The sequence below is a fragment of the Mytilus trossulus genome, chromosome 3 (assembly GCF_036588685.1).
Source record: "Mytilus trossulus isolate FHL-02 chromosome 3, PNRI_Mtr1.1.1.hap1, whole genome shotgun sequence".
In the NCBI taxonomy this organism is placed as follows: Eukaryota; Metazoa; Mollusca; class Bivalvia; order Mytilida; family Mytilidae; genus Mytilus; species Mytilus trossulus.
Genome location: NC_086375.1, coordinates 76730714 through 76802802, shown reverse-complemented (window position 1 = coordinate 76802802; position 72089 = coordinate 76730714). Strand labels below are relative to the sequence as shown.

The 72089-nt window shown below is 32.4% G+C and overlaps 4 protein-coding genes across 10 annotated transcripts in view; 2 read left to right on the top strand and 2 right to left on the bottom strand.

Moving 5' to 3' along the window:
- LOC134709738 (uncharacterized) overlaps positions 1-12922 on the top strand; it is a 21207-nt gene extending 8285 nt beyond the window's left edge. Inside the window, exons 4-13 of one of the 2 annotated variants that reach the window (XM_063569883.1) lie at positions 1710-1754; positions 2556-2588; positions 3656-3697; positions 4499-4561; positions 5511-5549; positions 6991-7041; positions 9115-9150; positions 11076-11147; positions 12080-12177; positions 12817-12922. In XM_063569883.1, coding sequence (XP_063425953.1) covers positions 1710-1754; positions 2556-2588; positions 3656-3697; positions 4499-4561; positions 5511-5549; positions 6991-7041; positions 9115-9150; positions 11076-11147; positions 12080-12156 — 458 coding nt within the window. In that variant the 3' untranslated portion in view covers positions 12157-12177; positions 12817-12922. Of the gene's footprint in view, positions 1-1709; positions 1755-2555; positions 2589-3655; positions 3698-4498; positions 4562-5510; positions 5550-6990; positions 7042-9114; positions 9151-11075; positions 11148-12079; positions 12182-12816 lie in introns of both variants that reach the window. The other variant, XM_063569884.1, reaches the window with a different exon arrangement.
- Positions 12923-17896: 4974 nt separating this feature from the next.
- On the top strand, positions 17897-35573 carry LOC134712469 (sphingomyelin synthase-related protein 1-like). 6 transcript variants are annotated; one of them, XM_063574040.1, is made up of 5 exons: positions 17897-17983; positions 30299-30931; positions 31818-31935; positions 32323-32473; positions 34236-35573. In XM_063574040.1, exons 2-5 carry the CDS (start codon positions 30312-30314, stop codon positions 34577-34579), a joined length of 1233 nt encoding a protein of 410 aa, XP_063430110.1. In that variant the 5' UTR covers positions 17897-17983; positions 30299-30311; the 3' UTR covers positions 34580-35573. The 6 variants fall into 6 exon arrangements, with proteins under 6 accessions (XP_063430110.1, XP_063430108.1, XP_063430106.1 ...); XM_063574038.1 differs by lacking the exon at positions 17897-17983 and adding an exon at positions 23464-23526; XM_063574036.1 differs by lacking the exon at positions 17897-17983 and adding an exon at positions 23570-23737.
- A 3812-nt stretch (positions 35574-39385) lies between these two features.
- On the bottom strand, positions 39386-40471 carry LOC134711042 (putative uncharacterized protein DDB_G0281733). Its single transcript, XM_063571471.1, has one exon. The coding sequence runs from the start codon at positions 40469-40471 to the stop codon at positions 39386-39388; it is 1086 nt and encodes a 361-aa protein (XP_063427541.1).
- Positions 40472-56151: 15680 nt separating this feature from the next.
- On the bottom strand, positions 56152-62761 carry LOC134709737 (uncharacterized). The gene is made up of 3 exons (XM_063569882.1): positions 62451-62761; positions 58029-58217; positions 56152-56923 (listed from the first exon to the last, which is right to left on the bottom strand). Exons 1-3 carry the CDS (start codon positions 62734-62736, stop codon positions 56169-56171), a joined length of 1230 nt encoding a protein of 409 aa, XP_063425952.1. The 5' UTR covers positions 62737-62761; the 3' UTR covers positions 56152-56168.
- Between the last annotated feature and the right edge of the window lie 9328 nt (positions 62762-72089).

Here is a 72089-nt window from a genome sequence, read left to right as displayed (position 1 = left end):
TATGTTTCAAATTTTATAACAAAAATCTCTCTATTAAAGGCTGTGGATTTTCTAGAAAAATCTTGATTTATTTGCCACAAAGTCCTCTTTTTCTATCAAATGCAATGAAACAGTAAAAAATAATGCTTTGCATCAAGTTTCCCCTTGGAATTTGACTTAATGGCCTATCTCTATTATTCATTATATCTGTAGTTTTGATACAATTGAGGTTTGAAAAATTCGTACAAAAATGGCTACAGAAGGGTACATAAACCTTAATTTGATTTGCTAATCCAAAATCATAAGAATATATTACGGCATTTCATTGGCTATTCGTTAGGTCATTGATGACCTTCAAATGTAACGACGATTTATATTTCGTGTGAAAATACTACACCAAGGATTCACGTATTTTTTTATTTAACAGAATGAGCGTATTTACCATATTAAGACAAATAGGTTTAACAACTTATTAGAATGGATACCGTTTGATATCACTCGCCGTATTATATTGAAATTAAGTAACTAGAGTTGATTTCAAGTGATATCCGTTCTCACTTGTTATGAAACCTATAAATAATTTCTCAATGTTATATAGGGAGGTTACCTTTATCTATATAAACCAGTAACCAAAGTTTTGTGAAAACTTTTAAAAATACTTTAAAAATATTGTCCGAAAACTGTAAATCCCCCCTTTTTAACGCAACTGGAACATAAGGGTCAAGTGAGATTTTCCCATCACTTGGCGTGTTTCGCTGTCCGTCTTCGTCGTCCGTGAACTTTTACAAAAATTGTCCGTTTCTTTTACAAAAATCATTTTCTCTGAATCTACTGGATTAAGTTCATTATAGATAGAGAACAGCAAGAATGTTCAGTAAAGTAAGAATTTCAAGCAAGTCACCATCACCAAAACAGAGAATTTTGTATGGAACTCTATTCTTCTTTTCAATGTTGAAGAGTGTCATTTGTTTAATATGCACTGCAGCCAGCACATAGACCAAGGTGAGAGACACAAGCTCTTAAGAGACTCTATTTTAGTTAATAAAATCCAATGACTCGTAAACGTAAAATCTAAAATCTATTAAATCCGTAAGGGAGGATACCTCAATAGATATAAAAAAATCTCCGAAGTTTCATGTAATTTGGTTACAGCATTTTTCAGTTATTTCCGACTCGTAATTATTAGATAAAACATTATTATTTCGTAATAACGTGATAGTTATCTCGTAATTACACGATAATTGACTCGTAATTACTAAAACAAAGATTATCTCGTAATTACGTGATAGTTTCCTCGTAATTACGCGATAATTATCTTGTAATGACGAGATACGAATCTTATTTCGTAATTACGTGATAGTTTTCTCGTAATTATGGGATAATTATGAATATAAGACATGAGTAAAAAAAAAATCCGGGAAGAATTAGGACATGGACGAATACTCATGAACAGATGTCTGATGACATTGAGTCCTGACAGATCGGACTAAAATTAGTTAAGAATTATGTAGCCTTGGACTCTTAAAACTAGCACTTTGTTTGACACGGATACATTTTGCCATGACTAGTATATCTCTCGCATTACCGTTGAACTGAAATCATCCCCCAACGTTTCAAGGCATTGTAAAAAAAACCCATATAAACTCATTAACCTGTCTTCTTGTATTTCCACTCTGACCCAATTAAAGTTTCTTTATTAACATTTAAAAATATACATTTTTATTTTGTAGATGGACCTATACCTCCTACATTACCACCACCCGAAATTGTCTATGGTATATGTTATTAGTATTATAAATTTATCATATGTCGGGATATTTCTTGTCTTAGAATATGAATACAAAATAAACTATTTAGGTTTTAATGTAATGAATGATACGAGAAAAGCCAACCAAGCTGCATTAATGTATCATCATACCGTCGAATCGTTTGAATTTTTAAAATCAAGTTATTACAAAGATACTGCATAAGGTAAATCATATAAATAAATGATACTGATTGCTCAGTCCTAGGTAGAAGGAATTAAACTTAAAAGAGCTTTCAGGCTATCATTGTATTTCAAGGTACAAAAGAAAAAACGTTCCAAAAAGTAAAATCACCAATATACAGAACTCCGAGGAAAAATAAATCGTAAAGTCCCTAATCGAATGGCAAAATCAAATGACAAAATACATCAAACGAATAGACAACAACTGTCATATTCCTCACTTGGTACAGGCATTTTCAAATGTAGAAAAAAAGAGAATACTTGATTTAAGTAACTAGTTAGTATTGTCATTGTGTAAGTGATATAATAGAAAGAAAAGTCAATTCCCAAACCTCGAATTACGTGTCCTGATATTGTGATAAGTGTTTGTAATACCGTTGCAAATCCTGCTAACACTTTTGGTCTTGTTCAAGGAAACCAATGTGTATATGACAGTATTCTGGTGCTGTTTAAAATATGCGAATACATTTTTATGATATGATAAATGTATACATCAATCTAAGAATCTACACATTTAAAAAAAGAAGAAATGAAACTCTTAAATGTGACATTTAACACCAACGTGTTGATAACAGCATTTTTTTTGCAGATCCGATTCCAGACCAAGGACCACCTATGCTAGGTAATACTGTATAACATTGCAGAGTATTTAACTGCTACATGCTAAAGTTTTGAATATGCATGAGATATTTGATGCTCATCGCAAAGCATACATCAAAAAATCAAAGCACTGAAAAACAAAACCAATTAAAAACTCAAGTATAGCCCTTGGAATTGATATATTGCATACTAATAACTATATTGACTTGAATGGTAGTTACTCATTATTCTGATTGTTTTAAAAGATTACTATTCTAAAATGTATAATCACAAAAATACTGAAAATTTCAAACGGAATGTCCCTTATCTAATAGCAAAAGCAAAAGCTCATACACATTAAACTAATGGACATCAACTGTCATATTCCTGACTTGGTACTGGTTTTTTTCAAGGAAAGGATCATTGCGCGAAGATTTGTAAAAATTATTTCGAGTATGCTATAATTTGAACTCAAACACTAGATATATATAAAAAAATAACTTCTAAATTATTAAAAATAGAGAGCCATTCCATGCAACTTTATAAGAGAACATTCATGACCTCATAAAACAAATAATGCAAATAAAGACAATTCCGTGTTATGTTATGCTATGGCTGCTGGTCTTATTAACATTTCATTCATTATTGTTTTAAGTTCGTTCATAACACGAAATACGAATGTACCAGTATCAATCTGTAACACTGTCGTGATGAATATCATACATTATAAAAAAAAAACTGAATTATCAGTTCAGTGAAATTATCTCAATTTAATAAGAATGCACCGATGAAAATACTGAATAAAGATAAAAAATTACAAACATTGTAACAATTAGTTTTAGGTATATTAACTTCAAAGTCTAGAGTGCACAAGATTTAATATTTTTTTAAAGTTGATACAAAACCAAGAAAAATTATCATTATTGTTTTTTTGCTATGATAACTCGTCAATTTTAACTGTACAAAATTCAAATTCATAACTGTTACTTTTAAGTTTTCAAGATACAATTATGACAAATCCTGACCTAATTGCTTCTTTCAATAAAAAAATTAAACCAGCATAACATTATTTTAACTGACATGAAACCTAAAACTCAATTTAATTTTCAGAGGGAAAGAGACAGTTTCCCCCTAAAGCAAGTGCATCAACTGGTATGTGGTTGTAATTTGATATTTTATGACGATTTTAAAAGAAATAAAAAGCGGAGTATCTAGTATGGAACGGCTTATTTTCCATAATGATATTATTCTAACTTAACATATGAACTTACACGTGCATATTTATTAATCTAAACCCTGTCAGATTCTGTTATATATAGTTTGACCATCAAAGTATCATGAGGCTTAAGTCAATGCGACATCATTACAAATACACTAAAGACATTGACTCGGTTATTTTTTTGTTGGTATTAGCGTTTTCTTAATCTTAGAAATCCCAAATATATTACTGCAAGAAAGAAATTGTTCAGAAAACCATTAAGATGTACATCGAGGAATTAAAGAAAAACAGAAAAAGCTGCTACTTTTGTACTTAATGCTAGACATGTACCATGACCACTAATAATAATAATATTGATGATAGTATTAATATCGAAATAGCGAAAAACAAATATGTTTGTTATCTAATAAAGTATAATGATATATCAAAAAGCCCAACTAAAGGTCGTGGTTTCAAACTTTTACAAGGTGTGAGTTTACTTTGAGTAGTTCACAACTATAACTGCTATAAAACATATAAGACGATAACACACAGGGTCAGAATAATCTTTCCCAGTATGTTGGCGTATTGACGTGTTTTTATTGTAGTTACATTATGCATATTGAGTTTAGTGCTGAACGCAAATCATCCCTCAGCAAACAAAAGCATTGTTTAAAACTAGAACAGATACATATGTATTTCCATACTTATCCTATTGAGTTTTATATATATTAAAGGCTTATTTTCTTTTGCAGATGGACCTCCACCTTCATCTACAGCTCCACCTCCACCTCCACCTCCACCTACACCTCACTATGGTATTGTGTTTTTCATTTAACATTTTTTTATCATTTGTCGTATAAGAAAAAGAATCCACATTTAACACTCAATTACATTGTAATTCTATGAACGATGCGAGAGAATTCAATCAAGCTGTATTACTGTTTCATCATATGATCATATCAATTTAGTTTCTATTTAAAAATCACTAACGTTATATACAAAATTATACCGATTCCTTGTATTCACCTTACAACGCAGTTTTCATACCAATCATTACCTTTCAAACTACAAAAGTAAACGCTTTTCAAAAAAGAAACGACACCGGAATTCAGTATTATTTTAGTATTGCTAGTGTGTGAGTGATATTATAGAAAACAGGTCAGCTCAGAACCATCGAATTACGTGTCCTGATATTGTGATAATTGTTCGTAATACCGTTGGAAATAATTCTTACAATATCAGTCTAGTACAACTGGCTTAAATGTGCTTAAACTGGTGTGACTGGTATTAAATTCAAAAGAATATCTCCTATTAACCACCAAATACGGCTATTTAGCATATTTAATATTTTTTCATACGAACCCGCATTATATACTTCCTGCCATAAAAACTGGCCATACGGTCCAGATGCATCTACTTCCTATTGTACGGCCTGGTCATACGGACTAGCCATATGACCCGAGTATCTAATTAAATGGTTTCGAACTTACCGATTACTTATTGATCCTATATTGATTCTCAGTCAAATTTATTGACACTCGGCCATTCAACCCCCGTGCCTTGAATCAATACATGGGCCAATACAGAATTAAAAATCTAATTTTACTATTGTATAAAATGACTGTTTAGAATATGCGAATACATTTTTTTATGATATGATAAACTTGAGCATTAATCTAACAATCAAAACATTTCAAAATAGAACAAATGAAACTTAAATATGACAATGTAACACCAACGTGTTGATACCATTTTCTTTTGCAGATGAGGGTCACCATGAAGAACCACCTATGATAACGCTAGGTAATATGTACTTAAACTGCAGAGTTTTAATGTATATAAAATTCGACATTGCAACATACTATTACATTCATTTATAATTCTAATATTAAGAATATCATTCAATAGATGGTAATATCATAGAGTCGCATTGGATGAAGCAGCTATGTTTATGTATTTACCAGAAACATGCTCTCTTTTTGGATGAACTTTTAAAGATAATGCAAAAATATTTCAGTAACCAATAAAAAAAATTTGAAAACAGCGATTCAACATACAACTCTCATCCTGAAATTCTTAAATAGTAACACTCTTCAATTCTTTCACAATTATTTTACTTATAATAATGAATAAGTATAGTCTAGGATTTAAACTGAACATTTAAAAAAGAGGGTTGTCAGTTTAACTTCTAAAACATGGTATTCTTAGTTTTTGGAAATAAGGCTTGAAACAAAATATTTTCCATACATAAATTGACTACGTAAAGAATGTTTTGAAATATATCAGTTTATGTAAGGCATTGAGGCATATATAAATGTAAATGACAAAATATCCCAAATTTCTCAGTTAGATACAAAACGATTAATATTCTAATGCTAATGCAAGTATGTAGAACACAATTAAAAAAATATAGATACTCATATCTGATCGACCAATTAATGCATGTCTTGTGCGCATCTGACGGGGTAACATGTATTTCCTATATTTATGCATTGGCTCACAATATCGCAATTAAAATTTCGACGTGAAGGTAATTAGACATTGTTCTTATCGTTTTAAAATATTTATCACCTGAAAAGAGTATTCCACGACTATTGCCGTATTGGCGATTGCTATTACTTGTGTTATATTATTTGTACTGGAAAACTAAATATACCGAAAAGACAGCCGTAAGTAAACATGATTAAACGTGTGAATGATTAATAAGAGACCTGCCGTTACCGGACAAATTAATTAGCCTCTGCTATAAACGCAGCACGGTTATTCTTTTCTGCGTTCAGTAGGTTGTGTCACAAAAAGGAATTCAACAAAAGCGGTAATAAACTCAAATGTAAAAGATCAGATTTGATTTATCTATATTGAAAGGTATTACGTGTCAATAGTAAAAAAAGAGAAAACATAAATCGAGTGAGTTGAACGTACATAAACAGCATAGCATTCAACCAATCCGTGTCAGTGACATACATGGTGTGACATCTTGGATTCTCATAGGTTGAAGTGGATTTACAACGTACCGTGACAAAAACGTACATGGTTTCTAATGGGGTGAGATACATGTACAAAGTACGAATCAAATAATTCGTGATAAACAGCATACAGCTTGTGGGTCTTGGTTTCTAGAAATAGCATAAATTTGTACCATTAGTTTTGCACCAGATCCGTATTTCGACAATAAATGTGTCTTCAGTGATAATTTCAAGTAAATCCTCGGACTACGTTTTGACTATTCGGATTTATTTTTCAGCAAAAAAAGAAATAAAAAAAAAACCGGATTCGCCCGTCATCCCTCCTGCTGGTATGTATTGTTTACCATATTCTAATGATATGTTTCCCCCGCTACGATATATCATACTTTTTACCACCTTTTGATGTCATATATTTACCCTCGGTATGTATTCTCCGCCACTTTCTGATGGTATTATTCTCCTATATCTTTTCATGGTGTGTATTATCCACCACTTACTGACGGCATGTATTTTCCGCCACTTTCTGGTGGTATGTATTCTCCGCCACTTCTGATGATATGTATTCTCCGCCACTTTTTGATGGTCTGTATTCTCATATCCTTTGATGGTATGTATTCTCCTACATATTTTGATGGTATGTATTCTCTGCCTCTTCCTGATGGTATGTATTCTCTGCCTCTTCCTGAAGGTATGTTTTCTCTGCCTCTTCCTGATGGTATGTATTTTCCTATATCTTTTGACGGTATGTATTCTCCGCCACTTCCTGATAGTATGTTTTCTTCTATATCTAGAAGGGATGTATTATGCGCAACTTACTGATGGTAGGTATTTTCCTACATCGTTTGATGGTATGTCTTCTCCACCAATTCCTGATGGTATGTATTCTCCTACATTTTTTGAAGGTATGTATTCTCCTACATCTTATGATGGTATGTATTCTCCGCCACTTCCTGATGCTATGTTTTCTCCTACATATTTTGACGGTATGTATAATCCGCCACTTCCTGATGCTAGGTATTTCCCTACATCTTTTGATGGTATGCATTCCCCTACATCTTTGACGGTATGTATTCTCCCCCATTGCCTGATGCTATGTTTTCTCCTACATTTTTTGACGGTATGTATTATCCGCCACTTCCTGATGCTAGGTATTTCCCTCATCTTTTGATGGTATGTATTTCCCTACATCTTTTGATGGTATGTATTCTCCGCCACTTCCTGATGGTATGTATTCTCCTACATATTTTGATGGTATGTATTTCCCTACATATTTTGCTGGTATGTATTCTCCACTACTTCCTGATAGTATGTATAATCCGCCACTTCCTGATGCTAGGTATTTCCCTACATCTTTTGATGGTATGCATTCCCCTACATCTTTGACGGTATGTATTCTCCGCCACTTCCTGATGCTTTGTTTTCTCCTACATCTTTTGACGGTATGTATTATCCGCCACTTCCTGATGCTAGGTATTTCCCTCATCTTTTGATGGTATGTATTTCCCTACATCTTTTGATGGTATGTATTCTCCGCCACTTCCTGATGGTATGTATTCTCCTACATATTTTGATGGTATGTATTTCCCTACTTATTTTGATGGTATGTATTCTCCGCTACTTCCTGATAGTATGTATTCTCCTACATCTTTTGATGGTATTTATTCTCTGCCTCTTCCTGATGATATGTATTTTCTTACATCGTTTGACTGAATGTATTCCCTACCACATTATGATGGTATGCAATCTTCATTATCTACTAATGTTCACCTTTCTTCGCTTTCACCTGATAGTATTTGTTCTGTGGAATATCCTATTTCGTAATTATGAAACAACGTTTATAGATCCTTTATATTTTTTTGGGGTGTAGATTTACTTTTTGATAAACGGAGTCGAGCCAGAAAGATTCCCTGGTACTTGAATCCTGTCATATCTCAGTTAAAACACAAAATTTACATTATAAAATATAAAAATTAAAATAAACGAAATATAATTTTGTTCTATAATTTTCTCAAGAGGTTGCATAATTCAGTATAAAACAGTCGAATAATAAGACTTTTTTGTTTTAAATTAATGAAATGCAAACGCACTTCATTAATAGAACCGTATCAATGTCCTTACGTTTAATGAGTATTTCTAGCACAATTATTATTTATTTTATTATTTCTAAAGAAATATTATCTTAACCAAATTATATACTATCACTTAAAATAAGTAATGCTATATTCGACGAAGTGGTGTTCATGTGCATTGTATTATAGTATATTACTGCGATATTTGATGCCTTCTTGTGTACCTATCTACACGTAAAAGATACTTTCATGCATATCAACACTCTTACTTACAATTTTTGCATACGTATTTGTTTATCGTGACTAAATGTCTTATAAATTTTGTTGCTCCAGGTTGTGCATGCCCACCACCACTTCCAGGCGGAAAAGGTACGTATATATGTCCAGGCAACAATCTAAATTGTAAATTGAATTCCACTAAGGTTTCAACTCCATCTAGCAAATTTGACCAAGAGTGCGGCTCTTCTTTTTATGTCGTTGTTTATGGGCATTTACAGTTTTAGGTCAAAATAGTTTTACCGATCCAACATTATTCTATTCTTTCGTATAAAAACACATTTATAAAACCATAATTAAAAACTATTTTTGACGTTCGTTTTCCAAAGAAAAAAATATAAATGTTTCACTGACAAATGTGTACATTTTTTATAATTATTATGGAATATGCATTATTTGTATACAGATATTGAAATTGAATGTCATTTTTTTTCCAATACAGCTATACAAATATTCGTGCAGAAAATCATATTCGTTTATAAACAGTGATTTTCCAAAATATATAAATCATAGATATACATTTCATAACTATTGCAAAAATCTAGAAATTGGAGAAGATATGTTTTCAATAGAACTGTTTTTCGAAAATATGTTTTATATGAGATGATATTCGATAGTGTAACACTTGACCTTAGCTCGTTAAGTATCTTTACCTCCAGGGCTTGAGAACATCTGTTTTGAGAATTTCTTATGAAGGTAACTCGAGAAAAGCGATTCTTAAACCCACATACAATAGGATATTATTTTTAAATTGTTGAAGAATCATAGAGCATTTTTGGCTTTTTCCAACGTCTTTGAATTCGAGCGTCACTGATGAGTCTTTTGTAGACGAAACGTGCGTCTGGCGTCTGTATAAAATTTAGTCCTTGTATCTATGATGAGTTTATTTACAACCACTGGGTCAATGCCAATGCTGGTGGAGATTTATTTCCCCAAGGGTATCACAAGACCAGTAGTCAGCACTTTTTTGCTGACATGAATTATCATTTATATTGATATTTTTATAAATCAACTGTTTTCAAAAATTTTAATGTTTTGAAATACTAAGGCTTTTCTTTCACAGGCATTGATTACCTTAACAGCTGTATTTGGCAACACTTTTAGGAATTTTGGATCTCAATGCTTTTCAACTTCTTACTTTATTTGGCTTTTTCCATACTTTTTGGATTCGAGCATCACTGATGAGTCTTTTGTAGACGAAACGCTCGTCTAGCGTATATATAAAATTTAGTCCTTGTATCTATGATGAGTTTATTTATAGATGGTTTTATATATTTTGTTCATTCGCTTTTCAAAACCAAGCACTACAAAAATCTAAATTCAAAGATAAAAGATTTTTTAATAAATGTAAAAATTGCAGCAGTCAGTTCTTCATTTACTAAAATTAACTGATTTCAATCTATGTCTGGCGTATATACAAAATTTAGTCCTGGTATCTATGATGAGTTTATTTACAATCACTGGGTCGATGTCACCACTGGTGGAGATTTATTTCCCCGAGGGTATCACCAGCCAAGTAGTCAGCACTTTTTTTGCTGACGTAAATTATCATTGATATGGTTATATTTATAAATTAACTGTCAACAAAATTTTAAATTTTTGAAAAACTAAGGCTTTTCTACCTCAGGCATAGATAACCTTAACTGTATTTGGCAAAACTTTTAGGAATTTTGGTCCTTAATGCTCTTCAACTTCGTATTTTATTTGGCCTTTTGAACTTTTTTGGATTCGAGCGTCACTGATGAGTCTTTTTTAGACGAAACGCGCGTCTTGCGTATATACAAAATTTAGTCCTGGTATCTATGAAGAGTTTACTTGTACAGGTACGACATTTTTGCATACTTTGAAAGATATATATATGTTTACGCAGCGATGCCCTATTTGTTACGTATTATTCCTTCTTTTTATTGTGAGAGAAGCAAAAGATTACAAAGGAAGACAGTGTATCTAACCAAAATGTATGGTTAAGAAACCTTTCAATAAACATGTTTTTCTTGAATGTGTTTGTTACATTGCAGCTCGTCGTTGTATTTGTCCACCACCGCCACCTCCGAAAATACTTTCAACTACACAACAGCCTTCAAGAAAACGTATGTAAATAGTAAAATGTAGTCTATTGACAATTTTATCATGGATAGGCCATAGTTGCGAATAACATATCTCGGAAAGAGCTTGTTTATCCAAATAATAATAGAAATAAATGATATTTATTATGAATGCTGCCAGTAACCGAATATATAAGACACTATCGTGCGAGAATTTGTATAAGATCATTGACAGAGTGAATAAAAATTATATAGATATATGAAGATTTGGTATGAGACAATTCTCCATCCAAGTCACAACTTGTATAAAAGTAAAACATTATAGGTTAAAGAACGGTCTTCAACACGAAGCTTTGGCTCACATTGAACAGCAAGCTAAAAAGGGCACCAAAATCTTTAACACGAAAGCCTACGGTCTAATCTATGAAACAAATATTAGAAACAAGAAACCACATCAACAAACGACAACCACTGAACATCATGTGCCTGACTTAGGACATGTGCAAACAAATGCAGCGGGTTTACACGTTTAAATGGGTAACCATTCCTCATACTCACCTAAAACATTAGTGTAACATTATAACATAGAAAACATACTATAAATTATCAATTATAATGGCTTAACTCAATTAAAAGACATATCAACAAAAACAAGTGAGCATATACTGAACGAATAATTAAGATGCATGTATATCCTTTTTACCGACTAACACTTTATTCATCACTTTGAACTATTCCCTCTGACTAAATTAAGAAAACATCAGTGTTTTGCTCAAATGTGTTTTCCTCATATAAATTATTAAATTGGTTAAATATAGCACTTTCATTTCACATATTTCTGCTGTAAAATAAATATATATATATTCGGCTCTTTAATTGACCAGGATTGTTACCTGCATATAAGCTTTGTCCTATCGTATCATACTGACTGCCTGTTGTTTCGTGTTTTGCTTAAAATATTATAAATTGTGTTACAGGATCTAGGTTGCAAAGCAGACGCTTAGAAGCAGCTATTAGAAATCTTCAAGTTATACTCAATGGAGAAGGAAAGTAGAAACTTATATGCTACGAAGTAGTAGGTACATAATATATTTGTATTGCTTATTTTATTATTTGTGTACTCGTCTCGCAAATGAATACACATTTTTTTGGTATCTCGTTTTGGAGGAGGAGCTTACGCTGTTTAAGGGGAAGTAAGAATTTTTTAGTATTTATTTGACTCATATTACCAAAAAACCTTTAATGTGTAACAGGCATTTGTTAACAAAAATATACAATGCCTATCAAATAAATCTATATCAAGCTATACCTCACACAGTCTTAAATAATAGACCTTATTGCTATTTGGTGATCTACGATACTTACCCGACAATTTGCAACACTTGAAAAGATGCATAAAATCCCAAACTGAAAGAGTGTAAGACTCAAATAGATATCTCATGCTTAGTTCTATACAATTGCCTGAATAAAACAACTTTTCAAACATGTCTTTCATAAACAAAAAAAGACAAAGTTTGTTCGCCATGTATGTTTTCAAAAAAACAATAGTATTATTTTGATTCCATTTACGTGATATGACACATGTACCACAAGGTTATCTTTTGTTGTTCATTATATTTCAAAATACAGTATTTACACTTTGAATATTTAGATAAAATAATCCATTAAATAACTGTTTGAGTTCAGTAATGATAGTGACTTTTTGGTTTTTCAGCAGATGAATGGACCGTCCCTGGACATGAGATAGAAACAAGAATATATAACTTTAAACTATAATTAAAACTATGATGTGTCTTTTAATAAATAATGTCTCTTTTGAACTATATACACAATCAATTTTTAACTTCTTTCTACTAAATCCATTTTATTTACAAAAACACCGTTTGATGTGCATTTAATTGCCCCTGTTGCTACTGGGTTAAAAAACCCGAAGAACTGTCAATTAGTTTTAAAAAAAAACACCATTACAAATTTTTTCCCGCTTTTATATTCATTTTAGAAATTTACCGGTGGCGTCATGTTGTGGCGTTTGTACATTCGTGTGGCAAACAGTTCATTGTTCTATTTGTACTGCCGTACCGTTGTTATTGTGTGTTTTATATGTTTAAATGTACTACTATATTATTCATTTTAAGTATTTCTCTGTCTTAGGTGTTCTTGCGTTTACTTGTACTACATTCCTGTTACATACTGTTGTCTTTTTAACGGTATTTCTAACATTGTCAATTATAACCGGGAGGTTTGGCTAGCCTTTAAACCAGGTTCAACCAACCATTTGTATGGCCCCGCAACGAAGTTGCCGGTGTCAGATATTTTTACCCTTGTCCGTCATTTTGTCATTCCGCAACAAACTATTATACAGAGTTGTTTTCTTAACGCCTTCAGATATGGGGCTGATTTTTGGTATGTGAGTTAACCACGATGAGTTTCAGATCAAGTTTCGGTTTAGGTCCGCTCCGCTGATTGTTACCAAAATCACGGGTTTACGAGTTTGAAAATTGTTGAAAATTACAGTTATTCTATACGCCTTCAGATTTTGAGCTGATTTTTGATACATGAGACTACAATCATGTGTTCCCACATGTGTTATTGAAATTGTAGACTTTTCAACTTTTGGAGACGGGGCCATTCGTGTTGTTTCGACAAATCTAGTTTTTCTTAAAATGTCATCTATCAATTCAGAAATATATCAGTTGTTATCAAATAGTTCAATTATATATATGCACGTTGCATTGGTGTTTGTTTTTGTTGCACTTCAATTTTTCTGTTATTTTGTTGTTTTTCTCTTCTAGTTTATGTGTTTTCCTCGGTTTTAGTTTGTAACCCGGATTTGTTTTCTCTCGAATGATTGATCACTTTTGAACACCGGTTTCTATTGTTGTCTTTATTTAATAGTTCCAGAATGTTTCAGCAGCCCAGTCATATAAAACTTGAGAATTCCTGTGAGGTTAGGGAAATGATTCTCTGCTCCATAGATTAATAGGTCCTGAGAGTATCAAAGGAATTCTCAAGTTTTATACGAGCAAATTTCAAAAATAATGTATTAATATTTTCATTCGATCGAAGCTGGTGATACACTTAGGAACTATTAATTTATAAATCGATCCGATTCTTTGTCCGAATTTTGCTCTTTGTTGTGTTTGTCTGTCTTTAACCGATTGTTTTTATGGTCTCATTTGTATATATTCTTTTTAAGCAATAGTGGTTGGTCCATTTAAACAAAGCTTTAGACACCTACGATGGAAAAATAATTGGTAGACGATACCAAAAGGACAAGCAAAATTTATACATCGAAGGTGTTTTTAAACTTAAAACAGCATGACTAAATTGAAAAAACGAACAAAAGTCAAACAATTGCCTATAAAACGTTAAACAGTAAACAAATACTGAGGATGACGAATCCAACAAAGAACTGAGAGATGCGTTCTCTTACAATGTAAACAGATCCTGTATCCTCTAGGACAACAGTAGTGGTGCTCCCGCTACATTCGGTGGTAAGTCGTAATTGGGTATTAATGTTACAATCGAAGATAAGTGCATGGGATTGCTGGTATGACAGTTGAAACATATCCGAAAAAAGCTGTATCAAAAATAAATAATTTTTATGTCGAAATGCCTAAACTTCTATCATAGTTATAATACAAGTCCTGACCGAGATCTAATTACGAAAATTATATAGACAGACAGGTAAATGATATTGATATAGGACATGACATCCATTGCAATGCCCAAGATCGAGAGAGTGTAATGATATATCAACAACTTTGTCCATAGAGTAGTGCTGTATTTTTTAAAACGTTAAACTGGACTCTTTCTTTAATTGCTTTTTGTTTTGTTTTTGCGGTTAGCAATTAATTTGATCAATAATTGGATTAAGTATCAATGTGTGATATTCATTGCATATATAGAGTGAACAAAAAATATGAATGGTCTCTGTTAAAACAGTATTATTTATATTTCTTGACTCTGGCAATTATTAGAAGGACATACTGTGCAGACATTTGTTAATTTTGAAAACAAATTGCTGAATTCTGGATGTTTATCAGAACTTGTGTGCTTTTGGTTATATTAGACTCTGGATATACAGACATAATTGTAATTTAAGGGCAAAATAATCTTCAATGAGAGAATGCTTCTTAGGAATGGTCAGCTTGAATTCTCTGTTCTGTCTATTTCATTAATCTCAAATAGGACAGATGTGATGATATAATGCCAATCTTTTTGTTATTGTTAATTAAATACGTCAAGTAAATATTGACAGTTTTTGTCTTATTCTTGGTATGAGCTAGTCGTTCAAAAGTGGAATCCAAGTATGTACGAACTACATTGAGAATAACACCCACTAAGATATGACTCTTATACAATTCCTTTTTTATGAACTCTTCATTCGTCTATTTTTAAGAGTATGTCTGACCTCATTTGTTTCCTCATTAAAAACACAATAGCTCATAGTAATTTTCAAAATGATCAAATAAAGGTTATTCGGTGAACACAGAAGCACTGTAAATTATATATTGTAAACCTTTAAACCATTAAATCAATCTGATACGATTTTTCCTTTCTAATTTTTCTTCATAAATTGATTGAACTGTTTATTTTGTTAGTAACATTTGTTCTTTATCGATCTCATGACATCAGAACGAATGTCGAAGATTTGAATGATAAAAGCCTATCACATTGATTCTGTCAGGTAATTCAGCTTCCTTGGGACACATTCTCTAGATTGTAAGGTAACTGTTTGATTTCTCGATATTCTCATTAAGGATAATGTTGTATTGACAGATATTCATGTGGTATTATGAAGCAATTACTGTTACGGACTTCTTAAAGTTAAATATAATGACCGATTGCTTGTTTACCTGTGTTCTTGTTGCCTTTATAATTACTGATGCTGACCTGGATTCCTTCTCGATAACCAAATATAACTTCTTATAAATTAGGTAAGATCTTATCTTTAACATTGGTAATTATAACATTTTGATGTACATTTCATTATCGATATTTGTTTTCCCTTCAAATAAACATATAAAACGCTCAATGATGCAAGTATGGTAATCGCAAACCCCCTCTAATTGTGAAGAAGGATTTCAAGTAGGTATTAACAAATTCAATGTGAATACATTTGAAAAATACTATAAACGATATTCTTTGCAAGACCATTAAGAGAGGCGAAAGATATCAAAGGGACAATCAAACTCGGACATGCAAGTCGACAATCCAATACCTAAACAATAACAAGATACAAAAAAGATCAAACAACGCAAAACATAGAAAACTACAGACAGAGCAACACTAATCCCATCAAGATTGATATTACCTTACCAAGGCCACTAAAATATAAACTTTCCGTCAAACATGTCCGAACTTAACTGCGTATTTATACATCTCGCACAACAAAACAGACGCTCTACTTTGGCAAGGGTTTTACCGCCGGTCGGAAAAAGTCCAAAGGTTACATCATTTCTATTTTCAAGTCACCCTTGGGTTGGTACATGTATGATAAGAGTGTACATTACTTTTAGGTTGTATTCAGGATTGTTTGTATAAGTTCCAAACAGTTATATTAAAGAATGCAGAGATCTATTTACAATACATTGAGGAATACAATTTCAAAAGAATACGACAATAAGTTTAAACCCAAAGTTGTACATTCTATTCTAACTCAAACAATATTAGTTTTAAAACTGTGATAAGTAAAGAATTGATAAACTGTTCTTATATTCAACTTTCATACCAGTTAATAATATTACTAATAATCAATTTACAATATTTGTTAATATCCCCTTTATTATTATTTTTAAATGATGGCTTATTCAATCTATCAACAACAATCTAATGTCACTATAAAGGTTTTGTTACCTGTACATAACTGTGAGTACCCTTAGATCTATACTTAATGTTTTTTTGTTCAGGGGATTTATAAGTCCCCTATGTCTTTTTATTATATGCATTTCTGCTTTGTATTCATTTGATGAGCTCAGACATCTTAACTGATTTGAAGTTTTTTCTTAATTTTCCCATTTTTAGAAGGGTTGAGCACTTCGAACTTTCCCACTACTTTCTGTATGTCCTGTCTCAAGTCAGGAAAATGTAATTCAGTGGTCGTCTTTTGTTGATTTAAAATATCTTGTTTGTTTTTTGACATTTTCTAGTTTTCTCGTTTGACTTGATTTACTGTTGTCATTATACACCTTCATAGATGAACGTGCGGTATGCGTTTTACTCCTTTAGTCCCTACATTGGCCTATAGTTGTTAATCTCTGTGTCGTGTATTCATTTATCCGGCACAAAAAAAACCCAGACGCTACACTTTTTCCAATTGTTTTACCGTCGGTCATCAAAAAACCAGAAAAATGCATTTAATTGATCAATTCACCAACACATATTGTTATGTTTAAGAAGTTCTTCATGTAATGCCAACATTTACCCAAATAAATAAATCAAATATAAAAGATTTAACTATCCTTTCCAAGATTTATAAATTTCAGTTTAAAACGGAAACTCTACATCAATATTTGATACATAAGGAACAATTTTACTTCTCTCTTTGTGAATTATACTTTTTTAGACGGTGATGTTCCTTTAAAATATGGCACCCGATGATCTTACGGTGTTTAAATATGACAACTCGTTCGTGATACTTTTGTCTGTTGTGAAGTTTTGAATTTTAATGAAGAGTATCTACATGTATGTTTTATTGATGAGTTATTAACTCAAAAATTTCGTTACCACCAATTTCTTAAAACCTGTACCAAATTATTTCATAGATATGCAAGATTTGGTTTGGATGTTTGGTTGTACCAGTAGAAAACGTATTCTAACGGAATGACGCAATCTTATCTTTACTGATGTTTACCATGCCCGGTTCAAATACTATCCGGGTAAGTTAATCGATCCTTTAAATAAACTTATTCTAAAATTTCACAAATTCAAAACTTTAATTAAATCTTTGCATATTTTTTATTTGTATTAATATTGATTTTGTTATATTCAGTAATTTTTAAAATCTGAACTAAATGTTATTTTTATATACATATAGTGTTTTATTGGAATTAATATTGATTCTTTTTATCAGCAAATAAAAATCAAACTGAAGATTATTTTATATACATATGCACTTATACATGGCTCTGTCGATACCTGAACTGCTCAAGGTCAGGTTTTTCTCGGACTGTTAATGACGTCTTGACAATAAATCCAATAGATGTTGAAGGTGTGCGGATTGAAATTTTCGTTTTTAGATGCATGATGTGTTTATTATTTATTTTTGGCTTTGAACTAGCTTTCAGTAACTGCAAGTTCTCTCAGATCTTTGTGGGTTTTTTGTGTTATGGGTATGAATAGGTATCCTGGCACGTCCACTATGTGTTTTGTAAGATGTATTTCAGCTTTATATATATCTTACGGGTTAAATCATTTTCATCTGATATTTATAGTTTATTTTTATGTTGTACTGTTACATTACTGTCCCAGATTATGGGAGAGTTCGCCCCTTCACAATAGTTTTACCCCGCTACTTTCTGCATGTCATGTCCAAAATCAGGAGTCTGTTATTCAGTTTTTGTTGTTGCTTTATATCATATTTGTTTTTGGTTATTACCGTGTACACAAATCAGGCTGTTAGTTTTCTCTATTGAATTGTTGTCATTTCAGGGTCTTTTATAGCTTACTGTGTGATATGGCTTTTACTCGTTGTTGAAGCCCCTACAGTAACTTATAGTTGTTAATGTCTGTGTCATTTGGTCTCTTGTGGAGCGTTGTCTCCTTGGCAATCATACCACATCTTTATTTTATAAGTCTTGTTTCTGATCACTTCGGATAATATGTTCTATCTATATAATTTATTCTAACGCCCCTCTATTAGTTCAATCTACAAAAACAGACTTAAGTTTTCCTATTGAATAACTGTAACCTATGTCTTTGCATTGTCTGTTTAAAAACAGACTAACGTTGCTATTGAATAACTACTGAATTCGAATTTTACAATTCAATTCAATTTAATATTTTATTTAAGATTCATCTCTCAATAATATATAATACAACATTACATTTAGTGTGAAAATATATAGATATAAAAGAAGAGCCATTCTGTATAGAAAACTTTATATACAGAATTCATCTATTATATAACATATTAATAAGAAAATTGTTTACAGTATAAAACATTTCTACGTCTATTTAAAATAAGATCACAGGCTTTGGCACAGCTTACGAGTCATATTATTATCTGTAAATAAAAACACTTATTTCTAATTATCATCAAAAGACAAAAAATCACTTTTAAAATGTGTTTTTTGTCAATTTTCTTTTCTAAATTCGTCATATAAAGGACAGGATAAAATATCCGTACAATTATCACAGACTCGATCTTTTTAAATTAATTTCTCAAATCTCCTCGTTTCGTTTCTTAGTGGTGATACACCATATCGAAATTTGGCAATAGAACTTCTTTCCGAAAATGGCATTGGAATTTTACAAAAAGTTAAATATTGTATATGTACCAGCCCAGTAGTCAACACTTCTGTGTTGACATGAGTATCAATAATGTGGTCTTTTTTTTTTTTTTAAATTTCCTATTCACAAAACTTTAATTTTTCGAAAAACTAAGGATTTTCTTATCCCAGGCATAGATTACCTTAACCGTATTTGGCACAACTTTTTGGAATTTTGGATCCTCCATGCTCTTCAACTTTGTACTTGTTTGGCTTTTTAACTATTTTGATATGAGCGTCACTGATGAGTCGTATGTAGACGAAACACGCGTCTGGCGTACTTAATTATAATCCGGGTACCTTTGATAACTATTGTTACCACCTTTACCAGATACACAAACGTTCTGCATTACACTAAACAAAATTTTTCCGTACATACATTTTTTATACACTTATGTTTTTTACTCATAATGTCTGCCCATATGAAAATTATTCTGTTTAAACGATTAGAATTCATATTGTTCAAACGACACCATTGTCGAATACTTACACGCGGCAGGTGCACCCGTCTCAAATCATAGTTGTAGCCATCATAGATCAGCGGAATATTTCGACTGAATTATTCGGGCTACATTCACTTCTACGAAATTATATTTCTTGAATATAAACTAAATATACATGTCGTAGCACTAACTATATCTTTATTATCATAAAACCAATGCTTTACATCAGTACAGAGATAACAACAATAACTATTTACAATATTTACAAAACAAGGTGAGAGGTTATATAAGTCACTAGCCAGGAGGACAAACAAAAGTATTAATACTTTTTACAAATTAACAAAGTTTCTTCAGGACCTGTTTTCGTGTACTCGACATAAGTTACGAGAATTTAGGTGTATAATGTCGTTGTTCAAACTAGGAAGAAAATACTCATCGAAAAAAGGGACATTCAAATATATAACTATTCGTCACCAATTTTTCGATTTTTACATATATGGCAAACATGGTTTCCTCTCAATACGTTTTTCCACCTTCCTGTTTCAATCGGCAATTTGTTATTGGTCGTTCGGAATCGACAAAAAACAGCGGCATCTTTAAAGTCCAAAATATTAAAAAAAAAAAGTCCTCCAATTCTTAGTTTTCCTTTATAATTTTGTAGTAAATAGCTTTTGACGAATTTTGAATTAGCAAATTCCAATTCTGAAGAAACTGGTCCAACAATCTTTGCTTTTTAACAGTTTTTAAACAAACTTTATCTGTAAAACGTTGTGTTTCCCATATATAGGAGGAACCTCAATCTTGAAATATTTGTTTGATTAACAAGACGTTTTAAAAACATAAAAAAAGTAAATTAGTCAGAGATCGCAGTTTAATTAAGCTGTGAAACTGCATCATATTGGATTTTTGATTCAATTTGTTCATTTAAAAAAAACCAGCTTATTCTTAAATTTTCCCTGTTCTGTTAAGATTACAATATGAAAAATTACTTTCTAAATTGCGTTCGTCCGAAGCGATTTTCTAGATTTACCTTGACCTGAAAGGTTCAAACCAAAAAATGTGAAAGTCTAGCTACCTAAACATGTGAACAGCCATATGACTGAAAGAGATCCAGATATAGCATAATCCATATTTAATGGACAACATTATCTATGGACACTTAAACCTTAATAATTATTCATTACTTAACGTTGAATAGTGAATAAAATAACTAATAATTCATTATTGAATTAAGAAACTATTTCATTATTCATTATTGAATTTTGAATAATGAAAATGGAATAATGAAAACTGAATAATGGACGTACTTCAGCGCGGTTCTTAATAAATTCTACAGTAATCAACGAGGAACTATTGAAAGGTATATTATAATTCATGTCAATAACAAAGCACTGGATACTGAACTGGGTGAACTGGTGTTACCCATGGGAACTAACAATCATGGAGCAGTAAACCCAGTGCTAGATTATGAAAATAACACACAATCATTATAATTGTCATCAGGGACGCTCAGACTCTCAAATGTGAAGGTCAAGGGTATATAATCACCAGAACTCATGGATTGGGAAAATATAGGGTATTTTTTTATTATGAAAATTAGTTATAATAGTTATCAAAGATACCAGGATTATAATTTAGTACGTCAGACGTGCGTTTCGTCTACCTAAGACTCATCAGTAACGCTCATATCAAAATAGTTATAAAGCCAAACAAGTACAAAGTTGAAGAGCATGGAGGATTCAAAATTCCCAAAAGTTGTGCCAAATACGACCAAGGTGATCTATTCCTGGGATAAGAAAATCCTTAGTTTTTCGATAAATTCAAAGTGTATACAGGAAATTTATAAAAGTGACCACATAATTGATATTCATGTCAACAACGAAGTGTTGACTACTAGGCTGGTGATACCCTCGGGGACGAAACGTCCACCAGCAGTGGCATCGACCCAGTGGTGTAAAAAGTTATCAAATGTATAATACTTGTTTTAAATTAGAGTGACCAACACTTTTCTTACAAATCATCTGCTGGTAGAAAATGTATAAAGTTTCATCTACTTAGGTGTTGTTTTAACTTTTTGTCATTTGAGTGGTTATTATTATTTTTTATGTTTTCATCTCTGAACTCGGTATACAAAAATTAGTAATCTTTTTTATGTGTTAATCAGATCGTTAAAGCTATCTAAATATTCACGTACCTCAACAGCTAAATAAATTCATCATAGATACCAGGATTGAAATTTTATATTTACGCCAAACGCGCATTTCGTCTACAGAAGACTCATCGGTGTAGCTCGAATAAAAAAATGTTATAAAGGCCAAGTAAAGTAAGAAGTGGAAGACCAAAATTCCTAATAGTTTTGCCAAATACAACTAAGGTAATCTAGTCCTGAGGTAGAAAAACATTCGCATTTCAAAAATTCAAAGTTTTGATAACAGTTAATTTATAATTATGAACACATCAATGACAACTCAACTCAAGTCAACACACAGAAGTGCTGAATACTGGGCTGGTGATACCCTCGGGGAATTAAAACTCCACCAGCAGTGACATACATCGACCCAGTGGTTTTAAATAAACTCATCATAGGAACTAGGATTGACTTTTTATATTTACGCCAAATGCGTGTTTCGTCTACAAAAGACTTATCAGTGAAGCTCGAAAAAAAATTGTTAAAAAGGCCAAGTAAAGTACGAAATTGAAGAGCATTGAGGACCAAAATTCCTAATAGTTTTGCCAAATACAACTAAGGTAATCTAGTCCTGAGGTAGAAAAGCCTAAGTATTTCAAAAATTCAAAGTGTTGTTTATTAAACAGTTAATTATTAATTATGAACATATCAATGATAACTTTGTGACGACACCCCTATTAATTAGTTTTGTAACATGTCTTTAACTAATTGTATTTATTGAATAGTAGTATATATTGTAAATATTGTACATATGTATTTCTCTATACCTTGTCAAAATTATGGTTAATTGAGAATAAAGATATAATTAACTCGATAATGGTAAAAGTGACGCAAACAAACTTCGAACTTGAGCTATGGTCATAACACTTTGATGAGGTAAACTAAAGTTTGACGGGGGACGTCAGTTCGGAAATACAAACTTTTATTTGGGTGTTTATTGTTGCTGTTGCTTTTAAATGACCATGTCTAAAATTAAATGATCAACCTAGTTTACAGAATAAATTATCTTCTAAAATAAAAAACAACCCACCATTTAACGAACGCTATTTTTTTGATAGAATCAGTTAAAAAACGTGTTTATGCGTAAAACCTATATATAGTTATTAAAAAAAGGTGAAAAATAGTAACGAAGGTGTTTCAACTTCTATCTTATATAAAAGTAACCCGATATAGGATTGCCCAAACACAAGAAGATGAAATATCCAGGTAGCATTTATATTTTATCAATTCATGTGATCATTTGCAATGTGAGATAAAGGTAAGAATGTGGACCACATGTGACCATTGATCACAGATAACAGGTACGTTGTAGTATAAAATTATACTATTTCTTTCATAATTTATGATTAGTTAATGAAAACAAAATTATATTGTTTTGACTATGTGTAGTACAAACTGGTTGTCTTATTGTACATTGGAATATATAGTGTTTTGCATCTCTATAAGTATGTTTTTAACCAGTTTCAGCAGCATCTTGAAAAGTCAACGCTTGTCATATTTACTAATATAAAGGTAAACAATATTTTTTTAACGAAAATGACCTGTTTTACTCTCTTTTTTTTCTTAGGGAAATAGATGTACATATGGAAATATGAAAACATCATTACAAAATCCGTTTATAAAATCTCCATGTAAGGTTTTAATTTTGATATGTTGTGATTGGAAAAGAGTATCATATTGTGTTTATTTTAGTACTGAACTTCTTTTGAAGATCAGGTTTATGTAAACCAGTCTTAGTTTTGTAAATCAGACCTAGATACATTTGTAAATAAGGCCATGTTTTGAAACTAGCAAAATTTTGTAAATCAGTCATCGATAATCAAGTCAAGAATTTCGTAACCAAAAATCCCTAAAATTTGATCCATACAAAGATCGTCCCCAACTGATTGGTAGTTAAGAGTCACGATATGTTTACTAGTTGATATAACTTTTAACGCGATTTCAGGTACTGTGTGTACTCTCAAATCAGTACTTTGTGATGTAGTGTTTTTTGGGGGATTGTTTTTGTGCTATTTGTCAATATGTTACGTTCTTTTCAATTGTTTTTTTTTATAATTTTATCTTATGTTAGATGATATTACAACAGTCCCAGCTTAATGAAAGGTATGGCGCCCACAAACATTTTTAACACAACCACATTCTGTATTTGCATGCCTCAAGTCAGCAGCCTGTACATCAGTGGCTTTTGTTTGCTGCTGTATATCATATTTGTTTTGTTTATATTGGTGTGGTCATAAATCTGACCGTTTTTTTTCTCGTTTAAACTGTTTAACATTCGGCATTTCGGAAACCTTTTGGTGTGCATTTTGGTCAAGGGTAAATGTCGTACGGTGGCTTAAATATTACAACTTCTACTGAATTTGGTATCAGTGGAGAGTTGTCTCATTGGCAACCATGCCCTTCTTTTTTTTATATTGTCGCTTTCATTTGGATTTGTTGTTGGGTTATGTAAGGAAATTAATGTACTATTTCGGATTTACGTCACGGTTAGGCATTCTGATCAAAACAATATATACACATGGAAAAAGTATTGCAACACCTTGATTTTTTAAAACTTGAAAAATCAGTCTCATATTTTGGATGGAATATGATAAAATATTTGTAAAATGGTATTGAAAAGCAGTCAATGTTAGCATTGGCTTTAAAACGAACAAAAATGTATGAAACTAACCAAAATTTTTATAACAAAATGAAGTGTTTTTTGTACAAAAAAATGCATTTTACAACTTTTACTGTAGTCGAACTTTACAATGTCAGAATTTCAAAATTAATCTTTTGATGATTGTTCACATCATGGTTGATCATTATACGCCAAAGAATTAGTACTTTGTGCGCAGCCTCCATTCAAACGGATAACCGCATCTTAACGTCTTCTGGTTCCTGCCATAAGTTGATTAATTTGTTGCTAAGCTAACAATACCATTCTTGTCGAAGGGTATTGTTTATTTCATGACTTGTTTGAACTGAGGTGTCCTTTCATGCACTTTACGCCAAATAGTGCTCAATATTGTTTAAATTCGGGCTACGATTGGACCAAGGAACACAAACCGAATTCCATTGGAACAATGGATCTTCCTCCACGACGCTAATTTCCAACTTTGGCGAGCTCTGCACTATATTGGATACGGGCATCTGTGTGTCTGTTCGTAGGCAAATGTCCCCGAAATGATATTTTCACACGATAACCAGTGGCGATGAGCCGATCTCGAACAGTTCTTGTTTAAAGGCTCCTGTATGGTCATCATTCTCTTTTTAGAATTGTATTGTTTGCAATGGGTTTCCTTCTGACCAACCTTCATTATGCTTTATTTTCCCTAGCAGATGTTATAGGGGGTCTTCTTGAACTTGAAGGTCTTTAACATCGTTTCTTGACTGATCTGTATTCTCAAAACGACTTATAGTGGAATTGTGATGACTAACAATACGTGCAATTATCACAGCGACATACCTGCTTCCCTCGTGCTGGATATCTGCCATCTTGCTGCAGCTATGAGTTGTGGATGACCAATTAGAAGGTGTCAATAACATAAATTTATAAACTTGGTTATTTTAAGTGTTGAAAACAATAAGGATATAAACAGCTGTTTTAGTGTTTACGAGTACAGTAGCTGCATGTGCAGATAGGAACTGATAGAGTCCATATTTATTGATTAAACTCAGGTGATATTTAAATAATGTTTAACTAGTTCTATTTCAACAAATTATTTAACAAAAAATTAAAAGTGTTCTTTTAATTTGAATTTCAATTTGGTGTTGCAATAGTTTTTTCCATGTGTATACATACCTATTTAAAACTAAACAACGTAGTCACTTTACCCTTTTTTTTTATAAACTGAAAGTCTGACCTGGGAACAGTGTATCTATGTATAATATATGCTTCTGGTTTGAGCAATGATTTAAGAGAAAATGAATTTGATTGTGGGTATAATTGATATTTTTAAGTGTGTCCATGCTAAGGATAGCTATAATACCTCTTTATTTTTAAAAAAAATATATATTTCACTGAAGGATCGCTTTTGCCATGTTGAATATTTACTCAAATAAATAAATGAATGGTTATTTTAACAAATAGATTTCATAATAATTCATATTTTGTATGTACGCTTTTATTCCTACCAATCTCTTAATTTCTACTTCGTTACAAAACGTCATTTAGTATCACCACTTGTCAATTGTCCTTGGTATCGTTCAGCACACAACCGAATCACACTTACCCTATCCATGAGCAATATGACGGTTGTCACTTATGCAGCAGGATCTACTTACACAGAATCTTCTTCCACTTCCGGAGCAAATAAGATCAAGTGTATGCTTGGATTCTTGGGGCTTAGTCTTTGTTTTTCTTTGCTGTGTTTATGCACTTGTTTATACTTTCGTCGACTTCGCGTTTATTGTTATGACTTTGTTAGTTTCTCTTGACTTATGAGTTTAACTTATGAATGTCTACATGTAAGATAATTATCTGCGTCTTGTTAAATAGATGTAAGTAACACTGAGTTTAAAAGAGTCATTACCGACCGTGCGATATACTTATGGATAGTCAATTTGAAAGTCGTTAAAAGAAAACTTGTAGTGAAAGAGTCATTCACTGAGTCAACTATAAGCTGATCTTAGCTTACTTTTCACCGATTTAAAGAAAAGGTTTCTATGTATTTCCCTTAAAAAAGGGATAATTTGCTTCTTCCGGTGTAATAAAAAATATCACTTTTCATGGACTATGATAGCTTACTTTTCCTGTTAATAATATATAATGTCTATATATATGTATGTCTGAAATAAGGGAGATAAATTGCCACATTAAGTTTACAAAATGACAATTTCAGTTTCATAGCAAAGGATAGATTACTTCCCACTGATTCTATCAAGATATGTTTTCGAGATACCTTTGTTTTCTAGGTACTTTTGCATGTAATTAGTGAATAAGAAACAGCTACATCCGGTTACCCCAAGGTTGATATTTTTTAAGATCATATGTTGACCTAAAGCAAAGGACCTTGTGGCTTTATAATTATAGACGAGGCCATAGTCTAGAACGTCAAATTGATCTTTTTCCTTAGTGTCAACTTATATTTAAAGACGAAAACAAATTAACTGTTAATCTTTCCAAATTTAAGAAGTTAATCAGATTTAGGGATTATAGAAATATAAACTGCCATTTAAAATGCCGTTTCAAAATGTATGTTGCATGTAGACAAAAGTCTTGCAAAAAATCATTACAGAAAGCGAGTCACTCTCTTATTCAATACAACCGATGCAACGGTTTTGACGTTTCAAGTCCGACCGAACATGCATGTGGCTGTGTACGCCCCGTAAAGCCAAATGAACACACCTTTACAATCGACGGTTGGCTCAATTCCAGGAGGTGACTACATTCTGACATTTCTAACTATTATTCAACCCTTGGTATCACAGATGGAGTGAATATAATAGACGCCCTTCAACATTATTTAGATATAGCAGCTGAATGTCACATACAATTCTCCAATCAGAAGGAATATCACTTATGTTTATATGTTACCATATGGTGCCTTAAAGTAAAAAATACCGAACCCCCAGTCAAATTGAAAACGGAAAGTATATCCTTAAATAAACTTGTACTTGTTAAGTTTTACTATGCATATTGCCTTGTGGTCGTTTATTCTACATTGACTAGAATTATTGGTGGAGGGTTGAGATCTTCACAAAACATGTTTAACCCCGCCTCATATTTGCGTCTGACAGAAACCTTTGACCTGTGTTTGTCATGTATGTCCATTTTTACGTTTCGGAATTCAGTGTAACGTCATTTCACTGAACGCAAACAAACTTTTTGTTAAGTGGCCAGCTTAATCCCGTCTCCGGTTGCGGAATTTTTTGATGTGTTAAAGACCCATTGGCGGCCTTGTGCTATTTTCTGCTCTTTAGTCGGGTTGTTGTCTCTTTGAAATGTCCATTTTTAATTTAATTGTAACACAAATCACACCGCAATTTTCATATGACAAACACTTACTTATTATTTAATTGAAAAATGAAAGTAATTCGATTTTTAAAACCATATAGTTATGTATGAAGACCAAAATAGTTATTATTTTTCTATTATTTGTTAATCACTTAAACATGTACATCACAAGTATGTATACCAAATACCAATTGATTTTTTTTTTTGCAGTAAAGTGTACTTATTGACTAAAAATAAATAAAGTAGAAATAGCATGGATCACTTGTAAGTTGTCCTTTTAGACAGCTAATATTCTTGTTTTTACATTTTATTCATAAATTATTGATCATATATTATTCCAGTGTTAAAAATTTCTTTCAAAGAAGCTACTCGATAATAAAAAAGAAAAGGAATGACTAGTTAGCCTTGGTCAATAACGGAAAAATCTTTATAAACTCAGAGCTTAAAATATTATGTATTGTATTATATTTGAATTTAAGCCGATCAATGAACATACACATTTACAATAATTATATGGAGATTTAAAATATATTCATTGATTAAAATGAAAGACTTTATCATTGTTCTACATTCACGTTTTTATTTAAAGTTTAAAATTAAGAATGTGATTCACCATGCAGCTGTAACCACAACATTGCATGGTGCTGGAATGTGGAACTCTTAGTTTAAAAAAGGACGATCGTGTGTATTACCTTGATTTAACTTTCGTAACCTTTAAATTGTACGTCATGAATTGTATATAAATATAATTATATTTAATATAAAGCTTAGTTTTGAACAGGATCATCAACGTCCGTCAATGTGAGTTTCCTAATTAAGATGGTTTTTTTTTAAGTATTTGAAAAAAGAAATAAAATGATAATTGGATATATGTACGGTCTACTTTATATAAAAATAATGTATATATAAAGTAAAGTAAGCAATGATTTATAGATCGAGAAATTGGCATTGAAGAGTGCTATTTGTTCAGATAAAATATTTGTCAACACTATTTCATACATAATCTACGTCATCTTCTTCGTAAATTTCCATCTTATATAAGTTTCTTGAAACTATTACAAGTATGATATTTTATTACACTTCACGTTTAAATGGCAAATTTTGATTGGATAATACAAAGAAGAAAATTTACTCTATCCCATGTCCCAGTGGGGGACATGTCTTTTAATGTCATCCTCTCGTGATGACCAATCAAAAATCAGTAATAAAAAGATTGATTTTAGGCGATTCTAGGTGATCGAGTGGTCTAGACATTAGCGCGCCGAGCATAATGCAAGGGGTTTGGTGCTACGATATCTCAGTAGCCTAAGTTCGAATCCAGGCCAGGGAAGAACACAAATTTGATTCCGCAAATTTACAGATATAACATTGTTTGGCTGTTATTAGGAATAATTATATATACAGAATATGTTTTCAGCCTTGTATCATCATCACTTGTGATCCGATGGATAAAATCTGTCGACGAGTTGGCACTGGGTCAGACGTGTACATGTATATGTATATATCCTAGTGGGAGGGAGAACAAAAAGGTTGCTTTTGCAAATTTGTAGATTATAATATTCTAATGTTATAATCGAAAGTAGACTATTCCTACAAGTATTTTGAATCATTGCCCACTAAAAAAATTACATGAAACTTACATGATATTTGAAGAAATGCTTGAGAATGGAAATGATGGTTGAGAATAAAACAAATTCATCGTTTGAATATTTTGTTTCATTTTTATAATTTGTAATTGTATAATTAATCATTATGACATAAAAAAAAAACTACATATGAATTCGACGGGGTAAGACATCACACAGCTAGCGAAATCATTTGATAAAGTCGAGCACAGTCAGTAAGACACTGACACAGCATAGGTAGCGTTGAATAAGATATCAAAACGGCATATGATCGAATCCCGCTCTTGGCGACTTAAAGTTTAGAAGCGCAAAAATGAAGTAATATCATTGATTGAACTTAACTTAAGACGGAAAGTGTATATTTGAATTGAAATCCCTGCCATGCAATTGGTTTGTCTCCAATGCCTATTGTCTCTTCTTTATGTGTTGTTATGTTGATGTCTCGTGTGACGGTTATCACTTTTATTCATATAAACAATATGATAATAGTAGTTTATATCACTTTTTCAGAAAACCAAATGCGATGGACGAGCCTACAAAGTGGTCTTGTAATGAAGTCAGTAACTGGTTGACAAATAATGGATTTCAAAAATACTGTCAATTAATCTGTGTTGAACACCAAATTGATGGACAAGGACTTTTAAGTTTAACGGAAAATGATTTAAAACAATCGCCAATAGAAATACGGGTACTAGGTGATGTAAAACGATTGACCCATTTGATAAAATCATTGAAAACAAAGTGCGTTGCAAGAAGCAATGGAACGGTTTTGTACAATGGGGTTATTCCGATGCCACGACAGACCTCTTTACAGATGGTGGAAAGAATCAATGCACCAACAGATTTTTCAGACATTGAATGTAACGAATTCGATCGTAACATCACACATCATCCCAGGAACTTAGATCCTGAAAAGGGCAAGGCTGCACTTGCCGTTTGTTATATGATATTTGGACTAATGTGTACCTGTTATTCTATAGTGGTCGTACAGTCCAAAGCACCGGACCAACAGAAACACCCACCTTTACCCGACATATTTTTGAACTCCTTTCCTCAAATATCATGGGCATCTAAACTTTCAGAAGGAGCAGTTTTATCTCTTATGGTGATATGGATTATTATTGCTGTTTTAAATAAGCACAGGTGACTGACCTATCATAACTTACCTTAGCTGTGGAACCGTTGCTCTTAGGTCCTTTTGATATTTTTTGACAATTTGCGGACCATAGATCGCAAAATACAAAAATATATAAGGCCCATAAGAGTTATGGTCTGCAGCTAAACTTCGGTTTTTAACTATAATTTTTAAATTGCTAATCAGTAAACAGAAGTAATATCTTTCATGGCATAGCTTCTATATATATATATGCATAATGTACACAGCCAGGTATCACCATCACTGCTGGTGATCCGCTGGATAAATCTGTTGTAGAGTTGTCACTGGCTCAGACGTACTTATAAATATAATTATTTTCTGTGATTGTATGTTACATTAATTTGTAGGATCCTTTACTATAGATAATTTAGCTGATCTGTAAAAATAACATCTCCATGCCTTATATATCATGTACTGTAGTGCGCCGCTAGATTAAAACTGACGTGTAAAGGTAACACATGGCCAGCGAAAGCTTCATTTTTATGAAGCCCAGGTGGTCGTGTGGTCTAGCGGGACGGCTACAGTGCAGGCGATTTGGTGTCACGATATCGCAGTAGCATGGGTTCGAATCCCGGCGAGGGAAGAACAAAAAATTTGCGAAAGCAAATTTACAGGTCTTACATTGTTGGGTTGATGTTTAAGTAAATTATCATCTGCAATCTATATACATGTAAATGAGATATGACAATTTAAGGTGAATGGTTTGAATTTCATACATACATCATCATCAATCACAAATATAATATGAAAAATGTACTGCCTTTTTTGACGATTTATAAATGTTAAATTGTGTCTACTCTATTCGTTATCTAACCTTGAAGTTGAATAAAAATGCATTCATAAAGAAATTTAAAATATTTGTTTTTGTTGCAGATGGATTCTGATGCGTCGCACTTTTTGTTTGTTGGGCACTATGTATTTACTCAGGTGTGTATGTATACTGATCACCCAGTTACCAGTACCAGAAACAAATGTCATATGCGATAGAAAGGTAAATTCTATATGATAAACAGTGCTTTAAAAAAAAAGAGGGGAAAAAACCAATATACCAATTCGACAACGGAAAAATAAAAGACTTTATAGTAACTCATATTTTTTTTTAATTAAAACAATTGAAATTGCAGTGTTTGTCTACTTCATTTCTTTACCTTATATAAACAATATTAAAGTGAGCTTTATTTTTAGATAAAACGTCGAAAAAACTACGAACCATTTAATTATATTTGGCGAAAGCAGAAAGTACTCGTGTAGATTAAAAAACGTGAACAAAAAATCAGTTGCGTTGTATTTTAAATGTTATGATGTGATAACAGTGATATGGTAATTCAACATACGTGATAAATAAATAGTATAACATTTCGGTGATATTTTATTTCAGAATTACACTGATTTTTTGTCCCGAGCAGGAAGAACTTTAGAGATATTTTTTGGTGCTGGTTTAAAAGTATCTGGTCTAAAAACATGTGGAGATTACATGTTTAGTGGTCATACCGTCTCAATGACGATGTTCAATTTCTTCATAACAGAATGTGAGTATATCAAACCTTTGACCGAATTAAGCTAATAGTGTATGAAGCGCAAGTTTCTCGCTTAATACATCAAATGCGCGCAAGACTTTACACGTACAAATAAACTCATCATAGATACCAGGACCAAATTTTGTATATACGCCAGACGCGCGTTTCGTCTACAAAAGAATCATCAGTGACGCTCGAATCCAAAAAAAATAAAAAGGCCAAATAAAGTACGAAGTTGAAGAGCATTGAGGACCAAAATTCCTAAAAGTTTTGCCAAATACAGCTAATACTCACAAAATAACTATTTTTCTAAAACTTTAATTCTACAACCATGTTGAAATAATTGCATACAAAAACACAACATGCTTGGTTATAGTTTAACCAAGCATGCTGTGTGTTTTTGTATGCAATTATTTCAACACAGCCACAGAGTCAACATAGTACCTAGATTGACATAAGCGTTGTCATAGATTAGAAAATCACTTTTAAAAATCCTCGTCTAATCCAGGATACATATCTGAATACAAACTAGTTCGTTGAACTATATTTCATTCTGAGTAATCATTTTCGACTGGATATATATAAAAAATACTTATCAACACATACTTTGGTAACGTTTTTTCCGAAGTATGGCATCCAAGAAGATTTGCCACAATAGCTGACCAATATGTTTTGTATTTTTTTTTTTTTTAATTTTAGAGTCTTCTTCTCAATATTTGTTTTACTTAATGCCGATTAGAAAATCTGCGCGATGCTTCTTTAATATCCTGTCTCTATTTATTCAGTATTTGAATTAAACTTGCGACACTAAAAAATCTATGGCTTACCGCAGAAAGTTCTTTTTAATAATGAGATCATCTCCCTTTAACATCGCCTTTTCACCCAGAATGATTATGTATATTTGATTTTATTTCAATAGCTTCAATAGAACCAAAATAAGAAACAACATATAATGAAAAAACCTTAATGGGGTATATATGTCAAATTCATGATTAACCACTTCACTCAAGTTCTCAAATTTGATTTCTAACATATTAAAACGTACATGTATGTTCAAATGATAAAACGTCTGAAACAAGAATGTACAAAGCATAGGCTCGATCAAATATAGCATCGTTTTGTTTGTTGTGTTTTAGTCCACATGCCATTTTAATAAATATCGAGTTGACCTCCGAAACTGTCGACGGTCTTATAAGCGATATAAGCATAGATGTTAATATAAATAGATAGCGACCTCGTGCAATTGTATTTTTCTAGGTCTGTTTGATTTCACATTATAGGTTAAAAAAATAAATGTTAATCGTAGTTTTTATTTGTATAAGACTTGAGTTTTTGTGGATCGAATCAGTCAATAAAATGGTTCACCTTTGTTTCAGTTCAATGTTGACATTATTTTCCCTTTAATAGTTATTCCATCTTTAGTTAAAAGGTTAAATTTAGGTCACATGAATACGATTCAATGAGGTTGAATTATTTATTTGAAAGTGAATTATTTATCATCGATGTTTCTTAGCTTATTTTAACAAAATTTGAACCAAACTGACTGATTAAAGCAAATTGATGATTTCATTATTTCACTTACATTAATGATCGCAATTCTACACCCCCCCCCCCCCCCCCCCCCAATTTTTTTTATATATCTAAAAAAACAAAAAGTGCTTTTCAAGAATTAAGTTTGAGACTTATGAATCAGACATATATAAACTGTTTATAGAAAGACAGTATTATGTTTAAAATATTTAAGTTTTAAAATTATGAATCATTTTCCTTTCAGATACACCGAAGAAGATGTGTTATATACATATACTTTCATGGATTTTAAATTTGGGCGGAATGTTTTTCATATTAGCAGGCCATGGGCATTATTCCATTGATGTGTTTGTAGCGTTTGTTTTTACCTCACGTTTGTTTTGTTATTATCACACACTGGCGAACAATATTAATCTTATGTCAAGAGACTCCAAGAGGACTAAGATATGGTTTCCAGTATTTTCATATTTTGAGGCAAATTCAACCGGAGTTGTTCCTTTAGAATTTGAATGGCCATTTTACTCGTGGACAAACATAAAGAATTATCTTAGGGGATACGAAATAGTCTCCTCAAAGGAGAAAAGTTAGCACTTACAATTTGTGTTTTCATTATCAAATATATAGAACTATTAATTGCCTTATAAGACTGACAGATTGATGTTAAAGTCGCAGGGTATTGAAAGATTGCTGTTACAGTCGCAGGGTATAGACAGATTGCTGTGGTCTACATATTACCTCATGAAAGTGACACACTGCTGCAATAGGTTACAGATTACCTCGGGATTCTGACAGGCAGCCGTGGTAGATAAACGGGACTTTGGCTGGCAGGGTTTTAATTGATTCAACTAGAACAGGATGTAAGAACTACAATCGGTACCAAAACATTTATAAGTTAATAAGATAGAATCTGCATTTATTTTTTATGTTAATTCGTCTAGTCATTATTCTGACAAAGTAATGTCCAGTTACAGCAAGTATATAATATAACCGTTGTCGAACTGCGAACTATTATAGAGTATTTCAATGATGGGTGGTTGGTGGATAATTAGGGGTTATTTCACTTTGGTTTTGTAAATAATATATTAGCCTTAAATCGTTCAAAATGGCAATATGGCATTCTTTTTTTCTAAAATCATGCCCCTGCACCATCTGAAAAACTGTGGAACCCCCCCCCCTCTAAAACATGACATATTGTAAATATTGTTTTCATTCATTTTTTCCATAGAAGTCAGACGAATGTCATTCAAATGATTGAGAATATTTTAAGGTTAACTTGTGGCATCAATCTCTATAAGATTATATTTTAAGGTTAACTTGTGGCATCAATATCTATAAGATTATATTTTTTGAATCCTCTCATTCATTTCATTCATTCATTTAATATAAATTTTATTTTTCTAATGATAGACCGAGACTTTGCAATTGTGCATCTATACATTGTTATAAATGAAATGTGCCTTTGCGTTCTAATGTGTTCCGTTTGATATTAGCCTTCATTTTTATTTCATAACACACATACTGTGTATTCATGTTATTGTAATTCATTCATGAAGTGACAATTAATAAAATTATTTATTTTTTACACATGGTTTCTTATTTTTGACTTATTATAAATCTAAAATATCTGTCATCACTCAAGTATTAAACTGGGGAATGAATGCTAATGAAACAAGTAAAATGTATATCAAAATCCAGGAACCGCAGAGAAGCAAATGTCTGTAACTTTGTTGATTCGTCCACAAGCGATGGGGGGAACGAACCCTTCTTTTTAAAAACTCATTTCAAGTGAAATTTCCTCATTTCTTTTCATAGTGATTGTGACGCTCATATGAAACTGTTGATTCGTTGAGATGGAACCAGAATACTTTTAAAAGATGAAAACGTCAAAAGATTTTTTTTTTTATATAATTTTATTTTAAAAGGTGCCTTTTTCCAAGCACCTGTTTTATTAGCAATCTTACCTCATGATTATAAGTAAAGCTGGTATAAATGCAACGATAAAAAGTTGTTTGATATGTGTGTGTGTATTAAATCTTATCTGCACAGGAACTCACTGGTTAGGCAGCAACCATTTGATTTTCGGGGGGGGGGGGGGGGGGGTGCTATGGTTACAAACTTTTTTTTTCAAAAAAAACCATACACCCTCCCCCCCCCCCCCCCGAAAATCAAATGGTTGCTGCCTTACCGTTCCGGAGCACACGAGGTCACCATTGGTGTTTGGTAACTTTCGTGTCACTCTGTCTTTAGTTTTTTGTGTTATAATATTAGATATATGAAGATGTGGTTAAAGTGTCAATGAGACAACTCTCCATCCAAGTCACAATTTATAAAAGTAAAGCAGTATAGGTCAATATATGGTCTTCAACACAGAGCCTAGGCTCACACCAAACTGCAAGCTATAGTTGAAGGGCCCAACAAATTACTAGTGTAAAACCATTCAAACGGGAAAACAACGGTCTAATCTTAAAAACAAAAACGATAAACGGAAACACTTTTGGGTCACTTAAACAGATGACAACCACCGAACATGTTTGTTATTGCTGTTTTGCCTTTATTAATTTTTATAGCGGATGACCGTAAGGGACTTCCGGTGTATTGCTATCGCCTAGATTTCCATTACATAATTATATTCTTTTTGGGTTTTTAACCGATCTATAAACATAATGAATACGTAGACCTCAACATGTGCAAACTAACATTCCTTATCGCTTGTTTTAAATTCATTTTCTTCACTGAATACTCATCAAATACTTTTTAAAGAGGATAAATTAATAATATTAAAATGTTTTGTTATATGTATATATACAAATGAGTAAAAAAATCCTTAATATCTATGCACATGCATGCGGAAGAATAACTCAAATACATTTGCAATTTTAAGGAACGATAACTCTGCATGGATGATTTGAAATTTTTGCGGGAAAATATGAATGCCTACTCAAATCCATTATTATATTAGAAAATCTAATTATAACAGAAGAGTGACGTGTCCGCCATGCACTTGCACTGCACTAGTATTAATAAAGTAGAAAAGAATGATATACAAATGCATGAAAATTATATATACATGAAACTGTAATATTAAAGTATTAATATAATATTTAACATTCTAATATCAAGGGGTACAATCAAAATCACGTGATGGATATACACACACCGGAAGTAACAGTCGAGCAGACCGCTTGAAAGGTAAGTAGTCGTATTTACTTGTTTATATCAATAAAATTTAATAAATAAGGTAGTGCACCGAATGTCGGATACTATCTAGTTTTGAAATACACAATTATCCTTGCTGGAAAGCTTGCAGTTAATGCTAACACTTCGACACAGTTCCAACATTTCACCAGATAACACACACACCTCATATGTTTTTATAACAAAATTTCTGAAAAGTCAATGTTATGGGATTTTTTAGTGGAAAAAGAATGCATTTTTTAATTCATCATCTTTAATTTTGGTTTAATCAATCAAATGATTACGATAAATGGTCCTTTGACAGGAGAATAGCCGATTTTCACAAATGATACCACACACACCCCATTAATTTAACGGATAACACACACACACACAAACCGAAACTGAAGATATGTACAAAGTTTCAAGCAAAGTCAAATGATGTATTTTACTACATTATACTAAAAACATAAGAACAATTTAATATAAGCATTAACCTATATAACATTTTAATTGAAAAGCAATCTCTCATCGCTTTAATTTTCTTATATGTCGCGTGGTGTATCTTACAAAACCTGGTTAGAGGTCTTAAAAATTTATACAAGTGAACTCGGAATTGTGTTCTGTTCGACAAATCATTTTGCAGCTTCCACGACCTTGATTGTTTATCGAATGTTACTCGAATATTATTGTTTATCGAATGTTAATCGAATATTATTGTTTATCGAATGTTAATCGAATATTATTGTTTATCGAATGTTACTCGAATATTATTGTTTATCGAATGTTAATCGAATATTATTGTTTATCGAATGGTAATCGAATATTATTGTTTATCGAATGTTAATCGAAGGGACTTAACGCATTTGTACAACGAAGGGCGAACAGGTTTGATTAACATACAGAACCGACATCATTTCATTTGCATATCAATATAAATACATAAATTTCAGTGTTCCTACCGTAAAAGGGCTTTATAGCCAGTCATAGTCGTTAACCTCTCCCGTAGTAGTAATCAAAATTTCATTATTTATACGAGATAAATTTAAATAATGAATAAACTCACTTAGTACGAACTGCATGTCATGATGGTTGTTTGTTTTTACGTTTTTGCGATTAGCTTAAATAATGTGTGTGTGTTATCCGTTGTTTTTTTTCGGTGTGTGTGGTATCATTTTTGAAAATTGGATTTTCGACAATAAACCAAGCGTTTATCGTAAAAACATTTATTGTATAAATCAATGGTAGCGGTGTTGAATTGAGACATGCATTTATTTTGCCAAACAAATCATAAAGAAAACAATTTTATGAAATTTTGATTAAAAATATTCAAAGTGTGTGGTTATCCGTTGAAAAAATATTGAGTGTGTGTGTTATCCGTCGAAAATTTGGAACTGTGTCGAAGTGTTTGCAATAACTGCATGCTTTCTAGCAAAAACAATTGTGTATTTTAAATTTACATACTATCCGACATTCGGTGTGCCAACTTATTAATCAAAATTTAATTGATATAAACAAGAAAATGCAACTTCTAACCTTTCAAGCGGCGAGTTCGACTGTAACTTCCGGTGTGTGTATATCCATCACGTGATTTTGATTGTACCCCTTGAATATGACGTCCTTATTACGTTTTGTAAACAAAACCGTGTTCTAATGAGCACAAAAAACATGTTTGACACATGCGCACGAAATTCCAGTGTATCTTAACGTTATTTCCATCGTTATCCTTTAAAATATATACAAGCAGCTAACATACACTTTTATTATATATTTTTTTATAAAACAACATACATTTACCCAGTCATATTTTTTAAACTTATCAAATATGAATTTTTTTGCACAGACTCCTCGGGGAGGAAACAGGAAAAGCCAAACATTTTTACGGTATTTTCGTTCGCCTCGACCTATAAAAATACTGTATTTGTCCTATTAGAATAGAAATAATTCCTTCATGTCATGCTCTACGCTCATTTTAACATGGGTAGGCATTATATTTGGCAACATTTTACACCTTGCTAACGCTCAGTGTAAAATATTGACAAATATAATGCCTACCCATGTTAAAATGAGCATAGAGCATGACATGAATGAATTATTTCTTACATAAACCAGGGTAAACTGATTTGTATCACTAAATATAATAGTCATTACGGTAAGGATGAGTTCGAAACTTCCATGTCATTAATTATTCATCCTATCGCGCGAACTTGTCCCAGAATTTTATATCTGTACAGTAACTTCACTTTCAGGAATAGAGATGTGATTTCCCCCCTGAGACAAGTGCTTGTAGGACCATCCACAATAACCTGCGGTCATCCGATGTTCAGTTCTTTGATTATTATTGCCAATGGTATTGTCTGTTCTATCGGGTTTACTTTTGCTATCTCCAATGGTATTGTCTGTTCTTTTTGACTTAAATTCATTATCGCCAATGGTATTGTCTGTTCTATTGGACTTACTTTTGTTATCTCCAATGGTATTGTCTGTTCTATCGGGTTTACTTTTGCTATCTCCAATGGTATTGTCTGTTCTATCGGATTTACTTTTGCTATCTCCAATGGTATTGTCTGTTCTATCGGGTTTACTTTTGTTATCTCCAATGGTATTGTCTGTTCTATCGGATTTACTTTTGCTATCTCCAATGGTATTGTCTGTTCTATCGGGTTTACTTTTGCTATCTCCAATGGTATTGTCTGTTCTATCGGGTTTACTTTTGCTATCTCCAATGGTATTGTCTGTTCTATCGGATTTACTTTTGCTATCTCCAATGGTATTGTCTGTTCTATCGGACTTACTTTTGTTATCTCCAATGGTATTGTCTGTTCTATCGGATTTACTTTTGCTATCTCCAATGGTATTGTCTGTTCTATCGGACTTACTTTTGTTATCTCCAATGGTATTGTCTGTTCTATCGGATTTACTTTTGCTATCTCCAATGGTATTGTCTGTTCTATCGGGTTTACTTTTGCTATCTCCAATGGTATTGTCTGTTCTATCGGACTTACTTTTGTTATCTCCAATGGTATTGTCTGTTCTATCGGACTTACTTTTGTTATCTCCAATGGTATTGTCTGTTCTATCGGATTTACTTTTGCTATCTCCAATGGTATTGTCTGTTCTATCGGGTTTACTTTTGCTATCTCCAATGGTATTGTCTGTTCTATCGGACTTACTTTTGTTATCTCCAATGGTATTGTCTGTTCTATCGGATTTACTTTTGCTATCTCCAATTGGTATTGTCTGTTCTATCGGGTTTACTTTTGCTATCTCCAATGGTATCGTCTGTTCTTTTTGACTTAAATTCATTATCGCCAATGGTATTGTCTGTTCTGTTGGATTTACTTTTGCTATCTCCAACGGTATTGTCTGTTCTATTTGACATACTTTTGCTATACCCAATGGTATTGTCTGTTCTATTTTACCTAATTGTATTTATCCAATGGTATTGCCTGTTTTTTTGTTATTTCCAATGGTATTGTCCGTTCTTTTTTTTTACTTACTTTTGCTATCTCCAACGGTATTGTCTGTCCTATTTGACATACTTTTGCTATCTCCATTGTATCGTCTGTTCTATTTGACCTAATTTTGTTATCTCCAATGGTATTGTCTGTTCTATTTGACTTTTTATTATATCCATTGGTATTGTCTGGGTTTTTTTTACTTACTTTTCAACGGTTATCTTCAATGTTATTGTCCGTTCTTTTCAACTTACTTTTGCTATCTCCAATGGTATTGTCTGTTCAATTGGAATTAATTTTATTATCTCCAATGGTATTATCTGTTCTATTGGACTTATGTTTGTTATTTCCAAGAGTATTGTCTATTCCATTGGACTTCGAATCCCCCACCTTCTTTGTATCTTCTCTATGTTTTTTTTAATTGCACTCTTTATCATTTAAATTACACTATCAAAGATGAAACAAGATAAATACCGAAGACATTAATAGACACATATGCAGAATTGCGCTACAGCATGAGCAATAGTAATGTACAATTGCCATCTCAGGTCACTTCTAATAATGAAAACAAACATTTGTAGTCATTCATGTTATAGTTAGTGACACAGCAAGTTAGTTTAATTATTATGTAATTTAATCTGAACGACTCGGGTGATCCTATTTGACTCGATCGTACGACGTATGAGCTCATAACTTTTTTAACACGTGACACTATCAATTTACATAAACGTTATAGAAATAGTTAAACGAAGTTCAATCCAGAACTCACGTGAGAGTTTTCTTGTGGGGAAAAGAAAGCGGGAAATACATATTTTAAAAGAAATACACGCTTGATAAATTTGAAATTAAAACCTTTTTATATTCAGTCTTTTTCCTAAATTGTTATACAGTATTTGGAGGATGGTGTTTTGATAGCAGATGTTGATTGTTTTTATTACATATATTCACATTTTTATATTAACTCATGACGATCAAATCAAATGAGTGTTCTTTAAAGTCGGAAATATATATAACAATACAACGAGCTATGAGTGAACTTTTGAACCGACAATCACATACACGATTTAGTTGTTTAGGCACCTGTCTTTTGTTGAACACTTAGTCTATATGACACACTTGATTGGCATAGGTGGAATGCTTGCTGTCTTATTGACGCATTACCCACATCTCTTAGTTTGAGATCCGCGTTTAATGTATTTTAAAGTGGTGTACGACATCTTTCTCAAGAATATGATAATAGGAAGATTAATTGAAGAAAGATGTACTTATTTAAAATTCAAATTGCAAAGAAAACAATAAAAACACGTTTTATTCATCTCCAACTCCCCTCTCCCCAAAATATTGTTCATCTTAATTCATTCTGAAAACATGTCCCATCTTAACCAAGTCTGATTAATCTCCAACTTATGTGTAACCATTTTGTACTTGAATATAAACCTCATTAAATGTTACTTAAAAGGAATTAAAATTTAAATAGTTAAATTCCGTCAATACTAATCCAAATCAAGTTTTAGTTATTTTGGATATTTCAAGTTAAGAAATCACAAACAATATAATTACCTTATTTTGACCTGTTGAAACAACGATTTAAGATTTAAATTGTAGACATAATATCATAAAGTGTAATAAGAAATGAAAAAAGATTTTTCTGTTTCATAATTTGATCCGATAAAGTGTACAGCCCCAGTCACACTGTCAAGTTTTACTACGTTTTGAAATTCTACGTTTCAACTACGTTTTGAACACAAATGTCCCGTTATTTTGAAAACTAGGTTTAACTAGGTCTGTACTACATTCTTATCACGTTTTACTACGTATAAGTACATGTAGACCGACGTTTTCACCACGCATTGATACGTTTCGACACGTAGTAAGCACGTTTTGTTGCGTTCCGCTATTAAAGCTTTGATACGTATTTACTAGGTTTCTACTTCGTTTCAATTTTCGCTACGTTTGTTGTTGAATTTTTAAAACATACGGGGCATGTCCAGTTTTGAAAAAAAGATCACTACGTTTCGATACGCTTCCTTACATATATTCCCGTTTCGCTACGCTTTCAAAACGGAGATTTACTTTTAGTCGAGTAGCAAGTATCAAGTTGCAAAAAGCGAGTATCAAGTTATGAAAGGTGAGTATCGAGTTATAAAAAGTGAGTAGCGAGTAACAAAAAGCGAGTATCGAGTTATAAAAAGTGAGTAGCAAGTAACATTACAAAAAGTGAGTAGCGAGTTATAAAAAGCGAGTATCGAGTTATAAAAGTGAGTAGCGAGTAACAAAAAGCAAGTATCGAGTTATAAAAAGTGAGTATCGAGTTATAAAAAGTGAGTAGCGAGTAACAAAAAGTGAGTATCGAGTTATAAAAAGTGAGTAGCGAGTAACAAAAAGCGAGTATCGAGTTATAAAAAGTGAGTATCGAGTAACAAAAGCTATCATTTATATTTTGGGTTTTTCAACGAATGATCATCTCATGGTTTGTTTCCCTTTTCATTACTTACTAATTCTGAAGGCATTCAATACAATTTGATACCATGCTATTTTATATGAATTCATTGCAAAGGATAGTCGTTTTACTTTATTTATAAATCATTCTAAATCAGGATAAATGTTTTTATTTCGTCATCTAACCTGATTATTTGTTTATAGTTTGCTTAATATCGACCCGATGAGTTAAAACTTAAAAGCTGTTCTCTTCAGAGTTTTACTTGGTTGTTCTTATGTTGTGCTGTACCGGTAATGCCACTGTCCTATGTTAGAGGAAAGGGACAGATCCTGCACATACTTTTAACCTCCCTAAATATATAAACGGTTTCCTAACTTACCTGTTTCAAGTAAGAAATCTATGATTTTTGTTGTCTCTTGTTACTGTAATTCATATATACATGTTTTAACATTGATGATTTCGTATTTAAATCTGGGTGTTGTTTAATCTCATCTGAATTGTTTTACATGTGAAGTTGGGGGGTTACAGCTTACTTTGCGGCACACGCCAATGCTCCATGTTGAAGGCTGTACTGTGACCTATAATTGCTTACATTGAAGAGATTTTGTCATGGATGGAGATATGTCTCATTGGCAACCAAAGAGGGGAGCAAGGGGTTTAACTGTTATGCTGTTATGGGGCAAATTGATTCTTTGTTATCTGTTATTCTGAAAATATATTTGCTGTTAGCTGTTATTGTCTTATTCATTGTTAGCTGTTATTGGACTATTAGGGTTTTTGTTATCTGTTTTTGTGATAATATATTTGCTGTTAACTGTTATTGAAAATTGGAATGTTAGCATTTTTTTTTGACAGCCCATATTTGGTAGAAATTGAAGACTGTTGAACATTGGGGTCTACCACTAGTAATATTGTGGTCCCGTATTCGGTGAAGGATTTCATTAACATAGATCTATATACCCATCACAGATCAACACATAAACATATTAATATCAGTGAGGTCAAAGGACAATTCCAGTATAATTCATGAGGATTATCCTTTGTAATAAAATTCATCTTTTATGAACGTGTAGCTTGTTGTTCGGTGTGAACCAAGGCTCCGTGTTGAAGGCTGTTTTTTTTACCTACAATGATTTACCTTTATAAATTGTTACTTGGATGGAGAGTCTGTCTCATTGCACTCATATACCACATTTTCCTATATCTATGTATTTAGAATCATTTTTTTGTCTGGGGATAATGTTCCTTGTTTCCCGTACGTACATATTAACTTCGAGCATTTCTTTATATGACAAAAAAGAAAATATATGGCCAGGGATATCTGATGAGGATCTCAATTAAGAACTACATGTAGGTCCTTACTACCAATATTAATATGCATTTTTTAACAAAACTAATACAGATATAGTGTATGTTTCCTGGATTATTGCTTAACGTTTTGATAAATATTCCCATAATTAGCTAATTTGTAAATTTATTCATAAAAATACAAAGTGTAATTATGAAAAATCTTTTATTCAAACACCAATATACAAATTGAAATTAAAGCCTCAGTCCTCCCCGGAGTTATGTTGTTTCGTTTTCCAATACAAAGCACTAGCATGTCAAGAAGAATACTAATTAGACTTGTATTATTTTTTATTTTTGTTTCTTGTGTACAATTAGGAGTTGAGTATGGTGTTCATTAGCACTGAACTAGTTCATGTAGTATAGATATTTGTTTATGGGCCAGCTGAAGGACGCCTCCTGGTGTGGGAATTTCTCTCTGCATTGAAGACCTGTTTGTGACCTTCTGCTGTTGTCTGTTCTTTGGTCGGGTTGTTGCCTCTTTGACACATTCCCCATTTCCATTCTCAATTTTAATTCATCTCCAAACAAGCGTTATGGTATGGTTATAAAAATATTCTTTTACAATGGAACAAGTAATGAAATGCATCACCTATATCATTACTAGAGCAAAAATTACAGTCATAGGTTTTGAATCCAAAAATTACTATTTAAAGTTCCAATTGAGGATAACATATTATAAACCTTGTCATAAGTTTACAAATTCAAAATTTAATTTGAAAAGTAAAATTCTTTCCTTGTATCTAATTTCAGTTCCTTAATTGTAAAGAAAAGGTGTATTTTACAGATAGGTTTTCACTATTATTTTCATTATTTTTTTATACTAATTGGAAATTTCAAGCTTACGTACTATTTTAATAAAGATGTCTCTGTTTATAGTTTAATATAGACACATGATCATCTAGGGATAAGGTAGTTGGCTGTGACACAACGAAATGGGCGTAAGCAAACTTAAACACACATGGGGGTCTTGCACAGTCGTACTACATTTATAAGAATGATATGTATTTTAGTATATTACTTTAACATTAGTTCTTTCAAAATGGCAAACAAAATATATCAATTTAAATTAATGAATTAAAATGAATATCATTTGCAATGGACTATGATGCGCTCATATAAAAATGATAAGTACCTTTTGTTACTCGCTACTCACTTTTTATAACTCGCTACTCACTTTTTATAACTCGCTACTCACTTTTTGTTACTCGCTACTTACCTTTTATAACTCGCTACTCACTTTTTATAACTCGATACTCACTTTTTATAACTCGCTACTCACTTTTTGTTACTCGCTACTCGCTTTTTGTAACTCGATACTCGGTTTTTGTTACTCGCTACTCACTTTTTGTTACTCGCTACTTACCTTTTATAACTCGCTACTCACTTTTTATAACTCGATACTCACTTTTTATAACTCGCTACTCACTTTTTGTAACTCGATACTCGGTTTTTGTTACTCACTACTCACTTTTTATAACTCGCTACTCACTTTTTGTTACTCGCTACTCACTTTTTATAACTCGATACTCGGTTTTTGTTACTCGCTACTCACTTTTTATAACTCCTACTCACTTTTTGTTACTCGCTACTCACTTTTTATAACTCGCTACTCACTTTTTATAACTCGCTACTCACTTTTTGTTACTCGCTACTTACCTTTTATAACTCGCTACTCACTTTTTATAACTCGATACTCACTTTTTATAACTCGCTACTCACTTTTTGTTACTCGCTACTCGCTTTTTGTAACTCGATACTCACTTTTTATAGCTCGATACTCACTTTTTGTTACTCGATACTTGATACTCGACAAAAAGAAATCCTCTTCAAAACGTAGTCAAACGTAGCACTTGAAACGTGACAGTGTGACTGGGGCTTTTAACAAAGTTGTTAATTGATCAACTATACCGTAGGTCCGTTTGGGAGAATGCGCTCCGCCCCCTTTTTGCATGCAAAATTATATGGCATTACGCCCCTGAGTCTTTGAAAAATCACTTGGTACGCCCCTTTAATTAAAAGAACATTTGAAATGTGCTGTACATGTATTTATTTAACTTATTTGTGTTAAAATATTAACTTATTTGTGTTAAAAAGTTAATGATACAGGACTGTCAATAATATATATTTCCACAGCAGACAGGTGTCTTTGGTGTTTTACAATTCACTGGCTAAACATGTATGTTGGGCGAGGACTGTGTTGAAGTTGAATTCTTTGATTCGCTGTTTTACGTCATGCCGGCTAACAAATTGAAAACTGTACCTATACGCCTTAATTTAAGATCAGATTTTAAGTATTCGTTTTGTCATCTTAGAAAGTCATACTGATTAAAATACTACAATAGGGAACAATGTGACAAAGGTTGAATTTAGTAGTGTCAACCCTGTGGTTATGACCCGTGTATATATAATAGCAAAATCCTAAATACACCGTATGGCGGTGCACCTTTCAACCAAAAAAGATACTATAAATACTCATTTTTTCAATATACCATAACTCAGTTAGTTCTTCAGTAGAACTTATTACCAATGCAAACAGTCGCTGTCGCCACAGTCGACACTTACAGAAAACAGCTCACACCAGCTGTTCTCCACAAATTCGCCTAACCCATTATTAGCCTATGTACATAGTTTTAATCACAATTTTAATAAATTAAATAATGAACCTCAAATTTATTTCCAAATAATTTTTTTTATTTTTTTTTGTAAATATAAATATATAGGCCACGCGCGCAGCGCGAAAACAGTAAATAATCTTCAGATCATTGTGAAGGACTTCTGAAAACCTAAAGAAGGAGAAGAACACCTGTTAGATGCGGAACGGTACAGATAAGGTTATAGGTAACAGGTGAATATACTATTGGTATCGGTATCGGATTCGACCCGGAACTTGTTAATTACTGGCAATATTAATTATAGTATGTGGACAACAAAAGGTTCTGGAGTGGTGTAATTTTTAATCTACACCAATGTCCTATATAATATTAGCTATATATAAAGTTGAATTCTTTGATTTGCCGTTTTAACCTGATGACGGCTGACAAATTGAACCTCGTTATTTTAGTATTATAGATTTACGGATCGATAAGTTTACACAGATTGTATCTAAATATATGGACTCGATAAACAACATCATCGTAAAAATTTGGAGGTGCTATCCTGTTTGAATCAAGTTGTTTTCTACAAGTACTGCAAAATTTCCAAACCAATTCTTTGTATCTTTAAAAGATGAGTTACAACCATTCTAATAAAAAAAAAAAGATTCATCTTCTTCAAGAAACTCTCACCAATAAAAATCCTTTCCTTGTGTCTCTGAAATTTTATCTCAATCAAGGGTGAAGAGAGCGGGAGGGGATCGTAACCCTTGGCTAGCAAAGATGAATAAAGGGGGATTTAAGAAAAATTCATCTACAAGTTATACAGATATATACTTTTAAAACAGTAACGCCAGCATGGAATCCCGTTTTTTTTTAGCTCACCTGACCCAAAAGGTCAATTGAGCATTCATCACGTCATTCGTCTGTCGCCTATGACAAGCCGTTCTCGTCAATCCTATGTTTAAACCATTTTTCGACAAATTTACCCACTGAAAATTACAACAAAGCACAGTGAGATTTAAAAACTTCAAAACCAACACTGAGAATCAAAAATTACACACTGAGAATTAAAAATGACACACTGTCGTCCGTCGTGGTCAGTTAGTTAAATTTTACAAAAATCTCTCCTCTGAAACTACTGGGCCATTAAAAGAAAACTTGGGCCTATACTAACATAAGGTATCTAGTTTTTAAACAAGAATGTGTCCCCAGTACACGGATGCCCCATCTGCACTATCATTTTAAATGTTCAGTGAACCGTGAAAATGGGGGAAATGACATTGTTTCGTCGTGTTCGGGGGTCAACAAGGGTATACATTATATAGCAATATATAAAGTTTATTATAATTGTTGTGTGGCGTTCTAAACTAAATTTCATGACTTGTAAATGTGTTTTCGTCTAATCTTAAACAGCTGGGATGTATGATAGTTATCCCATTCGGACTTGGTGTGTCAGTGTTATCCGGCCATCGGGGATCTTACACTGACACACCGCATCCTCGAGGGATAACTCTACTGAAAAATGTATCCGTTGACCCTGCCATTCAACGAAAATGGCCGTGTGGCTAAAATATATCATAGAGTTTACTATAGAAGTCTATGGGGAAAATGTTTGAAAAAAAAACACAATTCCAAATGGCTTCAACTTAAAAATATAATAATTTAAATTATGATAATTTAGTGCATATGATCTTCAGAAACTATTGTAAAACTACAATAGTATGACCTGCTTTTAATTTAACTTCGGGGCCAATTTAAACCTAACTTGACCTCAATCATTATTAGGGTATCTTAATAATAAACTATTTATTATGATTTTAACCTTATTCTACATTAAACAGGTCAGGACCACTACCTTATATGGAAATGCATAAATTAGCATACTTATGTTCTCGCACATGTAATTGTTTATTTACATGTGACGCAATTTATTTTTACCTAGGTTTTGACCAATCCACTAAATGAGTCACAATGCATGATGGACTACTACGTGTTTACAATCAACCAAGAACACGTGTTATTTACTGAAATACAACACATTTTTTCGTGCAATGCGGGATTCACAATTTTGCTTAGTTTTTCATTTTGTGTATCCTTATTTATAGTTCATGATATAAAGTATTACTTCCATGCTCAGATTAACGAAGAGTTGTTTCTATGCGAAGAAAAAAGGGTTTGAATTACCCGATATATAGCCATTAACATGTTTGATGATGGCACAGATATTTTATGTATTTGTCCACCAGACAACAACGAAACAACAGCGAGAAAACATAATTACCCATATGACAACTTACTAGTGTAAATTAAGTAAGCCGTCGATAACACCCGGTGCTGATATTCATGGGTACAGCAATTTTTGTATAGATAATTAAAGGCTAATGTGTGATCCTTGAATTTTGTGTTCGTAAAAAAGGCGAAAAGGTATTTACATACATCGCAGTGTTAACAAAATCTATAAGTATTTATTTTTTTCACATTTCAGTATATGGGACTTCCAAACTGTTCCCTTTGTTTTGAAGGTAGTAAAGGTCAGCAACTGTAGTTTCAGTTTGTTCGTTTTTTAACGGGCTCGGACATTTGCCAAACTGAATAAAATCATTACAGCTGATTTCTTATACTGCAAAGTAAAACTTTGGTTGGCTTGCTTGCTTTGGTTGTATAGTTGTTTATACAAGCTTTGAAAATAAGATCGACATCTTTAAACAATATACATGTATAGACATAGTTTAACTTGTATATTTTATATTTTGTACAATATACAAACAAAGCAAGCAAGCTAACCAAAGTTTTGCCCTACATGCATTAGGAAATAAGCTGTAATGATGTTATCCATGTGTATGTGCGACAAGGTGGAAAATTTGATATGTTTTGTGAAAATTGCAGCGTTGGCTCAATAATAAAATAAAAGAAGATGTGGTATGATTGCCAATGAAACAGCTTTCCACAGGAGACCAACATGACACAGAAACTAACATTTATAGATCACCGTACGGCCTTCAACAATGAGCAAAGCCCATACCGCATAGTAACTATAAAAGGCCCCGATATAACAATGTAAATCAATTCAAACGAGAAAACTAACGGCCTTAATTATATATAAAAAATGAACAAAAACAAATATGTAACACATAAACAAACGACAACCACTGAAATACAGGCTCATATACAATTTATTTTTTTATGGGATAGTTTTTTTCTCCTTTTATATATTTAATTGGGCCGTTTTGGTTTGTTTTTTTTGTAAATTGTTTTACACAAGTAATTTTTGGGTCATTTATGGCTTACTTTTCAGCATTGAACCTATGACTGCTTACTTTACTAGATTATTTTTTTGTTGGAAAGATGTCTTATTTGGCACTCATACCTCATCTTCTTATTTCTATATACAAAGCACGTTTTAGAAGGAAAAAAAAATTAGGTAATATGGCACCCACTATGATCCAGAGACTTTTAATATTGGAGATATTTTGTGATAAAACTAGCAACAAACGGATGTTATCGATTGTTGAAACTATAAAAAAAATGTATTGAGCTATATACCGTACCCGCTCAGTGGCGTATCCAGGGGGCGGGGGTTCCGGGTTATGGACCCCACTTTTTTTTAAGGATCAGTGCATTTGAATGGGGACATGTAGTTTTAACCCCCTCCCCTTTTGTCAAGGGTTAGGACCCGCCTTTTTGAAACGGCTGGATCCGCCCCTGCCGATTTCATAACACCTATTTTTAGCATAATGAATATTATGATGTTCTTAATTTTAGTTCAGGTCTTGATAATAAAAAAAATACACATTCAGTACAAAAAGAAGTGTTTCAATAAAAGTTTTCGTGTTTTTCTAGGCAGAAATGATTTTGGAATGACATAATATCGGTTTTAAAGATCTCAAATGATTTTCTTACTGGACAGTGGTCACTTCACTGGATATTTCACTCAGGGACTGTTTCATGTCTTGAAATTAATGTAGGTTCAATTCATAACAATGCACAAAACCGGTTCGTGACTACTTTTGCAAGGCGAAAAAGAAAGTCGAATCGTGAAGCCAGTAAGTAATATTTTTTTAATCTGAGCATGCAAATTAAGGATTACGTTATATATTTTACATTAAATATATTTGCAGAATAAACACATTGGTAATGAGAGTCCCAGACAATATATTAGTTGACTGTTTTCCCACTAATTCCACGTGTTTTAAGTAGTAGTTTACTCGTAGTATCCCACAGTGCATTGTAGTTAATTGAGTCGATTGGTCAGTTTTTCAAGGCCATATTGGCCTTGTGTTTTGGAAATTACTATGCAAATATATTCTGACGTCAGAAAATCTAGAGTTCTCGACCTGTTAAATCCCAAACCATATATAGGTGAGCGACACATGCCCGTGAGAGCCTCTCTTTCATTTTTCTCTGGTGTTATTTTTTATATTTAAACTTTCCTTCACTCTAAATGTACAAACGAAGATATTGGAAAGTCGCTGTTTATACTAGCCGTCATACTCTTACAAATTAGTAATGTATCAACTTAATAAGAGGCTCACAAGAGCCTGGATCGCGCTCCTATGATTTTTTGCTTGAATCTTTCATCAATGATTATTTTTGCTTTTCAATATATATAAACGAGTGAATTAAAAACTTCCATTTAAAATTTCTTTGTATTCGTCGTATGTTCTTCAAAATAAAAAAAAAACAAGTTTTATCTATATGTTCTTTTTAGTTTTAGTAGCTGTTTTTGGCGTACAAGGAAATAAAATACTAAGTTCATACTAGATACCCTGTAACTCATTCAGCCTAATTTAGGCTGAAATTAATTCAGCAGTTTTAAAGGAGATTTTTTTTTAAAGTAAGCAAACTAAATGTACAAATTGTGAAAAATTGGAAAGAGCAGTCAATATTTCCTTCAGGGGTCAATTGACAATTTAGGTCATATGAAACTGATTTGTAGATCTCACTTTGCAGATCGTATTTGCTGTTTACAATTCATCACTATCTGTAATAATATTCAAGATAATAACCGATATCTGCATAAAAGGGGCAATAACCTAAAATCAGATACCATATTTGGCTGACAATTACAGGACATAAACCTTATGAATCAATATGTTTAACCTCGTATTGATTTGCTCTAAATGAAAGATAAATAAATACTCAAAAACTTCAAAATTTCTTTAAAATTACCAATTTCACCGTGTAGAACGTCACATGCGGGGTGTCGGCTATGTTTGACATGGGGTGGCAATTTTGAAGCGACAAAAAAGTAACAAGGTAAGTTCAAGCATCAAAATTTCTTATTTTAAGAACTCTCAGTACCATAAAATGTATTGCACGGAAGGAACCGCAACGTAATCTATTTCCTGAAAGCAGAAGCAGTCGTTTTCAGTGCTCAGTTTTCTCAAACACCTCGCCCTAGTTTTCCGTGTTGCAGATTTTGAGGCTTAATTATATGCACATTTCGGTATAAAAAAAAAACACTTTACACAACTACCCTCCGTATTATTTAAATAGAATTGCATTCCTCTCGTGGACTTCTACCAAATACCAGTTTCTTAGTTAAAATTAATTGGTTTTTAAAACTATTATTCATCAAAATAGAAAGTGTCACTCGGGGTGTCAGAATTTGCATGTCAAGGGGTACAGGCTTTTCATAAAAAAAAGATATATTTGCACGTAAATTAGTCTTCATATGATACATTTCATTTCAAACACAATTTCTATACTCTGACAAAATAAGGGTACTTCATTTTGCCTGTTTTAGTCTTATAAAAAATATGCTTTTGATTTCATTCATAGTACAAAATGGCTTAAAATATTTAATTTTAAAGCTGGTAAATGATTTCTTTTCCTTTTCAGTTTACCATGGTCAGACAAAAGTCAAGGCTATGGCTCAATAAACACAAACCTTGTGGAAAATCACAAAATAATCCTCAATATAAGATCTGCCCGACACCTCCACCAGCGTAACTGCATCATACTTCATCACCAGGTTCATCTAAAAAGCACTCGTGCACGCCGCAAAAATCCATCACTCCAAAAAGAATTAGAATACTCTCTCCAAAGTAACACTCACCAGAATCCTTTTCATCGAATAAGGACAACTTCAAGTAGTAATCCTGTAGACAATGATACTACAATTGTAAATGATTTCAAAACAGGGAATAAACATTTAAAAAAAAGTTCATTTGACTGCTGAATTTCTATCATTTATCCAAATGGTAAAAGAAAATACATTTCCTCTACACAATATTTCGCTTAACTTTTTCCTGGAAACATTACATCTTCTGACATCAGACTCGGACTTCTCTTGAACTGAATTTCAATGTGCGTATTGTTATGCGTTTACTTTTCTACATTGGTTAGAGGTATAGGGGGGGGGGGTTGAGATCTCACAGACATGTTTAACCCCGCCGCATTTTTGCGCCTGTCCCAAGTCAGGAGCCTCTGGCTTTTGTTAGTCTTGTATTATTTTAATTTTAGTTTCTTGTGTACAATTTGGAAATTAGTATGGCGTTCATTATCACTGAACTAGTATATATTTGTTTAGGGGCCAGCTGAAGGACGCCTCCGGGTGCGGGAATTTCTCGCTACATTGAAGACCTGTTGGTGACCTTCTGCTGTTTTTTTTTTTATTTGGTCGGGTTGTTGTCTCTTTGGCACATTCCCCATTTCCATTCTCAATTTTATTTTAGATTCATGTTAAATAGAATAACATCAGATTGGTCTGTTCAAATCTTTTAATTAATTGTATTCCTATGCAACTTAATTTAAATCAAAATGATTTGGTAATAATTCGGGTTCAGTCACCCTCCTTCATTCATACGTGTAATTTTCATATTCTTATGACATAACTTAAGTTTGTAATTTGTCATCATAACAGTGTAGGTGTGTTTGAATTAAAAAGTTTCAGACAGAGACCGATTTATAAGAAAATGTATTCTTTTTTAATGACAAGCCTCTACCCCTTGACATGCAAAATCTGACACCCCGAGCGACACTTTATATTTTGATGAATAATAGTTTAAAAACCAATAAGTTTTAACTAAGAAACTGGTATTTGGTAGAAGTCCATGAGAGGAATACAATTGTATATAAATAATACGGACGGTAGTTGTGTAAAGTAGTTTTTTATACCGAAATTTGCATATAAAGCCTCAAAATCTGCAACACGGAAAACTAGGGCGAGGTGTTTGAGAAAACTGAGCACTGAAAACGACTGCTTCTGCTTTCAGGAAATAGATTACGTTGCGGTTCCTTCCGTGCAATACATTTTATGGTACTGAGAGTTCTTAAAATAAGAAATTTTGATGCCTGAACTTACCTTGTTACTTTTTTGTCGCTTCAAAATTGCCACCCCATGTCAAACATAGCCGACACCCCGCATGTGGCGTTCTACACGGTGAATTTAGTGGCAATCTAAATAAAATAGTTTTCTGCACTTGCTCCTCATTTTCAGCGGGTAGTTTATGTGTCACATATGTTCATTCGAGACATATAAACAACCGAAAGGAAAATGAGTTCTTTCCGCCCGGAACTTTCCAACGTCGAAACAAAAGAGCATTTACATAAGCAGCAGCACCAAGAGTGCATGTCACGCCTGTATTTAGCATATCAAAATTCAGATTGCTAGAACAAATCAGCAAAATTATAAGGCATATAATCAGAAGTTAAATGGCTTTGTAGAAATACATACACGAGGATCTCCTTGGACGTATAAATATTGCATCAAATGTAACAGTTAATAGCCCAATCACGCTTTAAAATAAAACCAGGGAAAAAATCAACAATTAACACGAAAGGTTGTTCCTGCATAGTTTGTATTGAATTGACATTGTTTTTCTCACCTGTTAAACAAAAAACAAACACCACCAGTTTGCTTTTTGACTTTTATATACACTTTCCATAGTTACTCTTTGCCTTGCTGATTATTTTGACTATCTACATGTTTAACCTAGCTCCTATATAGATTTCTAGTTAACAACCAAAACTTCACAAAAACAATGAAAAATATTCAAAAGGTAATAACTCCAAAACCAGTTGTCAGAAATTTCAGAGTAAAAGATCTTTCCAGCTTATCATTTTTGAAGTTTACCCTTAACTACTATAGTATTAAAATAACAATAACTAATGCAAATAATTGAAAATGTATATTTCAAGGGCGATAACTCAAAGAATTTAGGAGTAACTGAACTAGTTGATATGAGAAGGAGACTTATCATAACTAGGTCATAAATATATTCATTATAATGATATTCTAAATAATCTAGAACTTCTCACTTTACAATTATATACATGTACCAAATATCTGCTCAATGTATGCAATATGTGCCTTTTATAGCTATTTCAGTATACTAGGTTTTGATCATAGCACAAGGCTCTACAGAAACCTATAGTTGTTTGCATCAATCTGGACAGTGTTCATAAACAATCATACAACATCTTCTTTTTATTAGATTGACTGAAAATCTAGGAAAAAAATCTATAAAGTCCAAGGACCAATACTTCTCAACATAAATAAAATACACAAAACTATACAAATAATAGGCATAAAGTAACAGTGGCCATGTATTTGGTTGGTGAAATTGATGAATATAATTGGATTCACTACTGATTTTCCATGCTGACATAGGTTCAAACTTTCAAATCAAAAGTGACATTTCATTAATACAAACTACCTTAAAACTTACAGAACTAATTTATTGTTATCAATTTTATTAATAATAGTTTGATCACCTGATAGTATAAAAGTCAAATAATGACCCAACAGTCAGTCATGATAAATGATGGTGCTAAACATGAAAGGGGGTGACATAGCAGAGGGAGTGGGAAACTATGCAAAATATTTACATTAACAAACATGTATTTTGTCATACTCAAGTTGCAGCTATCAACATTTTACAGAGGGGTGGTCTGGTGGTCTAAGTAGTGACTACTGAAATCACTAGCCTGTCAACACTGAGGTTGTGAGATTGAACTCATGCAGTTCACTGGACTCCAATCCTAATTGACTAGGATTGTCAGTTTTACTATTGAAGGTCTGTGGTTTTCTCTGGGCACTCTGGCTCCTCCATTAAAAAAACTTGTTGTCACCAAATAGCCAATAGGTGATAAATAGTGGCATTCAAACACAAAAAATTAAATCAAATCAACATGTTTCATCATCTCAAAAAATATATTTATTTAGAATCATCAGACACTTGTAGCTTATTTTCATACATAGTTTGAATCCTTTGCAGTTTTTCTGACATTTGTTTTGAATATTCTGATACAATCAATAAAAATTTCATGTCAAAGTTAATTTCAGCTGAATTTCTTTCTTTTGAATTCTTCAAGGGTTTTGTCAAGTTTTTCTCATATATGGGCAGCAGATCCCCAACAACTGTCTTAAAGTTAGCTTTTGGAACATTTCTCATGGTAAATTCTTCTTCTGGAACTTTGTTCTGAAATCTCTCAAAGTGCAGTGCAAACCAAATACAAACTATTGTACCTATGTTATAATTATCACCAGACCAAATGTTCATGTTTTCAGATGTGTATAACCTATCTCTCTCACAGTTATACATATGAATACTAATAACATCTGGTGTTGCAAAAAATGATGGGATGAACAAATCTGACAGTTTTGAGCATTTTGATGATTCAAAAAATGCATTTGTAATAGTTTGTGAAAAGATTTGAGGTAAATGATCCCCTTCTTCATTCAAATGTACTGATAAAGAACTGCAATCTAAGTCTTCATCTGAATCTTCTGAATCTCTTGATGATCCATACTTCTGTCCATTATTTCTTCTCATATACTTATGTGATGGTTCACCCATACTTCTATTACTACTTTCTTCTGTGGCCTTAGCATCCTCCAAATCCTTTCCAACTTTCACAGTACTTTTACCAATAAGAATATCAGCATGCCCATGCCAATATTCTGCATGTCCTAAAAGTAGATTAAAGGTTAATAGATCTTTATATCAATCACTTAATCAAAAAAAAAATAATAATAATTGGACACACTAATTGTCATGCATGTCTAACATGTCTAAATGGCATGGTCATAAAGGACATTTCTGAGATACATTGAAAAGGCAGTATCTCTGGCTAGAAGCTCCAAGGAGTCTGTACCATGTGTACAGTTTCACTCAACTGGCATCTACATGCATCATGGACAAATTTCTAACTTTAATAATTTGATAGCAACTCATTCAAGTACAAGTATGGGATGGCATCATCATATACACGAATCAGACAGCAGGTTAAGTATTTGAGCTTTCTTTCAGTAACTTTGAGCTTTCTTTTAGTAACTTTAAGCATTCTTTGATTTAGTATAACTTGTTATTTGTTTTGTGTTTTTGTTGCTCTTATTCTAGATCGATAGCGTTAAGTACTCTTTCAATAATAAGTTTTTAAATTTTCTTGAATGTATGCTTTGTTAATCTATGATTGACATTACAAAAAGAGATTTATCCTTCCACATTTCCAGGTATGCCTGTTTAAAGTTACAAACTTCATTAGTAGGTGTGTTTTTCATTATTTGGAGAATTGGATTCATTGGCAGATATTTATAGCAGGGGCAGATCCAGCCATTTTAAAAATGTGGGGTTCCTAACCCAGGACAAAGGGGGGTTCCAACTATATGTCCCCCATTCAAATGCATAGATCGACTAAAAAAGGGGGTTTCCAACACCTGGAACCGCCCCCCCCCCTGGATTCGCGCCTGTATAGATAGTTTTTTGTCATATATTTATTCTCATTATTATAGATTTTGAAAGATTTAGAGTGGGACATATTCTATTGACATATATGTTTTCTGCTCTTTGGTTCAGTTGTTCTTTGACACATTAACCATTTCCGCCCTCGATTTTATTGTCTATTGTTGTTAATAATAATTAGATGTCCTAACATTACTTTTGTCATAAAAATGATGTCTCCTTGATGTATATTAAATCTTTTTTATTTAAAATTCTAACCACATCCCATGCATACAGTTGTGTAAAAATTTGTTGAATATGAAGACTTTTTTACTGAAAAATAAATATACTAACCAAATGAAGTGTCACCCACATTTAATTTCTTTTTGCAAGCTAGGCATTGTTGAGTGTATACTTTAGATTCATCCACTAAATATTTGGAAGATGACGCTAATGGTGCAAACAGATGATGTGCCAAAATAGACTGAAGTTCAGATTCAGACCCTGCACTAGTGGCTTTCATAAGATGTCTTCTGTTATTCTCTGAAATACAAAGTTTCTAATACAGTGATTTATATGAAATAACAAACTTAAAATTTAACTTTATACCGTTTATATCACATGTATGCACCCGCATGTCAGATACATGAAACATAAGCATATATTTTAAGAGATTTTGTTTTTATAAGAGATGGAAACCCTAGAGTTACCTCCCATTATACAGAAATTAATGCAAGATTGATCTTCAAATAACAAAAGATTATAGAGACATTTAACATCAGAGAAATACAGGCCTTCAGACTTATTTTTGTTGTAAGATTGACCTTATATATCTGAATGATTAGTAGGACAGGATCTACAAAAATGCCAACATACATTGAAGTCAAAATATTGTGGACTGTATTTTTTTGTTGTCCACAATATTTTGACTTCAATGTATGTTGGCATTTTTGTAGATCCTGTCCTACTAATCATTCAGATATATAAGGTCAATCTTACAACAAAAATTAAAGAAAGAAGTTTGGGAACCATAGCTAATAATTGAAGTGAACTGTATATCAATTGACATCCATGGACAATAGAGTGATGATAGATATATCTGAAAATCATTGTTCATTTTAACTGTGTAACCAAGTGGACATTCTCATGTTTAACTATTTTATTATCTACCTGTCTAAGGCATTATATGCCTTCAGATGCACAGGTTTGTCTGTGTGCATAGTTATTTTTTAAGGTGAAAAGGTCTTTTTTAGCCATAGGGTCTAAGCAAGGATTTAAAAATGGCAGTGGCTACTTTGGCAGCTCTGGCATAATAGTCTCTTAGGGGCTATCTTACTGGCTCTGGCAAAATAGCCTAGGACTCCTTGACACTATTTTGCCGGAGGCGGCAAAATAGTGATTTATATACTAGTATAGAGTTTTGCTATTTTGCCAGTCTTATTTCTGATTTTAATCCAGACTATATGAAACATACTTTTTTTAGGAAACTATTAATGCACAAATGATGTATGCCTCAATAAAAATAACCTTCGCTTCCTATTTGCGAGCTGCATATTTAAGAAATCTTGAACTAATGCTATAGGGACTTTGGTGAACTGCACTTGATTTAAATACTTGTTCTTGGGCTACTTTCTCAGACTAAAAATAACACAAAAAAGCAAGGCACTGGTTTTGTAATGCGTAAAGCAGTTTGAGGTTGTTACAATGTAGGTGTTGCTTTAAATATTGTTTCAAAACTAAGGATATTTTTTTTCAAAGGTTTAAATCAGAATGTCGATTTTGCATATGGATTCGTATGCTTTGCTTACATGTATATATTTATATATACATGTATATTTTTTTTTTTAAAGATTTCTTTTGTATACATCCTATTAAAGAAAAAAAGTACTAACTAGTATCAGTTTTAATATTTTACTTTTTAAAAATGTTTTAAAAAGATATGTTTTTAGAAACTGTAAAGAATATAAATTTAAATCTGCATGTTTTGTATAATTGGTTAATAAATAATAATAATAACTAGAATTGCCATTGCAAGCAATAGCGGATGTCACCCTTCCCCTATTGCCACTAAGCGGCATCCATTTGAAAACAATTTAACAGTGAATGCAGATCAACGCATTACAATATATCTTTCTGTAACTGTTCAGTTCATTTTGAGCAATGTCAAAAGTTTCACATTTCTTCTGTTTCCATGGCAACAGCAGCCATTTTGAAAATTCCAAAGTCAAAAGTCTCATCTATACATGCCAGTCAACAATAATATTAAGTTTCATTAAGTTTGGAGCATTTTGAAAATATTTAACATTTTTGCAGTTTCCATGGCAACGGTGGCCATTTTGAAAATTCCAACTCCAAAAGTCTCATCCAGACTTGCCAGTCACCAATCATATTAAGTTTCATAAATTTTGAAGCATTTTGAAATTTTTGAAATATTTGATCCTGTATCCATGGTAACATAGTAGTTCCAATGATTGTCAAATTCATACAAAACCTGTATATAGTAGACAACTATATTGTGTAAAAATTTTATGCTTTCATGTTCAAGCATACCAAAGTTATTTACCAAACCTGGAAGTTTTTGGAGCATTTTGACCTTTTTGCATTGTTTCCATGGAAACGGCAGACATTTTGAAAATTCCAACGCCAAATTCCACATCTACCAAAGTTGCTCATCGTTATGTTACAGTTTCCAAAAAATTGGAGCATTTTCATATTTTTGAAATTTTTGGAGTAGTTTCCATGGCAACATAGTGGTTCCAATGATTGCCAAAATCATCCAAAACCAGTGTATGGCTGGCACCTCCATTGTATTAAAATATGATGATTCTGAGTTCAAGCATCTCCAAATTATTCACAAAAACCAAAAACTGGAATTTTTCACAATTGTTCTGTTTCCATGGAAACGGCAGCCATTTTTTATGGTCTTAGACCCACCTGCAACCCGAAATTTTTAGTTCCACCCTATGGTGAACTATCATTAAGATTGGTTCCATTTTACTCCAAAAAAGCTGACGGACAAAAAAAGGTGGAAGAATAATAATAATAACAAAGAAACATAAGAAAAGCAATATGTCACCCGACATTGTCGATCGGGTGACATAATAAAATTCTTTATTTAACGAAGGTAACGTATTAACACATTTAACAATTACATGTTAATCTTCCATGAGGCCTTCAAAAACTATTAATACAAATAGAAAACGGACAAAAATACATACAAAATAAAATACATAATACAGTCAGAGACATATAATACAATTGTATTATATGTCTCTGATACAGTTAAATATAGCAGCTTAGATATTGAATAAGCACATATATGAATTCAGTAGAAGAAAAAATATGCATTAGTTTTGTGCATCTTTATTCTGTTCAGTTAGAAAATAGTTTGAACAGTTGGTCTTAAATGTATCTAAATTATCTATTTCTTTAATATTATTTGGTAAATTATTCCAGGTAATAAGACCAGAATATTTAAATGTTCTTTTTAAAAAATCAGAATTAGGTCTTGGTACATGAAGAAGTCCTGATGTTGTCGATCTCAGACAATAATTATAAAGATCAGCACATGCAGTAAATTTAATAGATAGATAGTCAGGTGCTAGACCATTCATACACTTAAACATTAACACAGCTTGAAAATAGTGTATCCTTGTAAATATAGTCATCCATGCAAGTTTTTTAAACATTACTGTTGATGGAAAATCAAAAGAAACAGATAAAACTAATCTTGCAGCACGTTTTTGGAGCTTATGTATCCTCTCCAGATTAATGTGTGTGGTAAGACCCCATACTGTACAACAGTAGTCAATAATGGGTAATATATAGCTATTGTAAAAAAGATTAAGACCCTTTAATGGTAAATAACGTTTCAACCTTTTTAACAAATATATTCTGGTTGAAATAGTTTCGCATATTTTATCAATTTGAATTGCCCATGATAGGTTTTATCAATATGAATTCCGAGAAGTTTTTCAACTTCAACATTATCTAAAGCGATATTATCTTGTGATAAAACACATAAACATTCATTACAGTTTACCAGTTTTCTGTCTGATCCAACAAGCATACATTTTGATTTCTTGCTATTTATCGTCATATCATTTTTTTTTACACCATTTAATAACATTGTCTAAGTCTTTATTCAAACACATATTTAAATTTACAATAGATTTAGATGACAAATGTAAAGTTGTATCATCAGCATATAGATCAGATTCTGTATATTCTAAGGTTAATGGTAAGTCATTTATATAAATGAGGAACAATAAAGGTCCAAGAATAGAACCTTGAGGAACTCCAAAAGTCACAGTTTGATAGTTACAGATAATCGGTTAAAATAGACATAGTTATAAAGATATTTCTTATTGAACATTGTTGAAGTGTATGTTTCTATATTTTTCCTTTTATTTATTTCTATACTTCAATTTTAATCTTAATTACGACCGGCAAAATAGCAAAACTCTATATAAATCTGTATTTTTGCCAGAGCAGCAAAATATCCACTGCCTTTACAAATTGTATACTTGGTCATTTGGTCAAAAAACAGTTTTAGAAATAAAAAATTGCAGCATTTTTAGGAGGGATTTGAAAATGAATAACTAGTATTGTAAGAACTGAGAGTCATTAAAAAGAAAAAAAATATTCTGCATTACAAAATGCAGAAAACAAATGTGCTCAAAAGTGAAAATACGGCCGTTCTTTGTTTTGGGTTTTTAGTCAAACCCCCAAATAAAACCTAAAACTAAAAACTCGAGTCCAAAATGAAATAGTTACCGTCTTCAAGAAAATTGATAAGATTCTCAAATCGGCTATCGTTTTTAGTTTTTGCTTTCTCTAGTATTTTCCTTTCCATTAATTTGCAAATGGATTCTTGCCAAAATAAAAACAGAGGAACGCAAAATCCGGAATCAAATTTGACAAATGCGTCTGAAAAACTACTATTTTCCTTGGCATTGCATTCTTTTATGTTGACATTAGAAAATCTCCTGGAGGGAACGCTGTCATCCGTTTTTAAAAGAAACTGCAATGCAACTTCGTGTAGAGAAAGAGAACAAGCCATCTTCCAAGTAGAATATTTTCACAATACATACTCGGCACATGACATACTCGGCCTTTTATGTCTTTTATATTGTCAGTTTATTGTCTTAATTTTGTATGCCATAACCATTTAATGCAAATGTGTTTGTGCGAATAAAATATTGTCTATTGTCTATTGTCTATATCAGTCACAGTAGTTCTCAATTACAAATGTTAGAATCTATATAAGTACTGGGATATATTTACAATAATTACAAGAAAATAAGATAAAAAAAAAGCAATTCAAAATCGCCAGGATTTTGTGTTAGCTGAATATGAGTAGTTACTGTACTAACATGTTTAGTTTGCTTTCACCACAAGTATTCTTTTATTTATTTACTAAGTTGAATTTTTGAAATTTTGGGACCTCAATGCTCTTCAAATTTGTACTTTCTTGACTTTCTAACAATTTTGCCATGATCTGAGCGTCACTGATGAGTCTTATGCATGTGGACGAAACTCGCGTCTGGGGTATTAAATTTCAAGCCTGCATTGTACCTTTGATAACTCATGAATTATTCATTTAGATATTTATTTCATTTAAAGTTTTAAAAAAATGCGTTCAAATACATCAGTGCACATGTTTACAAACAACTTCTTTTTTATGCAGTGCGTGCATATTTTATGATACCACTTTTGTTGTAAATCATGGGAAATGTAAACATAATTTATAGTGTTGTGTTTACTCTTTGCATCATGAAAGGGATTTTTTTTTATAATACGTCCGAAAACGGAAAACATTTTTGATTATTTGTCTTATTTTTAGTATTTCATCGAATAGGAAGATTTAAAAAAAAAATGACAAGTTAAATTGAGGATACTGGAGCACCATTACTTATCATATAATAAAAGAATGTTCTTTAAAATTTTTGATATGGCTTTTTCCGAAAATTTCTCTAAGAAAAACGCATACGCGTATCATTTTGTGAAATAACAATATGAAAGTATTGCCATTCATTTGAAAAACGTTATTTCATCAAACTTTCATTTGCACATAAACGTCAGTGACAAGTATCACACCGTTGTGTTACTGAATCTTTCAAAATCGAGCTTGCAATCATTAACAGCAGATTCTTTTGATAAGTTAATTTTGCACTTCTGGTTGTTAATTAATAGATGTAATGTAGCCGCAGTATAATGAGGAATTTGAAGTACAATGAACTATGGAAAAGAATACAGAAGAAGAATGCGCCTTTAGTAAAATTCTCACGTATTTGAGACAGCCTTGAAAAGTAAAATATGCAAAATATCCATGCAACTTTCTGTTGCCTGATATAATTAATTCTGATGTTTTAGCAGAAATAAAAATTGCATATAATAATTCTTATTTGAATGCTAAAAACCATACAGAATCTTAATTAATTTTTTTTAAGGTAGTCACGCCTGGTAAACCATCCAATCTCAACCAAATGGTTGAGACGGAAAAAAGTATTCTGGCACTTCCTGTTGAGGTTTTCTGGTTCAAAATATTCAAAATAAACAAAGGGTATGTCGACTTTTCGTCAATTTACTGAAAATCAATGACTTTTTTGTAAAAAACGAGAATGTCGTGCCATAGATAAATGATAATTGTAGCTAATATATCTCTGTTTGGTTCAAAATATCTGAAATTAAAGTCCCAATCACTTTTCTCCTGCGGATTATCATGTTTACTTTCTTTGAATCCGATAAAACTGCTATGATTTCAATAACCTAGCAAGAAAATATGTCAATTATTTGTGTGTTTTTTTATGCTTTACGATAACCACGTCTGTAAATTGCAAAAATATTTTCTGTTAAGCCTATTCTAAGCAGGAAAATGAAAAAATCTAAATGGTTGAGATATAAAGGTACTAGTTGAGTCTTTCTGTCACAATGTTGAGTCTTTCTGGTTACTTTGTGTCATAAAGTATATTGTTGTTAAAATATGGGCGCTGAGGTTTCAAAGTTCAAATTAACTACGACTAGCAATCCAACACGCGTGCAATATTAAAATATAAAGACAAAAACTGCTAAAATAGCTATGCTAAAGTTAAATTTAAATAATTAAATGTAATGTCTATTGTAAAAATAAAGTTATTTCCCAAAATGAACAAAGAAACTATATCAATGGGCGGTACTATTCGAGTTTACCTTTTTGCGGTTAATCTGATATATGTTTTCTGTCTGTGGTAAGTTAAAATCTAAATAATGATACAATTTCAAGAATTGCCGATAGAAAAATAAATGCTTTAGAAGTATAAATAAGATTATTTTATAATATTTATTTATTATTATGTTTAAATGATTTCGATTCCTAACAGACTTTATTTAACGTCGAAAATGCTTACATTAAATTTTTGTAAAGAAAAAAAAATAGTTGAAAACTAAACAATCGAACAAACCCCCTTTTCTAGGTTTAATTTTTCATATAGGATGACTTCATAATGGTGGTAATAATCTTTTTGTCGGTAAAATATGTCATTTTTGTCATTATAGTACTTATCACAAAAAGATAACGATTTTGAAACTGCTTTATGCAAGTACTATAAGTGACGTCCAACTTATTATTGTGATCGCACGTGTTGTATTGAAATGATTATAACTTAGATTGTTTGTTCAAAACTGCATTCAGGGCACATCCTTAATATTTGGTAACATTCAGCAACATTTATAGTATACCCAAGGCCCCGTCACACTAGGCCATGATCGCACTACGATCTCTATAAAAAAAAATGCTTTTGACGATTGTACCGCAGTATTGTCGTGGTACGGTCTTGAGGTCTTGAAGATCGTATTGAGAGTAGCCAACATGTTGAAAACAATCGTGATATGTCGTTGCGAAATCATGTCTAAGTAGAAGCACGTTAACACAAAGATCGCTGTGCCATCGTATCTTGAGCGCGATTCAAGTCGCAGATATATGTACTGCGCTATGATCTAACGTCGATGTTACTAATACCATAATACAACCACTAGACTATACCTTATAAATGCGACCTAACCACTACGACTATTATACGGTTATGGTTAGCTTTTCAAGACCGTAACCTTTACAAAAGTCGATTCTAGTACGATCAAGCCGGCCCGGTGTCCTCATCACGCTCTTCTTAAGACCTGACTACGATCATATTACTACGACGATTTCCAGCTCTATAGTCGTGCTCATTGTCATTTTCACATAAAGATATAAAAGCTCTCCAGGTTTTGTTTGTATGTATTTTGGACCTCATGTCTCTTTTTTCCAACGGGCCCAAGCATGCATTACACATTTCATTGTGTCATTTTCACTATATCTTTCATTAAAACATCGTTATTTGATCTACATTGACCAGCAATATGTTGTGATTCGGGTTGGATTGATCGGTCCAACATTTTTACTGGATCAGGCGGATAACGCCCGAGGACCTCTGTCTCTACCACTATATATATATTACTACTATACTTCTACTAGTATGTTTTTGTTCCAATGATACAGAAAAGGTTAAACATATGTGTGTGTGTGTGTCTATGCTTAGCATGCAAGTTCTGCTTAAAACTGTGGTCACACTTTACCAGATAGCTCGAAAGGATGGACAAAACTTTTCCAATTACACCATTTTCATCCGTTAGGAGTCCGTGATGTAATGAACTAATAAAACGGACGTGTCGTATGCCGAGAAATGGTAGGGGTGGAAAAGAAATAAGAAAACAAATGTCAGAATAAAAAGCCAATAACTTTGCCTGATCATGATCTAGAAGATTATATAAAAAGAAGATGTGGTATGATTGCTAATGAGATAACTCTCCACAAGAGAGCAACATGACATAGAAATTAACAACTATAGGTTACCATACGGCCTTCATCAATGATCAAAGCCCATACCGCATACATGCAGTCAGCTACAAAAATCCATTAATATTCATGATACTAAAGAAAACTAACATTCCAATAATTGTTTTTTTCTGACGCGATTTTCAATTGGTGTGTATCCGTTTTATAATCAATTATCGTTCTGTTATCCTTCTGTTCATGTCCGTCTCACATCCGTTTTATCCTTTATATGTCCGGTAAAGTCCGTTAGTGAACCTGTCTACCGGACCTCCAACGGATGTATAACGGACAAGTAACAGATACAAAACGAACACAGAACGGACGAGTATTGTAAAAAAAAATCCGACGAGTCCGTTTACAGGTTTTTAACATGCTCAAATTTTTCCACCGGACCAACTGGACGTCGACTGATAAAGTGGATACTGAACGAAATGAAACAGACATGGACGGACGTCTAACGAATAACAACACTCGTTTCTCGGAACGAACGGATTGAAAAAAAAATATCCGTTCGGCGTCCGTTTGCGCTATCTGGTAAGGTGTGACCGGAGATTTAAGCACATGTTACACCTTAACGGGTAGCGCAAACGGACGACAAACGGATTACTTTTTACAATCCGTTCATGTCCGTTAGACGTCCGTTAATTTTCGTTTCATGTCCGTTCAACATCCGTGATATCCATCAATGTCCCTTCAACATCTGTGATATCCATCAATGTCCCCTCTGTCCGGTTGAAAATTTCGAGATGTTCAAAACAATGAATTAACGGACATTCAACGGATGAAGTGTCCGTTGTACATCCGGTAATCATTCGGTTTTTTACGGATGTGCATGCGTTCTTAAGTGACAAATCTTAACTGCGGGATAATACCTTGTATACTATAAATATATATATAAATGAATTATAGTTGTTAATGTTTGTATCATTTTGGTCTTTTGTGGATAGTTGTCTCATTGGTAATCATACCACACCACATCTTCTTTTTATATGATTGCCAATGAAACAACTCTTCACAAGAGACCAAAATGACACAGAGATTAACAACTATAGGTCACCGTACGGCCTTCAATAATGAGCAAAGCCCATACTGCATAGTCAGCTATAAAAGGCCCCGAAATGCAATTGTAACGAAAAAACTAACGGCCTTATTTATATAAAAAAATGAACGAAAAACAAAAATGTAACACATAAACAAACGACAACCACTGAATTGCAGGCTTTTAACTTGGTTCAGGCACATACATAAATAATATTGCGGGGTTAAACATGTTAGCGGGATCCCAACCCTCCCCTAACATTGGACAGTAGAATAACAGTACAACATACGAACGAGCAATAACAATCAGTTGGAAAATGCTTAATTCATCAGATGGACCAAAATACAAGTGGACGTATATATCAATTTCATTTCAAAAGCACACACAGCGTGTCAATCTTGTACACAGGAGGGTTAATGTTCATATAACATTCATGTTTACATTTCAAGTACTCGTCCTGAATATGCATTTAGTTAGACAATGAGTATTTTAATGGCTCATTCAAACATCAATACTACAATCTGCGCAGTTATACTCCTGTTCATGTTGATTATAAACATAGAAAAAAATCGTAATAGAAAAATAACTGACCCACTGACATTTTACAATGCTACCCGTTGATATATAATTTGACTATGAATAAAGAGACCCATTCCTGCGGCTATGTATTCTTTATAAAGAAGGAATCCTTTACCACGGTATGAGGCAGAATAAAGGTCTAGTGTTGAAGATACAAAGTTAAGCTCTGATTATGTAAATATAGCACAGGGGATGCAAATTGTCCAGTTTTAACGATTTTTAAAACTCAGTTCTGTAAATAAAGTTTAGTGCTGATGTTAACCCCAGCACTGCAAATGTAAAGTATAGCGATGCAGATTTCGAAAAGCTAGCTATTGAGATGTCAAGTGAAGCGATGTAGGAATAAATTTTAGCGCTGGAGATATCAATTACAACATTATTGACTTTATAGCTTCTGTGCAAAACTGCTTCAACCAAAAGTCTCTTTAGAAGCTGCTGCCATAACTATACAGACACGATTAAAATGACAGTCGAAAAAGACAAGATTAAAATGACAGTTGAAATGTCAAACAGTTTACGGCAAGTTTATGAATTTAGGCGGTTGTACATTTGGTATAGTTATGGCAGCAGCTTCTAAAGAGACTTTTGGTTGTAACAAAGTGAATACTGGTAGTGAATAGTGAATAGCTGTGTTTTTTTCTGTATTAAAGTTCTAGTGGTGGAGATTAATAGTCTAGCGATGAAGATTAAAAGTCTAGCGCTGGAGATTAATAGTGTAGCGTTTGAGAAGCAGTTTTGCACAGAAGCTATAAAGTCAATAATGTTGTAATTGATATCTCCAGCGCTAAAATTTACTCCTTTCTGTACCAAGGAACAGTGTGATGAAGCTTCAGGAAGGTTAGCAAAGTAGAGAGAAATATGCTGACATACCCTTGACACATTTTTTCTTGCACTATTATAACAGTATAAAAATAGTTACACTAAGCTAAGGACTGCACATCAAACAGGAAACACTTTTTTTTATTTACAATGCATTCGATAAACTAAAATATCTGTTTGATATCATAAATATTATTGGAATGTTACATCATAGGATTAGTAAGTAGCGTTCAAAGTGTCGGGCGGATATTTTTCCAGAATAGAAAGGGAAGCGCAGAATACATTCAAAGGTCAAGTTACAGTCAAATGGGTCATGGCAAAGATTTTAATGTGTTAGGCTTTAATAAGAAATTGAAGAAAAAAAAATCATTTATCTCTATAATTTTCTGTAATATTTTGGAATGAAACTTCAATAACTTTTATAAGTATGTAGGTATTTGCACTGAACACACGTACAATTGATGAACTTTCTAAATATTGTCTTAAAATCAAATAATCTCTTACAAAAAAAATTAATATAAAATAAAACTAGATCTAAAGAGCCTGTGTCGCTCACCTTGGTCTATGGGAATATTAAACAAAGGATGCAGATGGATTCATGACAAAATTGTGTTTTGGTGATGGTGATGTGTTTGTACATCTTACTTTACTGAACAATCTTGCTGCATATAATTATTTCTATCTATAATGAACTTGGCCAAGTAATTTCAGTGGAAAATGTTAGTAAAAATTTACAAATTTGATGAAAATTGTTAAAAATTGACTATTAAGGACAATAACTCCTTAGGGGGTCAATTGACCATTTTGGTCATGTTGACCTAATTTTAGGTCTTACCTTGCTGAACATAATTGCTGTTTACAGTTTATCTCTATCTATAATAATATTCAAGATGATAAGTAAAAACAGCAAAATTCCCCTAAAATTACCAATTCAGGGGCAGCAGGGTTGTCCTATTCATCTGAAAATTTCAGGGCTGATAGATCTTGGCCTGATAAACAATTTCTCCTTTTTCAGATTTGCTCTAAATGCTTTGGTTTTGAGTTATAAGCATAAAACTGCATTTTACCCCTATGTTATATTTTTAGCCATGGCGGCCATCTTGGTTGGTTGGCCAGGTCACGCCACACATTTTTTAAACTAGATACCCCAAAGATGATTGTGGCCAGATTTGAATTAATTTGGCCCAGTAGTTTTTGAGAAGATTTTTGTAAAAGATAGATAAGATTTACGAAAAATGGTTAAAAATTGACTATAAAGGGCAATAACCCCTAAAGGGGTCAATTGACCATTTTGGTCGTGTTTGACTTATTTGTAAATCTTACTTTGCTGAACATTATTGCTGTTTACAGTTTATCTCTATCTATAATAATATTCAAGATAATAACCAAAAACAGCAAAATTTCCCTAAAATTACCAATTCAGGGGTAGCAACCCCACAACAGGTTGTCTGATTCATCTGAAAATTTCAGGGCAGATAGATCTTGACCTGATCAACAATTTAAGTCATGTCAGATTTGCTGTAAATCCTTTGGGTTTTAAGTTTTAAGCCAAAAACTTCATTTTACCCCTATGTTCTATTTTAGCCATGGCGGCCATCTTGGTTGGTTGGCTGGGTCACGCCACACATTTTTTTAAACTATATACCCCAATGATGATTGTGGCCAAGTTTGGTTTAATTTGGCCCAGTAGTTTCAGAGGAGAAGATTTTGTAAAAGTTAACGACGACGGACGATATGCAAAATATTACCAAAATCAGTATCGTAGTTAATTTATTGATTCTTGACCTAAACAAAGAAACATCTGCCCAAAGATTCCACACTAAGCTATGAATGGTACATATATTTGTAACTGTCTGTTTCAGACTGACAAAACCAAAATTTAGATAACTGTCATATCCCTGACATGGTACAGGCATTTTCTTATGTAAAAAATGGTGTAATAAACCTAAACTTCTCACTTGTATGATAATCGTTTAGGATTAAAACATATAAAAATAAGGTAACCGCGTTGCATACTAATAATATTCATTTACTGAATTTTCCGTTTTCCGTTCCATAATTCTTATTTCGATCATTTCATTTAGTCAGCTTTTCTTTTTCTTTTTCTTTTCTGAAAGCATGTTATAAGAGCTAACTTCTCACATTTTATCTTAATGTTTTAATAGTCGGTTTTAATCTTATCATACAAAATTTGATTTTCCTTGCATGATCTATACAAAATCTGACAATTTTGCACAACCTGTAGCTTGAAAAAAAAGTCCGGTGACCCATACTTTTTAATATATTTTTGACAAAAGCAAAATACAAACTTCATTTTGACAAGTTATAAAAAAAATTCTATCATTTTTAATTAAGACACCCTTACCACCTTTCATAATGATGCCGATATTTATCTAAATCTTACTTGAACATAATAACTAACTTGTAATATATTACCGTTGTAATTGTGTTGTCAATATAATGTAATTCGGTGCGACTCTATTACAAGTGAGAGGTTTAGCTAGCTATAAAGTCAGGTTCAATCCATCATTTTCTACATAAGAAAATGCATGTACTAAGTAAGAAATATGACAATTATTATCATTTCGTTTGATTATTTGAGCTTTTGATTTTGTCATTTGATAAAGGGATTTTCCTTTTTGGATTTTATAGCTAGCTGAACTTTTCCTTTGTATGAAAGTCGTACATGATAACATTATATAAAACAACTAGGTAACTACGATGCATACTTATATTAATTTAATATTCATTTACTGAAATTTTCAGTTTTCTGTTCAATAATTCTGATTTTGATAATTTCTTACCACCGTTTTGTGTTCGCTTTAATAAATGCATACAATTATTTCTAAATTTTTAACAGGCGTTTTATTTTTGATAGAATTAATATTGAAATGACCATTTCTTCTGACCACTTTTGATATTCTAGGTTTATTTTCGTAATTTCTTAATAATATTTTACTTTCAATATTCTTTTGTTTTTACTTATTTAATTTTTTTTGATGACTTCTTTGTGTCGCAACTTATCTGAGCAAGTGAACTATCTATAAGTGTATTATTTATCTTTCCGTCTCTTTGTGGTATTATACATGTCTTTACTTTTTGTTATAATTAACCAACTACTGCAGAT

Bases quoted from the DNA above. Each gene is read 5' to 3' on its own strand.
- LOC134712469 (XM_063574034.1), top strand. From the start codon at position 28,802: ATGGTGCTGGAATGTGGAACTCTTAGTTTAAAAAAGGACGATCGTGTG. The intron at 28,885-30,298 runs GTACGTCATGAA...TCACTTTTTCAG, and splicing joins ACTTTCGTAACCTTTAAATT to AAAACCAAATGCGATGGACG. The intron at 31,936-32,322 runs GTAAATTCTATA...ATTTTATTTCAG, and splicing joins ATGTCATATGCGATAGAAAG to AATTACACTGATTTTTTGTC.
- LOC134711042 (XM_063571471.1), bottom strand. From the start codon at position 40,471: ATGAATTTAAGTCAAAAAGAACAGACGATACCATTGGAGATAGCAAAA.
- LOC134709737 (XM_063569882.1), bottom strand. From the start codon at position 62,736: ATGGCTTGTTCTCTTTCTCTACACGAAGTTGCATTGCAGTTTCTTTTA. The intron at 58,218-62,450 runs GTAACTATTTCA...TTTGTATTTCAG, and splicing joins TATCAATTTTCTTGAAGACG to AGAATAACAGAAGACATCTT. The intron at 56,924-58,028 runs GTTAGTATATTT...ATCTACTTTTAG, and splicing joins TGTGGGTGACACTTCATTTG to GACATGCAGAATATTGGCAT.